Raw genomic sequence first — 72,089 nt, forward strand, 5'->3', positions numbered from 1 at the left:
TACCAATCGCTCAATCGACTGCGCTACAGCGAGAAGATGCTTGAGACGTTCAAATAGAGGTAGTCACTTGTTTTGGATGATGGAACGTTATACGTAATACACATTGTGAACGTGCACAACGTGCAATGCAACCTAGGAACACAATAAAATATAGATTTTTAATAAACCACGTGGTACTGATAGCAAATTACACAATAAAATAGTTATAAAACCAAATAATTGTGTCTCCCCAGACTTTGTTTCCATTGAAACGGCGGGACATAACAAATGACACAATAAAGCAGTCACTATACGGTCTTCTTTCACGTTTTTAGAGGACAGGAAGCAACAAATTGCACATTAAAACAGAAACTAAGGCAGAAACCTGTCTCTCCCAAGCCTTGTTATGTTTTCACGGTTTAGAAGCATTGAATTGTACCAAAAAAACCCGTAACTAACCTACCTCCTTGTCTTTTCTCAGCTTTGTTACGTTTAAAAGGGCAGAGCATAGCAAATTACACAATAAAACAGTCATAAGACCAGATAATTCTCTCTCTCCAGCCTTTTTTTCACTTGACATGGCGTGACATAACAAATGACACAATAAAACAGTCGCTAGTCTCGATACATTTGTCTCCCCAGCCTTCCTACGTTTTAAGGGTTAGTATCAACCTCTCTTTAACCCGGTTCCCTGTTTCTACCCAGCCTCACTTTTAAAGGGTCGAGAATTGTAACAAGTTCCAAAATAAAACAGTGATTAACCCTACTCCATGTCTCTCCTTAGCCTTAGTTCGTTTTAAGTGTACAAATTATGCACAAAAAGTATGATTTTTGGTGAGGTTTATATAGAAAAGAGGGACTTTAGGCTTTTGTGGGGGGAAAACATAAAGAGAAAAAGTTGCAGTTTTTCTTTTGTCTTTTTTTAAAACTTTTTTTTTCTTTTTGTTTCGGGCGGGGGTCGGAGGGGGGTACTCTATCCACTACTCCTACCTTCATTCTGAGCTTCCTATTCACATTACATATGGGACATCCACATTACAAACAATTATTTAAATATAACTTACCTTTCACTGGATTCGAACCACCAGCCTCCAGCTCGATCTTTGCATCGTTTGTACCAATCGCTCAACCGACTGCGCTACAGCGAGAAGATGCTTGAGACGTTCAAATAGAGGTAGTCACTTGTTTTGGATGATGGAACGTTATACGTAATACACATTGTGAACGTGCACAACGTGCAATGCAACCTAGGAACACAATAAAATATAGATTTTTAATAAACCACGTGGTACTGATAGCAAATTACACAATAAAATAGTTATAAAACCAAATAATTGTCTCTCCCCAGACTTTGTTTCCCTTGAAACGGCGGGACATAACAAATGACACAATAAAACAGTCGCTAGTCTCGATACATTTGTCTCCCCAGCCTTCCTACGTTTTAAGGGTTAGTATCAACCTCTCTTTAACCCGGTTCCCTGTTTCTACCCAGCCTCACTTTTAAAGGGTCGAGAATTGTAACAAGTTCCAAAATAAAACAGTGATTAACCCTACTCCATGTCTCTCCTTAGCCTTAGTTCGTTTTAAGTGTACAAATTATGCACAAAAAGTATGATTTTTGGTGAGGTTTATATAGAAAAGAGGGACTTTAGGCTTTTGTGGGGGGAAAACATAAAGAAAAAAAGTTGCAGTTTTTCTTTTGTCTTTTTTTAAAACTTTTTTTTTCTTTTTGTTTGGGGCGGGGATCGGAGGGGGGTATTCCATCCACTACTCCTACCTTCATTCTGAGCTTCCTATTCACATTACATATGGGACATCCACATTACAAACAATTATTTAAATATAACTTACCTTTCACTGGATTCGAACCAACAGCCTCCAGCTCGATCTTTGCATCGTTTGTGCCAATCGCTCAATCGACTGCGCTACAGCGAGAAGATGCTTGAGACGTTCAAATAGAGGTAGTCACTTGTTTTGGATGATGGAACGTTATACGTAATACACATTGTGAACGTGCACAACGTGCAATGCAACCTAGGAACACAATAAAATATAGATTTTTAATAAACCACGTGGTACTGATAGCAAATTACACAATAAAATAGTTATAAAACCAAATAATTGTGTCTCCCCAGACTTTGTTTCCATTGAAACGGCGGGACATAACAAATGACACAATAAAACAGTCACTATACGGTCTTCTTTCACGTTTTTAGAGGACAGGAAGCAACAAATTGCACATTAAAACAGAAACTAAGGCAGAAACCTGTCTCTCCCAAGCCTTGTTATGTTTTCACGGTTTAGAAGCATTGAATTGTACCAAAAAAAAACCGTAACTAACCTACCTCCTTGTCTTTTCTCAGCTTTGTTACGTTTAAAAGGGCAGAGCATAGCAAATTACACAATAAAACAGTCATAAGACCAGATAATTCTCTCTCTCCAGCCTTTTTTTCACTTGACATGGCGTGACATAACAAATGACACAATAAAACAGTCGCTAGTCTCGATACATTTGTCTCCCCAGCCTTCCTACGTTTTAAGGGTTAGTATCAACCTCTCTTTAACCCGGTTCCCTGTTTCTACCCAGCCTCACTTTTAAAGGGTCGAGAATTGTAACAAGTTCCAAAATAAAACAGTGATTAACCCTACTCCATGTCTCTCCTTAGCCTTAGTTCGTTTTAAGTGTACAAATTATGCACAAAAAGTATGATTTTTGGTGAGGTTTATATAGAAAAGAGGGACTTTAGGCTTTTGTGGGGGGAAAACATAAAGAAAAAAAGTTGCAGTTTTTCTTTTGTCTTTTTTTAAAACTTTTTTTTTCTTTTTGTTTGGGGCGGGGATCGGAGGGGGGTATTCCATCCACTACTCCTACCTTCATTCTGAGCTTCCTATTCACATTACATATGGGACATCCACATTACAAACAATTATTTAAATATAACTTACCTTTCACTGGATTCGAACCAACAGCCTCCAGCTCGATCTTTGCATCGTTTGTGCCAATCGCTCAATCGACTGCGCTACAGCGAGAAGATGCTTGAGACGTTCAAATAGAGGTAGTCACTTGTTTTGGATGATGGAACGTTATACGTAATACACATTGTGAACGTGCACAACGTGCAATGCAACCTAGGAACACAATAAAATATAGATTTTTAATAAACCACGTGGTACTGATAGCAAATTACACAATAAAATAGTTATAAAACCAAATAATTGTGTCTCCCCAGACTTTGTTTCCATTGAAACGGCGGGACATAACAAATGACACAATAAATCAGTCACTATACGGTCTTCTTTCACGTTTTTAGAGGACAGGAAGCAACAAATTGCACATTAAAACAGAAACTAAGGCAGAAACCTGTCTCTCCCAAGCCTTGTTATGTTTTCACGGTTTAGAAGCATTGAATTGTACCAAAAAAAACCTTAACTAACCTACCTCCTTGTCTTTTCTCAGCTTTGTTACGTTTAAAAGGGCAGAGCATAGCAAATTACGCAATAAAATAGTTATAAAACCAAATAATTGTGTCTCCCCAGACTTTGTTTCGCTTCAAACGGCGGGACATAACAACTGACACAATAAAACAGTCGCTAGTCTCGATACATTTCTCTCCCCAGCCTTCCTACGTTTTAAGGGTTAGTATCAACCTCTCTTTAACCCGGTTCCCTGTTTCTACCCAGCCTCACTTTTAAAGGGTCGAGAATTGTAACAAGTTCCAAAATAAAACAGTGATTAACCCTACTCCATGTCTCTCCTTAGCCTTAGTTCGTTTTAAGTGTACAAATTATGCACAAAAAGTATGATTTTTGGTGAGGTTTATATAGAAAAGAGGGACTTTAGGCTTTTGTGGGGGGAAAACATAAAGAAAAAAAGTTGCAGTTTTTCTTTTGTCTTTTTTTTTAACTTTTTTTTTCTTTTTGTTTGGGGCGGGGGTCTGAGGGGAGTATTCTATCCACTACTCCTACCTTCATTCTGAGCTTCCTATTCACATTACATATGGGACATCCACATTACAAATAATTATTTAAATATAACTTACCTTTCACTGGATTCGAACCAACAGCCTCCAGCTCGATCTTTGCATCGTTTGTACCAATCGCTCAATCGACTGCGCTACAGCGAGAAGATGCTTGAGACGTTCTAATAGAGGTAGTCACTTGTTTTGGATGATGGAACGTTATACGTAATACACATTGTGAACATGCACAACGTGCAATGCAACATAGGAACACAATAAAATATAGATTTTTAATAAACCACGTGGTACTGATAGCAAATTACACAATAAAATAGTTATAAAACCAAATAATTGTATCTCCCCAGACTTTGTTTCCCTTGAAACGGCGGGACGTAACAAATGACACAATAAAACAGTCACTTTTCGGTCTTCTTTCACGTTTTTGGAGGACAGGAAGCAACAAATTGCACATTAAAACAGAAACTAAGGCAGAAACCTGTCTCTCCGAAGCCTTGTTATGTTTTCACGGTTTAGAAGCATTGAATTGTACCAAAAAAAACCGTAACTAACCTACCTCCTTGTCTTTTCTCAGCTTTGTTACGTTTAAAAGGGCAGAGCATAGCAAATTACACAATAAAATAGTTATAAAACCAAATAATTGTGTCTCCCCAGACTTTGTTTCGCTTGAAACGGCGGGACATAACAAATGACACAATAAAACAGTCACTATACGGTCTTCTTTCACGTTTTTAGAGGACAGGAAGCAACAAATTGCACATTAAAACAGAAACTAAGGCAGAAACCTGTTTCTCCCAAGCCTGGTTATGTTTTCACTGTTTAGAAGCATTGAATTGTACCAAAAAAACCGTAGCTAACCCACCTCCTTGTCTTTTCTCAGGTTTGTTAGGTTTAAAAGGGCAGAGCATAGTAAATTACACAATAAAATAGTTATATAACCAGATAATTGTCTCTCCCCAGCCTTTGTTTCACTTGAAATGGCGGAATAAAACACTCTCTAATCCAGTTCCCTGAATCTCCACAGTCTTCCTTCACGTTTTTATAGAACACCACGCAACAAATTGCACATTAAAACAGTAACTAACGCAGAAACCTGTTTCTCCTAAGCCTTCATACGTTTATAAGGGCAGAGCATAGTAAATTACACAATAAAATAGTTATATAACCAGATAATTGTCTCTCCTCAGCCTTTGTTTCGCTTGAAATGTCGGAACATAATAAATTACACAATAAAATAGTTATAAAACCAGATAATTGTTTCTCCCCGGCCTTTGTTTCACTTGAAATGGCGGAACATAACACATTACACAATAAAACAGTCATTATACATGGTACATGGCTCTACCCAGGCTTCCTGTGTTAGTATAACACAATAAACCTCTCTTTAACCCAGTTCCCTGTTTCTACCCAGCCTTTCTTTTTAAGTGTCGAGAATTGTAACAAGTTCGAAAATAAAACAGTGATTAACCCTACTCCATGTTTCTCCCTAGTGTACAAATTATACACAAAAGTGTGATTTTTGGTGGGGTTTATAGAGAAAAGGGGGGGGGGGGGGGGGAATACAAAGAAACAAAGAATTTTTTCTTTCTTTCTTTTTTTTTTTTTTTTTTTTTTTTTTTTTTTTTTTTTTTTTGGGGGGGGTGGGGGAAGGGGGGTTCTATCCAGTACTCCTACCTTCATTCTGAGCTTCCTACTGACATTACATATGGACATCCACATTACAAACAATCATTTAAATATAACTTACCTTTCACTGGATTCGAACCACCAGTCTCCAGCTCGATCTTTGCATCGTTTGTACCAACCGCTTAACCAATTGCGCTACAGCGAGAAGATGCTTGACACGGTCAAATAGAGGTAGTCACTGGTTTCGAATGATGGTAGGTTATACGTAATGCACATTTTGAACGTGGACAACCTGTAATGCAACCTAGGAACACAATAAAATATTGATGTGCAATTTGTTGCGTCCTGTCCTTCAAAAACGTGAAAGAAGACTGGGGAGATTCAGGGAACTGGGTTAAAGAGAGGTTTATTCTTTCATATGAACACTTGAAACGTAAGAAGGCTGAGGAGAGGCATATATCGTGTATAATGACTGTTTTATTGTGTAACGTCTATGTGTGTAATTAGCGGGCTGCCACAAATAACGAATGAGGTTCTCACCAACGGGCGTGTAAGAAAGTATGACTGTAAGAGAGCTAGACGGACATTTGGACATAAATACGCTCTCATTACAGTCAGAAAGAAATGTTTTATTTAACGACGCACTCAACACATTTTATTTACGGTTATATGGCGTCAGACATATGGTTAAGGACCACACAGATTTTGAGAGGAAACCTGCTGTCGCCACATAGGCTACTATTTTATGACAGGCAGCAAGGGATCTTTTATTTGCGCTTCCCACAGGCAGGATAGCAAACCATGGCCTTTGTTGAACCAGTTATGGATCACTGGTCGGTACAAGTGGTTTACACCTACCTATTGAGCCTTGCGGAGCACTCACTCAGAGTTTGGAGTCGGTATCTGGATTAAAAAAAACCATGCCTCGACTGGGATCCGAACCCAGTACCTACCTGCCTGTAGACCGATGGCCTGCTACGACGCCACCGAGGCCGGTCATTACAGTCAGAGACCAACCTATGTATATTTTTGGCCATTCCTGACTACCAAAAGGTAGGCAAAGATTCCCGCTCTAATACCACAACAATCCTATGTTTGACGTCAAATACCTTTACATCGATCATTTTCGAGTTAACTAATACAAAAAAATCCACATATTAATCACTAATACACATGCTACAGAAAGAAACCCGACAGCACCCACATTCAGCTACGTTTCGTGACACTCCGTCGCAACAATTACAAAGCTCGGCGATCTATTTCGAGACGTAGATCACGTGATCGCACACTGGGCGATTCTGCCTTGTGCAGCAGTTACAGGGGCCGTCTCATACCAAGCGACGTTACAACATGGAAGATTTGGCTAATGCCGTGTACAAATTTCTGTTCTACGCAGCTGTCCACTTTTATCCTCGAAACGTTCTTTACAGCATGCACATTCCATCGCAGAAACACAAAAAGAAACTAATCCAACACTATATTGTATTGGCTATAGGAAGGGAGTGGCAGTGAAGAAAGTGAAATGTTTTAATAAAACTAAAAGAAAATAACTTTTCAAATACAAACTACTGTACACATTTACAGGTATTTAGTATCACTGGTGATGGATTTATGAACATTGAATTTAATTATAAAACTATGTGAACTATACATATACTTATTATAAATTATGACAAACTCACCAAAAAACACGTCTGCAGTTTTCTTATCAATACTAATTGATATGAAACCCAAGCTGCACTGATGAGCCCTAGGTGTCATTACTTTGTTACATAGGGTCTGGGACGTAGTCCAGTGGTAAACTGCTTGTCTGGTGTGGGATCAATCCCTGTCTGTGGGCACATCGGGCTATTCCGTGTTCCAGCCAGTGCACCACGGCTGGTATATCAAAGGATGTGGTATGTGCTACCCTGACTCTGGGATGGTGCATATAAAATATTCCTTGTCCACCAATATTGTCACCTGTCCAAATAACTGGTTTGTTTTATTCAAGTACATTGACATTGGTTTTGATTGTTCGAAATGAAGATGCATTGAACAATACACAGAGGTACATTTTATCCCCCCCCCCCCCCACCCCCTCCCCGAGTAGATTTACACTTGTCAGGATAAACGGATAAGTGTTGATTTTGTACGTTTCTTGCTACTTGAAAACAAGTAGTGGGTTTTCTTTCTAAGACTATTTGTAAAAATTAACACGTTTGACACCCAATAGCTGGTGATTAATAAACAATATGCTCTAGTGGTGTATATTGAATGGTGTTTATTAAATGACTAATGAAATTTTTACTTTTTGGTGGAGGACATAGTCAGGTGTTTTTTTGTTTTTAAACTGTTCCAAAATTGGGCAGCACATACCACTCATATGTTAATCAATTTTTTTTATTTTTTTTTGGCGCACAAGTACTAGGTAGAACACAGGCGACCAATATTGCTTACACCATTACCTAGTTCATTAACATGTTTCGCCCCTCCCAGGGCTCGCCAGTACAGCTAGGGTTATTCACTAATCAATGCCTGAAAATTACCAATATTCTCAACAGTGACTAGTAATAAACTGCAAACATGTTTGGAGGATTATTTTTGTTAATATATAGAGTTCTTTTTGGAGATATTCTTCAGTCAAATGGAACAACTGATGGGTACATATTTGTAACGGCACAACACACACAATTTTATCAAAAACTGGGTTTGAACTGTCAGTTTTTGTTATAAGATAATCAATAGGACATGTCCTAGGTCCGATCGGTTTATAGCTGAAACTTAAGCCAAAATTAAAAGTATGGGCCAAAGCCTCCTTCGTCTTTCACTTTTTTCTTTAGTTTCTTCACCCTGGTGCGTGGTAATGCTAGGAAGCCCATGGGCCCAAATTCGGGCAGATTTTATCTGGGTAAAATTTCGGGCAAATCAACCCCTCCGGCCCCCCTAAATCAAAAGAGTCCCCATACGCCCATGAGGAAGACCCCACTCCCGTAGCGGGCATTACAACTGACAATGCCGCAAGTAGTCGGCATTATGTTGGTTCAGGACGAATGAAATCTAACAAAAAGATTCGACAAGTAGGCATAGCTATTATTGGATGTTGATGCCTTCCAACATGGCCGACCGCTATGGATCGTGGGTAATCTAGAATGACGCGTAACCCTCTATAACCCGTCTGTAATTTTCAACAGTTTCCAGCCACCCCAATTAATACTAAAGCAATAATTAGATTATAAATAACATTGATAATCAATCAAAAATTATTTAAAAAAAATTAATATCTGTTTCAGACAATTTCGTATTACAAACAACTCGTTTTTCGATGGAACTATTTTTCGTCAATGGCAAGTGGTTTCGTTCGCGTCCGCGTGGTACGGCTCCGTTAATAAATTGTTAACAATTATTGCCTGGCCATATTTTGATTATTTGGCTATATGGTTTAACATGTCAGCAAGATAAATTCGTTGTAGAAGCATCTTTCGGAGTATATGGCTTTTTATGTACCCTCTGTGTGTTCTTTTACCCCCTCGCCTTCGGCTCGGGGTAAAAGAACGCACAGAGGGTATATAAAAACCCATATAGGGGAGATTTGCCGGGATTGGACCCCTTAAGAAAGAATGGTTGTGCAAGTTAGACAAATAGAGCAATCAGCAGGAAAGTAGTTCCTTCATTATTGTTGGGGCATACAATACGCATTGATGCAAAATATTTTGTAGAAAGTTTAATTATTCCAGGTAAATTTTAAAAACAAATTTAAACCCAAAGTGGTCCAATCGTGGATTCTACTACCACGATTGGACCACTTTGGAGTTTAAAAAAAAATCAAATGCCTTCAATTAAACCTGAATCCAGCACATACATTGTCAAAGAACATTGCTAGAAAATCAAACTGGACAGTATGACGAGTTCAAATAAAAAATTTAATGCTAAAACGAAAGTGGTCCGATCGTGGAATCTGCTGCAGTAGCTAAAATTGGGCATGAACCTCTCTTGGGTTTGCAAAATATCAGTTCCTTCTTTTGGATAATTAGAAGTATTTCTTTGCCATCACTACTTGCAAAAAAGAAAGAAATAGCTTTATTAAAATATAATTCGCTCATGAATCAAAATAGAATCCTCGATTGGACCACCAATTCCTCGATTGGATGACGCAGAAAGGTCCTATTTGACGTTTGTTTTACTCATAAACGTGCTTAAAATTTCTTTTTTGATGCATAAATTAACTGGTATCATATTTGGCGGTTGGCACGATCACCAAAATACCAGGTCAAAACATTATGGTCCAATTGAGGAACTGGTCCAATCCCAGCAATTCAGTTGGTCCAATCGTGGTTTTATCATAGTTATAAATAGATGCTGATTTACATGTACACATGCGTAACATCTTGGCACTTGTTTTATCACTCACAATAACAAACCTTTATGTATCGTTATGACCTAATTTAACACTTCTAACTATGTTCATATTGCTCCATAAATGTTTTTTCCAAGAATAGTATTAGATGATACATGCATAAATGTTACTTTTATTGATAAATCCAAAAATATTACCTTTTTCGACTCGACTGGTTCAAGGTCAATAGCGGCGTGTGTACAGATTAATATATTGACTAGATGGCGCTACTGTCACAATTTGAATGAAAATACAGTTCTGGTCCAATTGAGGCACTGGTCCAATCCTGGCAACTCTCCCCTACCCCTCGTGATGCTTCTACAACTTATATTAACTATTGTCTCAGCAGTGCACATATGCCCATTGAAAACACATTTGGCCGCTTCAAAGGAAGGTGGAGATGTTTTCTCAAGAGGAATTCATGATGGGTTTTTTTTGTGTTTTTATAAAGTTTATTATTCCCAAAAAAGAAATACGGTATGCCCTGGTATTACTACCTTACATTAATGCTATAGGATACACACTATACAAGAATACAAATAATATGTTATGACAGTACAGACCCGTACGCGGGGGGGGGGGGGGGGGGGGGGGGGGGTGCGACGGGTGTGTACGCACACACACACCCCCCCCCAAATTACTAAAGGTCCACTTTTCTCTATTAAATTTAAATAATGTTACGTAATCGTTGTTTTGTGGGGTTATTTTTATGTTGATTGGTCCCATCATGAGCAATGCGCACCCACCCATTAAAAATCCTGCGTACGGGCCTGCAGTAATAAACTTGTTACCGCAAAGATGAAAGAAAAAATGATAGAAGGAAGTAAAAGAAACATTTTGGAGTTTATTCCACCACAGGACATCTGTTTATAGACAGTGCTGACCGTGTCGGAGTGTACTCCACCACAGGATATCTGTTTATAGACAGTGCTGACCGTGTCGGAGTGTACTCCACCACAGGATATCTGTTTATTGACAGTGCTGACCATGTCGGAGTTGACTCCACCACAGGATATCTGTTTATTGACAGTGCTGACTATGTCCGAGTTGACTCCACGACAGGATATCTGTTTATTGACAGTGCTGACCGTGTTGGAGTATACTCCACCATAGGATATCTGTTTATAGACAGTACTGGCCGTGTTGGAGTTGACTCCACCATAGGATATCTGTTTATAGACAGTGCTGACCATGTCAGAGTGTACTCCACCACAGAATATCTGTTTATAGACAGTGTTGACCGTGTCGGAGTGTACTCCACCACAGGATATCTGTTTATAAACAGTGCTGTGTCGGAGTGTACTCCACCATAGGATATATGTTTATAGACAGTGCTGACTGTGTCGGAGTGTACTCCACCACAGGATATCTGTTTATAGACAGTGCTGACTGTATCGGAGTGTACTCCACCACAGGATATCTGTTTATAGACAGTGCTGACTGTGTCGGAGTATACTCCACCACAGGATATCTGTTTATAGACAGTGCTGACTGTGTCGGAGTATACTCCACCACAGGATATCTGTTTATAGACAGTGCTGACTGTGTAGGAGTTAGCTATCTGTTATCTCTAAAATAAGCAGTTTTACCCCCATGTGATGGAGGATTGATGTTGACATCCACTTCGTATCCACCATTACTGCTGCAGCAGTTACACTGCATAACTTGTGTGAAGATATGGATCAGCCATACCCATCAGACTAGCTACCAGGAGTCCAAGCAGCAGATGGTGGCCAACCAGGAACCACAGACAATCCTGGTTAGCTCTTTGGTATAATCCAAATATTAAGATAAGTAATAGATTTGTGTTTTATAAAACGTGGTGTGAGCATGTCATATTTTTTATTAATGATTTGATCATGATGAGGGAACATTAATTTCACATGACATGTTTTGAGATGGGCTGTTGAATTCAATACCAAACAGTTGGAAGACCTTACTCGCAAGTGGCAATGTTAACAAACTTGGGCAAGTACCAAATTTAAATATAAATTTATTAAAAACCATGACAAAGTAACAAAGATATTTTATAAATTAGCTCTTGACATAATTCATATGGATGTAAAACCTATCATCAACAAAAATGGAAACAAAAATTACAAATAGAAATTACTGATCAAGATTGGGAAAACGTATACAATATTCCTTTCAAAATAATAGATGACTCAAAACTACAATCTCTCCAGTTTAAAATAAATCACAGAATATATTATACAAATAGTAAATTGATGCAATGTAATGTATACGAAACAGAACAATGTACTGTTAGTGGAAACACAAAAAGAGACATTAATTCATCAATTTGCCAAATGTCAGTGTGTCCGAACTGTTTGGTATGGGTTCTTTGTGGTACTGAAAACAACACAATTATACCTTTCAAGATTGATACCTTATTGTTAGGACTTTTTATTAATTTTCCAAAATCTGATGTCATAAATTTGTGTTTAATACTAATAAAACAATATATCTGTATATGTAGAACTAAACAGGTATTACCAATTCTAAACACAGCTTTACAACAGAGGGCGGGACATAGCCCAGTGGGAAAATACTTGCTTGATGCACAGTCGGTCTAGGATTGATCCCCGTCAGTGGGACTATTGGGCTGTTTTTTGCTCTACGTGCACCACGACTGATATATCAAAGGCCATGGTATGTGCTATTCTCTATGGGATGATGCATATAAAAGATCCCTTGCTACTAATGGAAAAATGTAGTGGGTTTCATCTCTATGACTGTGTTAAAAATGACCATATGTTTGACATCCAATAGCTGATGATTTATAAATCAATGTGCTCTAGTGGTGTCATTAAACAAAACACACTTTATTTCTTTTCTTGTTTAGAACATATTAAGTCGTATATACACATAGAACTGTATTCATTATATTTGTACTCTCCAGCAAAAGCTTCCAGAATAAGAAAAAGATGGGAAAGTATTGGTCAGGCTTTAGTCATAAGTGTATCTTATAATATTTGTGTATGTAAACATTTTTTCTCTCACATATATATTGTAATTATAACCACATTTTATGTGTGTACTATGTGAATGCAATATCAAATAAAAATGAAAACCCCCCCACAGAAAACCCAAAATGTAATTCTCCCATAAATATAGTGTGGGGATAGTTGCTAGGGTGTATATTTCCTAGGATATTGGCTCCTGGGGGGAATATTCCCTGGGAAATATACCCCCCATATTGTAAAGCAAATGTGAAAAATATTTTAAATGGGCAATTGTCTCATTATTGTAGGGCGATAATATCTCCTATGGGTGTGTGTGTATATTTTCTAGGATATTGGCTCCATGGTGGGTGGGGGGGGTGGGGGGTGGAAGGGATATATCTCTTGGGAAATATATTCCCTATAATGTAATGCAAATGTGAAATATGAAGGAAGGAAATGTTTTATTTAACAACACACTCAACACATTTATGGTTATATGGTGTCGGACATACATGTGTATGGACCACACAGATATTGAGAGAGGTAACCTGCTGTCGCCACTTCATATGCTACTCTTTTCAATTAGCAGCAAGGGAACTTTTATATGCACCATCCCACTGACAAGATAGTACATACCACGACCTTTGTTACACCAGTTGTGGAGCACTGGCTTGAACGAGAAATAGCCCAATGGGTCCACTGATGGGGATTGATCCTGGACCGACCACGCACCAAGCAAACGCTTTACCACTGTACTACGTTCCGCCCCTATGTGAAATATATTTCAAATACATAATTGGCTCATGATTGTAGGGTGGTGATATATCCTGCATGAGGGTGGGGGGTATATTTCCTAGGACACTGGCACCTGTGGAGATGTAAAATAGATCATTCTCTCCTAGATATAGTACCAGGATATTTCCTAGGGGCTATAATTCCAAACATGTTATTGAGAATTGAAAACACTTCATCTGAGTTTATATTACCTAATGATTTCACCCATTTGCATACATGTATATTTTAACATTTTCTGGTGGAGCATGTCCCTAGCCCCCTACAAATTTGCACCTTATGCAAACACAAAGTTGCCCCTTTTGTAATTTTGTATTACCCTCCCCTAACAAAATCCTAGATCCACCTCTGTTATGTGTTCACACAGAAATTAAAACGAGAAGGAAATGAATGAATGTTAGCGCAGAGTCCATCCCTGTTTAAAGATATTCTGATTCCCTAGATAAGGGGTGTGAAAACATAAATGTAACATTTTATATTTCTTTTTGAATTAGCAACCTATTGTATAATTTATATCATGTACATTGTATTTCAATGTCTAATGTGGGGGGTAAATTTTCAGGGTGGGGGTATTGACATATTTTCGGAATTGTAAAGTCGGTATTTGTAGCCTAAGTTAGAGAAATATATTACACAAATTAGGAATGTTAACAGGTATTTTTTTACCAGTACATATAGTCCTGTGCGAGAAAATCCCTACCTCCTTTCATTTTAGTTGACGAGATTAAGCCCCTTGCCTAGACTTCCAGAGTAAATCTATTCAATGGCTAAACTGTGACTGCTGAGAACAGTAGCTGGTCCGGTTATTCATGGCTAGATACTACAGGGGACTATGTTTTAATGGATTAAAGACTGATATATGACAACTTATACAATAAATATATATAAAAATAAAATAACTTATTGTGATATTCCGGTTTCCTGTAGGTAAAGATACATCGCTACCAACATTCACAGGACTCAACACTAGTTCCCTACAGTGGTTTAACACACAACATGAATTTTTTTTAGTTTTTTAAAGTTTTAATTTAAGGAAAATAATAAAAACAACGCTACGAGACATGTACAACCATGTTTCACTGTGTTTGTTTATATATGTCTGTGCGAGTTATGGGTGCAGATATGTGAATTTATTTATTGTTGTTCTAACTAGCAGTGGTGTAGGAAGGTGCCAAAAAGTGATGGGGGGGGGGGGAGACTTACATATATATATATATATATATATATATAAATATATATAAACCATGCCCCCCTTCCTATGCCAGTGACAAGTTAAAATATTTGCTTTCTTATGGGAAAATTTCCCCTTAACCAATGTACACATACAAAGGTTGCAATGTAGATTGTGTTGTGTTGTGTTGTGTTGTGATATACTGTATTGTCTGAATACAGGATAGTCAGTTGAGCTACATGTATCTGCAGAGATGAAAACTGTTTAGTTGTTCCACGATTTGCGGCCTGCACACAGAAGAGTTGCTGTTATGATTCTCTGACTTCCTCTCCGTATCTGACACACACTCAAGTTTCTGGTCAAGTCACCGACAGCTTTATCGCATGGCTGGTTGAGGCTGGTCCACCCGTTCAAGCTTCTCAAAGTGTTTCCGAGCATTTTTAATGTTAACCAGTGTGGCTGCTGATGCTGGAATGAAAACAACATACCAGGTAATGGTAGTCTAAAATTATTATTTTGGCATTTTGTGATAGCCTGTGGTCAAAAGAGTGTGATGACAACATATTTCTGCTCAAAGATATTTAAGGGTTGTCCGTTATTTCTTTTATGTTCATCAGGGTATGAGCAAAAAAAATCATCCATAAACTGTGTATATCGGTGAAGACGTTCTCACATAAGTTTGCAGATTATTTTTTGGGTTCATACCCAGATGAACATAAAAGAAATAACAGACAATCCTTATCATTAAATTAAAAACATACTTACTAATAATAATGTTAAAGTTCAAATTGTATTTTGAATTATTTTTGGTCCATAAACAATAACGCTCAATAAGACAAAGTCCCAATATCAGATTGCGTGATGACGTAATGTTTAGGTTCATCTAGAAACTCACGTTGCTATGACTGGACCAATGAGATGTCATTATGTTGCAATGAATGTAATGAAAATTTAATTATATATGTGACGACTGATCCACTGATCATGCAATTATGATAAGAGTTGTTTCTATTTTTAAAAGAGTCAAGAATGTACAGGTTTTTTTACAGTATTTCAGGCAATTAATATATCTAGGCAAACTATTAACACAAGTGCTCGGCAAGAAAAGTGCTATCGTGCCCTACTTGGTTTGTCACCGTGCCCTACACATACATCCCATGTTGTAAAATTAATGTATCTTTAATTGCAGAAATAATACAAATTTGCTAAAGAGCTGACAGTTTGTTAAAACAATTTGCAAATATTTTTTATGTCAATATTTCATAACTAACCACACTTACAGCCAATTTTGCCTTGGTATCCTAATTTTTTTTTTTAAACCGAAGGGGCAGGACGAAGCCCAGTGGTAAAGCACTCACCTGGTGTGCGGTCGTTCTAGGATTGATTCCCGTCAGTGGTGCCCATTGGTCTATTTCTTGTTCCAGCCAGTGCACCATGACTGGTATACCAAAGGCTGTGGTATGTGCTATCCTGTATGTGGGATGTGTATATAAAAGATGCCTTGCTACTAATGAAAAAATGTAGTGGGTCTCCTCTATGAGACTATACACATGTATATCAGAATTAACAAATGTTTGACGTGTTCTAGTGGTGTCGTTAAACAAAACATATTATTTCATGTGATGTCATTTTAAATGACCGTTACTATGAATGATGACATACCTCATCTGTACTCCTTTCTGCAGATGCAGTCACAAATAATCGAGAAGAAAAACATTTGTTTTGTTTAACGACACTACTATTGAATGTCAAACATTTAGTAATTCTGACTCATAGTCATCAGAGGAAACCCACTACATTTTTTCATTAGCAGCAAAGGATCTTTTATGTGCACTTTCTCACAATAAAGCACATATCACAGCCTTTCACCAGTTGTGGTGCACTGGATGGAATGAGAAAAAAAACAATCAGTCGAATGGATACACCGATGTGGTTTGATCCTACGACACAAGCACCTCAGGCGAGCACTCAACCACCTGAACAAAATCCTGTACCTAATGGAGAAGAAATCAAACCCCTGAACATGACTATGTTTCTCAAGTAATACCCATAAAACCAATCACATGATCCTGCACTCGAGCCACTGGTTAACAGAATAATGACATCTAACCTAGAACTTGACCACAACACTTATGAATGGATGTTTAACGACACCCCAGCATGACAATAAAAAAAAAAAAACGCTCTGACTACTGGGTGTTAAACAAGGTTATTATCCTCCCTACAAACAATTAAACAACTTAAATTGTGGTTTTTCAGTAGTCATCTTTCCAACTTCTAAGTTCATAGGCCATATTTCTGCCAAAAATGGGCAAATTGACATCGGTCAAACTTGATATGTAACGTTGGCCTCGGTGGTGTCATGGTTAAGGTTGGTAGGTACAGGGTTCACAGCCAGGTACTAGCTCCCATCGAGAGCGGGTTTTAACGGCTCAATGGGTAGATGTAAGGTCACTACTCCCTCTTCTCTCTCACTAACCACTAACCACTAACAATTAACAGCTAACCAACTGTCCTGGATAACTGAGGTGTGTCCAGGACATCATGCTTGAACCATAATTGGATCATAGCATGAAAAATAAGTTGAAAAAAAAAATCTGTAACCCAAGGGACAATATTTCGAAATCTGAGGTAACCGGAAGTCGGTGCATGTGTTTTTTACCTAGGTGACCAATTGTTCGGTTAGTGAATTATATTTGCGTAACCTGTGGATCAGTTACCTCAAAATTACGTTGAAATTATATTTTAAATACATAATTTTTAGCTCGAACAAAGTTAAAACAAAATACAAAAGAAAATGTTTTATAAAACAGTTTCTGTAATGCTTGTAAATCGAAAGAAGTGACTTGTAGATGTTTCTTTTGTTTTCGTACGATCGTAGCATTGTAGATTTATTATTATTATTATTATTATTCACCACTTCCCACTGGGATCGCAAAAAGTAATTTTTAGTTGCCCGAATCTAAAATCCACTGTCCTCGGGCATCGGGCCACCGCATTCTAGAACCTAGCAGCTTGCAGAAGTTAACACTATTGTAAAAGGACCAAATATCAGCTCAGTACTGAAACAAAATAGATACATTTGGAGGAAAAATGCCCATTCCCCGATGCATGATTAGACTAATACTTTTCTTTTATAAATAACAAATAAAGGCTACCATTTGTCACTGATATGTAAAATTTTGTATACAGCAGATTAAAAAAAATCCACCAAAACCCAAACAACAAATGTCCAGTTCCTCTGAATTATAAAACAGGCTATTCATTGGTGCATGATTAGATTAATAAAAATAAATCTTATAATAACATAAAAAGAAAGACCACAATTTGACACTGATATTTTGCAGTGGCGATGCAACTTTCACTTTATCGATGGTACTTCTATACTACAGTGATGTTCTAAATGTTTGTTATTTAAAGCTCATTATGCGATGTTAGTATTTTTCAGCTTTTGTGACATTTTTGCATTTTTGTTTACGTTAAAACCATTTTCAACTTTTGTAAAATTATAGGCAATCCAATAGGATGTCTACATATATTCCTTTAGTACAGAAGCGTATTAGTGCCACCAAAAGCAATAAAATAGCAGCAGATAATTTAGGCCCCTTAGCGGTCCGTGCACATTTCTTTAAACCGTTTGGCTCGTCTCTATTCTGAGCCTTAAATTCGGTCGCAAGTTATAGCCGTTGCAATATACCGTTGTCTATTGGTTTGCGCATCAAGTATCTAAAAATCAGTCTAAAACATTTGTCAGAATACTAGTAGTATGTCTGCATGAATAAATTTCCTGTAATTGTGAAGTCTGCATGTTTTAATTTCTGAACATCTACAGATCACGGTTACGTTAAAACCGTATTCAACCTTTGTAAAATTATAGGCAATCCAATATTATCTCTATATATATTCCTTTAGAGATAGAATAGCAGCAGATAATTTAGGCGCCGTAGCGGTCCGTGCACATTTCTTTAAAACTTTTGGCTCGACTCTATACTGAGCCTTTGGTCGCAAATCACAACCGTTGCAATATACCGTTGTCTACTGGTTTGCCGCGCGTCAAGTATCTAAAAATCAGTCTAAAACATTTGTCAGAATACTAGTAGTATGTCTGCATGAATAAACTTCCTGTAATCGTGAAGGCTGCAAGTTTTAATTTCTGAACGTCTAAAGGTCACGACGTAACCAATTCGCGTAAATTTAATTTTGTGTAACCGACACGCTAACAGAACGGCGGTTAAAGTGAAATATTGTGTCCTGTAACAGTACGTGTATAATAAAGATATACAGAAACTTTCAGATCAGTATCTTGAGGCATTGCATTAAAAAAGTCAGGAAAACTAAAGTTTGTTTCTCCTAAGTTCAAGGGCCATAACTCTGTCAAACAATGCATAAATCACAATGAGAGTCAAACTTGATCTGTAACAGTACATGATAAAGCTAAACACAAAATTTGAGATCGATATATGTAGGCATTACAAAAAAAAACAAGGCTGAAAACATTTATGTGTACATGGGCAAACAGACAGCTAGACAGATGGATGGTGTCAAAACCTATACTCCTCTTCAGTTTGTCTGGTAGGAGATAAATAATATATTATACACTCACGCCCATGCCAAAACACCCCAAAATGCCTGTATCTTACTTTGAACAGGAATGCAATAATTTTGCAATAAATATATCTTGTTAATGAATAGTTTACGGCCCACTTTCCATGAAAAAAAGCATTTGGGGGTGGGTGGCAGTGATTGGATTGGTAGGTACATATGAAAGGATAGACAGGTCTTGTGAGGGATACTTACAACCATGACGTAGGTGTTGGTGGTGAACATGTTGACAGGACTTGTGAGGGATACTTACGGATGGAAGGGTCTGACATGAAGACCATCACGTACACATGTAGGTGTTGGAGGTGAACATGTTGACAGGACTTGTGTGGGATACTTACGGATGTAAGGGTCAGACATGACGACCATCACATAGGTGTTGGAGGTGAACATGTTGACAGGACTTGTGAGGGATACTTATGGATGGAAGGGTCTGACATGACGACCATCACGTAGGTGTTGGTGGTGAACATGTTGACAGGACTTGTGAGGGATACTTATGGATGGAAGGGTCTGACATGAAGACCATCACGTACACATGTAGGTGTTGGAGGTGAACATGTTGACAGGACTTGTGTGGGATACTTACGGATGTAAGGGTCAGACATGACGACCATCACATAGGTGTTGGAGGTGAACATGTTGACAGGACTTGTGAGGGATACTTACGGATGGAAGGGTCAGACATGACGACCATCACGTAGGTGTTGGTGGTGAACATGTTGACAGGACTTGTGAGGGATACTTATGGATGGAAGGGTCTGACATGAAGACCATCACATAGGTGTTGGAGGTGAACACTAGACAGGACTTGTGAGGGATATTTACGACCATGACGTAGGAGTTGGTGGTGAACATGTTGACAGGACTTGTGAGGGATACTTACGGATGGAAGGGTCTGACATGAAGACCATCACGTAGGTGTTGGAGGTGAACATGTTGACAGGACTCGTGTGGGATACTTACAGATGGAAGGGTCTGACATGATGACCATCACGTAGGTGTTGGAGGTGAACATGTTGACAGGACTTGTGAGGGATATACTTACGGATGGAAGGGTCAGACATGACGACCGTGACGTACATGTAGGTGTTGGAGGTGAACATGTTGACAGGACTTGTGAGGGATACTTACGGATGGAAGGGTCAGACATGACGACCATGACGTAGGTGTTGGTGGTGAACATGTTGACAGGACTTGTGAGGGATACTTATGGATGGAAGGGTCTGACATGAAGACCATCACGTAGGTGTTGGAGGTGAACACTAGACAGGACGTGTGAGGGATATTTACGGATGGAAGGGTCAGACATGACGACCATGACGTAGGTGTTGGTGGTGAATATGTTGACAGGACTTGTGAGGGATACTTACGGATGGAAGGGTCTGACATGAAGACCATCACATAGGTGTTGGAGGTGAACACTAGACAGAACCTGTGAGAGATACTTACGGATGGAAGGGTCTGACATGACGACCATCACGTAGGTGTTGGAGGTGAACACGTCGATGAACGCGGCGAACGTGGAGTTGCGCACCTCCATTGACTGAAAGGACGCGGCGATCTTACTGCAGCTCAGCTTGAACTGTTTGATGATGTTACTGATCTTCTCAAACCGGTGCACGTCACGGTGCTGCTTCCGCTCACAATGAGATATCACCTGCAACACAGTGACAGTTTGGTGTGTTTAACAACACCACTAGAGCACAGTGATTTACTAATCATCGGCTATTATATGTCAAAAATTTGGTAATTAAAACTTTTTTTTACCTATAGCCTTAGAGGAAACCCACTACATTTTTCCATTAGGTCATGTCATGTCATAGGGTTTAACATACACATTCAGAACAAACTGTTATACAAATGTAGTAGACGACTGTTATGGGTGCAGGTCACTTTCACCGGCTCCTCTGTCCATGACAGGAAAAAGTTTGGGGGGGGGGGGGTGGGGGAGGGCCGCCCGCACTGGAATGTGCAAGGGAGCACAAGTAGCCCGACCAGGCTATTGAATGTCCCATAGGATTAAAGCCAAATAGAAAATGTTGCATAATTTCTTCAAGGTAATTTTGACGCTTAATTTAGAATGGTTCATCAAAATTGGAAATTTTCCCATTAATTGCAAGGGATCTTTTATATGTCCCATCCCACAGACAGGACAGCACATACCAGTTGTGGTGTACTGGCTGGAACGAGAAATAGCCCAATAGCCTCATTGACTGGGATCAATCCTAGACTGACCGTGCATCAAGCGGGTGCTTTACCACTAGGCTACATCCCGGCCCTATCTGCAACAAATATACACCTTAATTAAGCACCACCTAGTTTTGATCAATTGATTTACATTTCACGTGACCATTTGTTTGGTTTGTTTAATGACGTCATTCAGAACAAACTGTTATATCCTGTTGTCTGCTTGGTTCACATGGGAGATCACTTACTAAGAATCTAAAGCCCACTGACTCAAAGACACCACTGCATGAGTGTACTTGGTTCACACCGGAGATCACTTACTAAGAATCTAAAGCCCACGGACTCAAAGACACCACTGCACGAGTCTGCTTGATTCACACAGGAGATCACTTACTAAGAATCTAAAGCCCACGGACTCGAAGACACCGCTGCACGAGTCTGCTTGATTCACACAGGAGATCACTTACTAAGAATCTAAAGCCCACTCACTCAAAGACACCGCTGCACAAGTCTGCTTGGTTCACATCGGAGATCATTTACTAAGAATCTAAAGCCCACTGACTCAAAGACACCACTGCACGAGTCTGCTTGGTTCACATCGGAGATCATTTACTAAGAATCTAAAGCCCACTGACTCAAAGACACCACTGCACGAGTCTGCTTGGTTCACATCGGAGATCATTTACTAAGAATCTAAAGCCGACTGACTCTAAGACACCACTGTACGAGTCTGCTTGGTTCACACCGGAGATCACTTACTAAGAACGTGGCACGCTCGAACAGGAGAACCTCGTCAGCCTCGATTATCTCGGCAAAGTTACGCAGGTTCGTCTCCAGCTGCTGCACGTTCGGAATGAGCTGGTAAACGATGGACGACCAGGCCTAGAAGAAAGGAACATTTGAATGACACCTTGCCATTTATTATCGATTTCATGTTTATTGAGAGGACATGTTATCAGTTTCCTTTCTCCAATATGTTAGAAAAACAACAAAAGCCACACACCAAAAAAAAAACACCTAACAAGAAACAAGAGTTACTCAAAGTTATACTTTTGAAGATAAATGCAAAACTGACACTTTTATGTGAAATGATGATCAGTTTCTATGGAAACCAAGTCAAGTTGGTTATTTGGAACACTGCTCTTATTAATGGCAGTATGTGGCCTTTTGCGAAAGGTAAAGTTTGTTTTGTTTAAAGACACCACTTAAGCACACAGATTGGCTAGTGGATGTTGAACATTTGATAATTTTTGACATATAGTCTTAGAGAGGAAACCCACTAAATATTTCCATTAGTAGCAAGGGATCTTTTATATGCACCATCCCACAGACAGGATAGCACATACCATGGCCTTTGATATACCAGTCGTGGTGCATAGGCTGGAACGAGAGATAGCCGAATGTCCACTGAGAGGAATCAATCCTGGACCGGCTGTGCTTTACATCCCGCCATATAGGACAGAAAGAAATGAATGAATGAATGAATGAATGTTTAACAACACCCCAGCACAAAAATGCACATCGGCCATTGGGTGTCACAAAAGGTAAGTACATGTATGTGAAAATATTATTTATATAATTATGTAAACCCACAGTGCAAGGAATGCTGCCACAACATATCAGCACATGTTAAACACTGGTTCTCCCCAACCAAAAGACATTCATGTGTAACACAAAACAACCAGTTTACAATGTGCTGGGGTGTTGTTAACATTCCTTTCCTTTTAACTTTTACTTCACCTTGTACAGTGTCTCGTCCCAGATGGATGTTGCAAAACACGTACATTCGAGTGGTTTTGATAGTCGCTTCAAGTCTTCTTCCCTTTCTTTGAAAATCTAGTGAAAAACAAACAAAACCCAACACAATTGGAGAAATATTCATGTAACCAAAAATAAGTAAATATTTCCTTGCTCACTGCCAGAATTTGTATTCAACAAATCCAGTATTTGTGGCCTATTATTGTGTACGTTTCTTGATTTCTAACCTTTTGAGGCTATGCCACTATGTCCTGGTAAATCTGTGTGTTCATTGACATTTATTTATTCTCACATTTGCCATAAAGAATTAAACAAATACTGAGATATTAAAAAAATTATAAAAAAATACTAAAGATACATGTATATACTTTATTTTATTTTTTTATTAAAAAAAAAATCAAAATATCTGTTACATTAAAAAATTCTTATCATTCATTCCCAATTGGGACTAAGAAACTACAAATTATTAGGCCTATTTAAGTACGAAACAAAACCTGGCTTGATTAAAGAGCGGTGCATGTGCAACTACATACAGAGGCAATTTTGCAAGGATGGAATAAAGCACAAAGCTTTATCCATGTCTAAGTGTCCTGGCTAAGAAGTACTTAGCTATTCCTGCCTCATCAGTGACTTCAGAATGAGGTTTTAATTTGGCTGGGCATTTAGTTAACAAAAAGAGACCATGTACAAACCCCCAAAATGTGAGGTTTTAATTTGGCTGGGCATTTAGTTAACAAAAAGAGACCATGTACAAACCCCCAAAATGTGAACATGTCCATATACTTGAACAAGAACATGAAGCATTATCGATAGGAAAGCCAAGTCATGTCTGCAGTACACTGTTAACACATACAATGCTTCCTTTTTTTCTGATAGGTACATGTATTTTGCTGTTTCCATGCATGTCCGAGTTGTGGGGGCCTACTGCATTCAGTACAACCTTGTTTATTTCATGTTATAAATGGTAAAAACAGTTTGATGGACACCACAACTTCTTTTGTTTTATTCAGTTAGAAACTGACAATTGGGTTAAGGAACTCTTATCAAGACAATAAACATAGTAAACTTTATTAACTGTCGTAGATTTGAAATTATATACAGCCAAAACTAGCCTTTTGTGCTACATTTTTAAAGGTTCAAGCAGTCAAGTACACAAAGTAAAATAAAAGTGTAATATGATATGATTAATGTCATTTTTTATTTTACCTACCGGGAACATGTGAAAACAAACCCAAATCCCAGCATATTTTATGTCTGAAGTATAGTTGTTTTATTTTAAGCAATTTCCTATGTTTTCCCTTGCATTTTGTTTCAGTACATGGTATAACAAACTACTTAAACAAAGTATCACTATAGAATGCTTTATAGCTTTCCGGTTGCTTATGGATATAGACCATTATTGAAGAAATGAATCCATTATGCTATTTGAACTCTACATTTATGTTTTTGCTATATTGTTCCCCAAAATTTCTACAAACCTGCAACAAAATTCACGTCTCATGTAAAAGATATCTGTTGGTGAAATGTGAGAACATTTAAAAATAAAAATTACTACTTCAGACATTTTAGATGATGATGATATATATACATGTACATGTATATATTTTAAAAATAGGTGCATACATGTAGTTCTGAATTTGTCCGATCCACTCCAAGTCCCTATACATTCTAACCGATTGTATAATCGAAAGCTGATCGATTAGTGCTAACCGATTACAACCGATGATCGATGATGAAATTTCAACCGATTAATTCCCAATACTGGTAACCATGCAGGGCTCACATTGGAACACATTTTGGTTTAGCCAATTTTTAAAAATGTAGAGTACTTATATACTCGAAAATCATTAAAATATGGCTAATTTGAGATATTTTATTAGCCAGTCTAAATTATGTAGCCATTTTATATAAAAACAAACATTTTGAGAGTACTGCTAAAGCAATATATATCCCCTACCGGGCCAAACAATTTCCGTATCTCCTAAATTCAAGGGCCATAACTCTAAAAAGTGGGTAAATCACCACAAAACTTCAACTTGATCTGTAAAGCTACATACAAATGATAAAGCTACAGGTATATAAAAAAATTCATCTTTGTATCGCCAGGCGTTGCAAAAATCCAGAAAACTAATTTTCACATCTTCTAAGTTCAAGGGCCATAAGTCTGTAAATCGCCATGAAAGTTAATCTTGATCTGTAACAGTACATGATAAACCTATGAAAAAAATTTCAGCTCAATATCTCAAAGCCTTTTGCAAAAATCATCCGGCAAACATACATGTATGTGGGACAGACAGACGGACGGACATATGGACAGAGATGAAAGCTATAGTCCCCTCAGGTTGGATCGGTAGGGGACTATAATTAGCAATTGGCTAATTTGGCAATGTACAGAGTGAGCTCTATTAACCTATTCTAGTATGGATAGATTAAGAAGACTTTATTGTTATTTTGTAAACAGAGCACTAATATATGCTTTCTGTCGGGTTCAACCCAGATTGCAGACATACCATAAATCTTTGAGTAGAAGCCTGCCTCTATTAGAGGCCGGGTCTCAGAACATCACAAAATAAATAGAGGCCTGCCTTGAATATTAACCTGCCTTGAATAGAGGCCGGTTCTCAGTGCATCACAAAATAAATAGAGACCTGCCTTGAATAGAGGCTGGTTCTCAGTGCATCACGAAATAAATAGAGGCCTTCCTTGAATAGAGGCCGGATCTGAGAGCATCACAAAATAAACAGAGGCCTGCCTTGAATATTAACCTGCCTTGAATAGAGGCCGGATCTGAGAGCATCACAAAATAAATAGAGGCCTGCCTTGAATAGAGGCTGGATCTGAGAGCATCACAAAATAAACAGAGGCCTGCCTTGAATAGAGGCTGGATCTGAGACCATCACAAAATAAATAGAGGTCTGCCTTGAATAGAGGCTGGATCTAAGAGCATCAGAAAATAAATAGAGGCCTGCCTTGAATAGAGGCCAGGTCTTAGAACATTACAAAATAAATAGAGGCCTTCCTTGAATAGAGGCCAGATCTCAGAGCATGACAAAATAAATAGAGGCCTTCCTTGAATAGAGGCCAGATCTCAGAGCATGACAAAATAAATAGAGACCTGCCTTGAATAGAGGCTGGATCTGAGAGCATCACAAAATAAATAGAGGCCTTCCTTGAATAGAGGCTGGATCTGAGAACATTACAAAATAAATAGAGGCCTGCCTTGAATAGAGCCAGGTCTCAGAACATTACAAAATAAATAGAGGCCTGCCTTGAATATTCACCTGCCTTGAATAGGGGACGGAGCATCGCAAAACAAAACAAAAAGAAGCCTAGGCTTCTATTAAAAGATTTACAGTACTACATTATTCTAAAATGTTCACCGACTATAGAGAACCTTTGATCCCTGATCACTAGGCTGGTGACAATTGATCATCTGTCTAGCCCATTTATAGGTTGTGCAAATATAAATTGAGGTAACTCATTTCCTTTTGGTTTAAGCAAAAAAAAATAAAAAATTCTCCCTTGCTACCCCCACCTTACCCTTCACTACATGTACATGTACCTAAATAGACACCCGTTCTCAGTATTTTTGATCACTGTAACCAACATTTAACCTGAATAAGTTTGTTTCTTTTGTTTAATAACACAACTAGAGCACACTGATTTATTAATCATCAGCTATTGGATGTCAAACATTTGATAATTTTGACATATAATCTTAGAGAGGAAACCCGCTACATTTTGTCATTAGTAGCAAGTAGAGCTGCAACGATTCACTCACGTATTCGGTGCACCGAAATACAGGTTATATGCTATACATATTTGTTATTCGGTACCCAAAGAACCGAATATATTCGTGTTTTGTTTTGTGGGGTTTTTTTTTTTTATCTTTATCTTAATAATTATCTTTATCATTATGATTATTATGATTATTATACAAATTTAGAAAGACCACAGTTTGCAAGCTGAATATATACACAGAAGTATTTTAAGCAGTTACCTATCCACTACCCAATGTACTCAAATTATGTCAGTCACGCGAAAACAAACCGGTACATCCTCTGTGTAATGCAGTTAATTATTATTAACAATGTAAGTTTGCAATGATCACGAGATAAAATATTATATTTATAAGACTGACATCACAATAGAGTAAAAAGTTTGATGGATTTTAAATACACTATGAGTTTCAATTTCATTATCCATAATGTATGCAAACAATTGTTACCAATGTAAATGGAATGGTTCTAATGCAATGTGTAGCCAGCATCAAGAAGCTGAAATCAACAACAAACATTTCACAAGAAGTTGAAATTAACAACAGCGATCACATGGTTGATTAAAATAAATGAAAAAACAAATTGGTGGGTGTGTGGAATTGAGGGGTTAGTTTCGAAAAACAAAAACCAGACACAAGGAATGCTATGTTTAAAGAGATAATGAGTGCAATTTGGAAAAAGTACCAGCAGTCAAATTGTTATTTTGAAAAAACAAGAAATGAAAGAAAATCAAACACCCTCCAAAAACCTCTATATTTCAAAATGTTTCTAAGATTTTAGTGATAGTGAAATGTACAAAAAATCATTTTATTTCTGTTTTGGAAAGGGTTAGGGTTAGAAGGAGATGTGATCACTTCGTAAAGATGATCTTTTTCCACTAGACGATGTTTACATGCTTGTTTTGTTTTTGCGTCTTGTTAATTTTGTTTTTATTATAATTTTGTTTCTATAACTGACATTTAACTATTTAATTTCCTATGTCTCACATTTCATAGTTTAATGTTAAATACATCCTACTATTTAAATGCTATTTTTTCATTTTTGTTCACTGGTGGGTTGCTTTATTCAGCAAGTCAGCAGTACAGTGTTGGTAGATTCACTGTAATTATTGGTATTCGTGAATATTTATTCGTATTCAAGACCTTATATTCGTGATACGTATCGCATTCGGCACTTGGTGTATTTGTTGCAGCTCTAGTGGCAAGGGATCTTTTATATGCACCATCCCACAGAGAGGATAGCACATACCACAGCCTTTGATATACCAGTCATGGTGCACTGGCTGGAATGAGAAATATAGCCCAATGGGCCCACCAATGGGGATCGATCCCAAACCGACCGCGCATCAAGCGAGCACTTTACCACTGGGCTACGTCCCGCCCCTCTTAACCTGAACAAATGCCATGCATTTTGGTATTTCTACATGCAGTTTTTGAACACTGCCTGACCGTGAGAAATGTAGCATCATCTTACCCTCTGTCTCTGGTTGGTCTGGATGAGGTTAACAACATCTTACCCTCTATCTCTGGTCGTCCTGGACGAGGTTAACATCATCTTACCCTCTGTCTCTGGTCGTCCTGGATGAGGTTAACATCATCTAACCCTCTTGTCTCTGGTTGAGGTTAACATCATCTTACCCTCTGTCTGGTCGTCCTGGATGAGGTTAACAACATCTTACTCTATCTCTGGTCATCCTGGACGAGGTTAACATCATCTTCCCCTCTGTCTCTGGTCGTCCTGGATGAGGTTAACATCATCTTACCCTCTGTCTCTGGTCGTGCTGGATGAGGTTAACAACATCTTAGCCTCTCTCTGGTCGTCCTGTATGCGATTAACATCATCTTACCCTCTCTCTCTGGTCGTCCTGGATGAGGTTAACTTCATCTTACCCTCTGTCTCTGGTAGTCCTAAATGAGGGTAATATCATATTACCGTCTCTGGTCACCCTGGATAAGGTTAACTTCATCTTACCCTTTCTCTCTGTTCGTCCTGGATGAAGTCCATCTTGTGTATGAGGTTAACAACTTCTTACCCTCTCCCACTGGTCATCCTGGACAAAGTCCATCTTGTGTATGAGGTTAACAACATCTTACCCTCTCCCACTGGTCATCCTAGACAGGGTCCATCTTGTGTATGAGGTTAACAACATCTTACCCTCCCCCTCTGGTTGTCCTGGACGAGGTCCATCTTGTGTATGAGGTTAACAACATCTTACCCTCTCCCTCTGGTCATCCTGGAAGAGGTCCATCTTGTGTATGAGGTTAACAACATCTTACCCTCTCCCTCTGGTCGTCCTGGATGAGGTCCATCTTGTGTATGAGGTTAAAAACATCTTACCCTCTCCCTCTGGTCGCCTAGACAAGGTCCATCTTGTGTATGATGTTAACAACAACTTACCCTCTCCCTCTGGTCGTCCTGGACGAGGTCCATCTTGTGGACGAGACAGAAGACCTTGGCATCTGGCGAGTTCTGTAGAATGGCCTCCAGACAGGACTGGTAGTAGTGCATGTCCTTCTCCAGCTCCGTGCTCTCCACGTCAAACACATAGATGAGAACCTCCACGTTGCGGAAGATGTTGTCCCGCTGACTCGCAAAGTAGTTCTCCATGAATGCTTCCTGGCTACAACACACAGAAACAAAAAATTTAAAACACATCTTTCATTTCTATTTTATCTTGGTCATGTGAATGCGTGCTATATAATATTAAAATAAATATTAGAAAGTTTGTTTTGTTGAGAGCACATTGAATTATTAACCACAGGCTATTGGATGTAAAATGTTTGGTAATTTTGACATATAGCTTTAAAAGAGAAAACCAAATAAAATGTTCCATTACTAGCAAGGGATCTTTTACATACTATACACCATCCCATAGACAGGATAGCACATACCACAGCCTTTGATGTACCAGTTGTGGTGCACTGGCAGGAGTGAGAAATAGCCCAATGGACCCACTGACGTGGATCGGTTCCAATTAAACCAACTGCGCATCAAGTGAGTGCTTTATCACTGGGCTATCTCTCGCATTCCCACTACAAGACAGACAGGAAAAAACACATCTTTCATTTCAATTTTGAATGCGTGCATGCCATGTGAATGCGTGCATGCCATGTGAATGCGTGCATGCCATGTGAATGCGTGCATGCCATGTGAATGCGTGCATGCCATGTGAATGCGTGCATGCCATGTGAATGCGTGCATGCCATGTGAATGCGTGCATGCCATGTGAATGCGTGCTTGCCATGTGAATGCGTGCTTGCCATGTGAATGCGTGCTTGCCATGTGAATGCGTGCATGCCATGTGAATGCGTGCATGCCATGTGAATGCGTGTTTGCCATGTGAATGCGTGCCATTATGCTTTATAATATTAAAATAAATATAATGCAGAGCTAGCTGTGGATGAGCAGAAAATTGCTCCCAGTTATCTATTAAACTTCTAAAATAGCAGAAACCTAACTATTTTGTAACAAAATGACAATTATTACATGGAATTATTTCAAAAAATTAAAATAAAATTTACCAAGTGCTTTTTAAATTCACAACTGTCAAATTTTGCGACTGCTAGAGCTAATTCTGTAAATACTACTAAGAATGCGTGTTTTGTAAAACACGGTATCTCATTTTTATGTGAATCTTTTGTCTTGGAAAATTAATGCTTTCCTTTTAAATAAAGTGTTTTATAAGGTACATAATGGAAAACATGTAGCAATGTAGATAATATTCACTTGCTAAATTTTCAATTAGATTTGATTTCCTGAGGAACACAGATCTGTTTTAGATAATTACCGATAATGTAAATTTATTAATTCTGCAAAATCAAGGCTGGTGTTTAAAATCCTTTCAGTGATGTATATCCAGATTAATATTTGATATGTTGCCTGCATGCAGATGACAATAATCATGAGTTAATGTAGCTAGATATTGTTTTCATTTACTAGCCAACTGGTGTCTAAATAAATAAAATTGCTATATGCACCCTGGAATATGTGTTTTATTATACTCCAACACATCTTAAACTAGTTGGCACCAGTTGTGTGGTCTAGTTAGTGAGAGAGGAAAGCCACTGATAAAGTGATATCGAGACACTATATTAGTGGCAGAAAACAAGCCTTTAAGATAGAACTTTGAAAGTTAAAGTTTGTTAATTTGACATTTAGTCTTAGTCTTAGAGAGGAAGCCTGCTAATTTTTTTCCATTAGTAACAAGGGATCTTTTATATGCACCATCCCACAAACAGGATAGCACATACCACAGCCTTTGATATACCAGTCTTGGTGCACTGGCTGGAATGAGAAACAGCTGAATGAGCCCACCAATGGGGATCGATTCTAGATAACTACACATATCAAGCTAGTGCTTTACCACTGGGCTACGTCCCGCCACAACTACGTATTATAATGACAAAGCATAACATTTTACGAGACATTCCTATTTGTTGAACTTGAAAAAGCCGAGACTGTAAAACTACGGTAAGATATGTTATATTTATTGTGTATGAAGCGAAAATAAGGGAGCGAAGAGTGACTGTCGACGACCTTAGAAATAATTCCTATATGCATGTAGATACTGACACACGTACCCGCCACAGTCCCAAAGATTGAGGACCAAATTGCCTAGAAATCTGACATGTGAGTGTTCAACATCAACTGGAAAGGAAACAAGGACTGTAAACTTTACAATTCTACATGTAAGATGTAAAATAACATAGATCAGTGAGGGAGCTCACTAAAGGAAAGAAACGTTTTAAACTGGAGCTACATGTAACTACTAAACTAGTGCATGCATACATGTACAATGATACATGGTCTAGAGAATAATGTTCACTGCCACATACACGCGAGGCAGCGACATGTTTTATAAGCATTTTCACATATCTACAGGTACATGTACCTGTATACAGTGGAACCCTGTTAATCTGGACTCTATAGTACTGAATCATAACTGTGGACTTATTTCCAAATCAATAAAAACATTTAGGCAACAAATACAGATTTATATAAAACAATAATTTATTTATATTCCCAAAATCTTGATCATCTCTGTTGATGAAAATTATTGTATCCATGTATATTTTAAGAAAACAATTAAATTTTCTAAGTCATTTTTTAACTGGGTTTTGACAAAATTAATTCAATTAACTCCATTCTTGTGAATGGTGTCAGAATAATAATATACTTAACTCCAAAAGAAACGCGAATACGTAGATTGGAGGTTTTGAGTGCACTCATTGAAATACATCCCAAAGTTCTTAAAATAATCGTTTCTATGAAAAACTTAAACAATTCGTAAAGATGAGATTTCATGTTATTGACATGTTAAAAATCGAGGTCGCATTGTCATTTGAAATGTCAAGGCCATGGCGCTTCTTCAATGGCGTCACATGCCACTCAAACATGTCCACTAATAGCGGGTGTGTCCGCCATTGCTGGCCATGACCGCCGCACACCTCCTACCCATGGAGAGGAAGAGGTTCCTGATGAAGGCCCTGGGCACGTTGTTGTAGGTGTCCACGACGGCCTGGCGGAGCTGCTGCTGTGTCACCACGGGAGCAGGGCGTTCGTTCATCATGCGCTGAACCTCGTCCCACAAGTGCTCGATGGGGTTCAGATCCGGGCTTAAAGCTGGCCAGTCCATTGTGATGATGTTGTGCTGTGCCAGGAATGCCTGGGTGGCCCGTGCCGTGTGTGGCCTGGCGTTGTCGTGCTGGTAAACCAGCGAAAAAAGGCACCACCACAGGCGTGAGCACTTCATCGATGTAGCGCTGTGCTGTGACGCCCCTGCCGCGTCCTCGGCCGTTGTTGTCGAAGATGACAGGTTGTACACGACGTCCCCAGGATATGGCACCCCACAGCATGACGGAAGGCCCTCCCCAACGGTCCCTCTCTATAACACACGCATCTGTGAAGCGCTCACCTCGACGCCTCCACACCCTCATACGACCGTCGGCCCTATCTAAGCAGTAGCGGCTTTCGTCGGAGAAGACGATGTTCTGCCACTGTCGGTTCCGCCACTGTCGATGCAGAACAGCCCAGTTGTGTCATGCAAGGCGGTGTCGCTGTGTGAGACGTTGTCCAATGTACGGTCGACGACAGTTCAGATGGATGGCGATCAGACGACGTCGTACCGTGGTGTAGGAAACGGGGCGGTTGTGGGTTCCCACTGTCTGCCGGGCTGTTGTGGTGGCTGGTACGAACCGATCACGCATGTGAGTTCAGACGATGTAACGGTCCTGGCGCTGTGACGTCACTCTGGGACGGCCGCTACGTGGACGGTCGACGACGTTGTTGTTCTGTAGAAATCGGTCTATGAGACGGTAGATTGTCGAGACATGGACACCGAAAGCACGTGCAACCTGCCTGGCATCCATTCCGGCCTCCAAATTCCCCAAAGCTCTATGTCTGGAATCAGCGTTAAGTCGTGGCATCGTTGTATCGCTACTCGTAAAATGAGTTGAACATTGCTGTCTGGCGTTTCTTTTATACCCAGGCCTGGTAGTGTTTCACGTGCAATTCGCATCTTTCATGATCCACCCGTTTTGCATTCCAGATCGATTTTGGTCATCAATTTCAGCACGTGCGTGACGTCACACTGTACTCGTTTTTTTCATGCGTTATGTGGAATTGGATACGCTGACAAGATGGCTATTGGTCAACTTAATCGATTTGTACATAGTTTATTCAAATGTGGGTTTTTTAATATTTTAAAATTTTCGCGTTTCTTTTGGAGTTAAGTATATATACTTACATGTACATATTACCACTGACATTTGATCATAATTGTATTAATTATTAACAAAACTGACATGATGAAGGAAAACTATCAAACAGGACCTACAATTAAACATGCTCAGATGTGTGAGATCTTGTACCGCCATTTTGGCACATGCTGGTTGTCAACTGGTGTGTTTTGGCCATGGTTGAATGGACACCGAGCAAGTTATACTTTTGTTTCTAATTAAATGACTTGTTGTAAGAAACAAAGAAGCAAATTATTTATCTTTATTTTTTACACTTTGTTTTGGATAATGGCCATCCAGTTCCGGAAGCTGAACAAAACAATATATATTTCTGCATTTATTCATTGTTCCTTTCTTCCTTATTTTTATCATTCATTATTTGTCTATCCATTGGAAAACATGTATTACTAGGCTTTATTGCTACATGTATGACTAACTTGTTGCCCCAAGTCTGCGAGTATCCCTGGCGATGTAGTTGGCAAAGATGATGGACCTCATGCTAGTTTTCCCCGATCCACTCTTCCCCATCAATAACACCTGTAATAACAAAATAACAACACCTGTTGGAGAGGGGGTTAATTTGTCAGCACCCCCCCCCCCCCCCCCACACACACACACACAACCACATCTGTACAACACTGGGGCAGCCCTGATTTTGTATTGGTGGTGGAGAGGGGGTTAATTCATCAGACCCCCCCACACACACACACACAAACACATGTATGTACCACATGCTCCCCCTGCCACCCCCCCCCCCCCCCCAAAAAAAAAAAACCAAACAAAACAAATATATATATATATATATTTTAAAGGGGAAGTAAACTCAAACACGAGCCTTAATATTATATGTTGTAAAGATGCATACCCGGAACACCAACAGGCAACACATACTGACACTTTAAGAAATGAAAAACACTTAATTTTAGAGTTAATGAAAAAACATGATTATTCCTGCTAACTGGGGGTGGGGACTGCTCTATAGTCCGAAAGTTCAATGGTCCGAAGGTTCAGTAGTCCAAAGGATCATTGATACGAAACACTATACTCTGTTAGTTAACGTAGTCTAATGTTTTACTACGTCAGGGTTTCTGCCAGAGGGTAAAATGAGTATGGCGCCATGCATACCCAGATTTTTTGGCAGCTTTTATTTTTTTTAAGTTAACTATTTGACAAAATTAATTACTCTTATCATTACTGTATGATTTTCTGAACCCTAATCCTAAACGTTTTTCTGGGGGAGGCCCCCATACCCCCTGTTGACTGTGGTTGCATTCAATTTCACAGCACCATGCATGCCCATACCCAAAAATGTCTTTCTGGCAGAAACACTGTACGTCTACTATGTGTATGGTATAAATAGGACGTTGTATGTTAACATAATTATGCATTTTATCCTCAAAGTTTTGCAACAGCATTGCTTCAGTTGAATTCGTAGCCTTGCATAATTTAAGATGACGGTACATTTAACTATTAGAATAATCCATCGTCAAGCCTTTAATTTAATTGTCAGTCGGCATCGTAATTTCCCTAACTAGTACACGTTGAAAATTAACAAGTTATGGTCCATTTTGTCGCCATCAAACCATTTTGTCATCGGCGACAAAATCGTTCAATACGACACATATTTTAGGATACAAAAATTATGAGGTATATAATCATAATTTTTGTATATTTATTAACTAGACACACAGGATGAAATATTGCTTCCAAATGTTTTTGTGCATGTGTTGGTTTCATTTTTGTGTTGTTTAGGTATTATTTTATTGCAAATGACATGCAGAATGTAAGGGAATCTGTTTATAAAACGTGTCATTATACTAATGATGCTTGATATATCATCATCTATGATTGGTTTATTTAAAATTAGCCACACTAGTTTGGGTTGCATTAATATCATACATCAGTCCTTGGCTTTTGAAAAACAAAGGCGAGTAAAAAATTGCACTCATCAAAATGCTAAGTCGAGTGAAAACCAAGCATTATTAATTTATGAAGTAATTGGTACATGTAAATGCAGAGACAATAAACCAATAATGTTTTCTTCTAATTTTATGTTGTTTGGTTTATTAGTGTAGTCTGACTTCTTTTCCCTTTCAGGAATGTAGTTATAATTTAATAAAACGTTTCAGGAGCTGTACCAGGGGTGGATTATGCTTTAGGTTTCTGAAACAATGTGTACATGTTTATAATTAGAAATTATAAATTTTACATGGACATTCAAGTTAGATCTACGTGGTGGGTTTGGGGTTTTTTTAGCGGGGGAGGGGAAGGGGGAGCGGGAGGGGGAGCAGGAGGGGGAAGCGGGAGGGGGGAGCAGGAGGGGGGAGCGGGAGGGTGTTCCGTGCAACTGGGAAACCCCCAATAATCTACCCCTGAATACCATAGAAATATAATTATGACATGTATACACTGATCAGGGCTTCTAGAATGTTTATAAAAACCACTAGCCATGGGATCAGTGATTTATAAAATCCACTAGCCATGGGATCAGTGATTTATAAAATCCACTAGCCATGGGATCAGTGATTTATAAAATCCACTAGCCATGGGATCAGTGATTTATAAAATCCACTAGCCATGGGATCAGTGATTTATAAAAACCACTAGCCATGGGATCAGTGATTTATAAAATCCACTAGCCATGGGATCAGTGATTTATAAAAACCACTAGCCATGGGATCAGTGATTTATAAAATCCACTAGCCATGGGATCAGTGATTTATAAAAACCACTAGCCATGGGATCAGTGATTTATAAAATCCACTAGCCATGGGATCAGTGATTTATAAAATCCACTAGCCATGGGATCAGTGATTTATAAAATCCACTAGCCATGGGATCAGTGATTTATAAAATCCACTAGCCATGGGATCAGTGATTTATAAAATCCACTAGCCATGGGATCAGTGATTTTAAACATTTACTAGCCACCATTAAAAATTCAATAGCCCTACTTTACTTAAAGTTAATAAAATTTTACTAAATACTAGTAATAATCAAATATGTTATCTAAAGAGGGAGATATAGAGCTTAAAACACTAACATTGAGGGGTTGGGTGTGGGCAGGATACTTATATTTACAAAATAGACTTAACTGCATTATATATATATCTTTTCAGTGTTAGATGGTTTGATGAATGTGCAGCTAAATGCATATATGGGAATCAACTTGTCTTGAATTTCATTGTTATGTACAACAAACATGAGGGCCATTCCATGGTAATTATTTAAGCCAGGACGTGACATTCTGACTCTTATGATCTCCTTTACTAAAAATCCTTTTTAAATGGAAATGCAGTTTTATCATTTATAGACTCATTACATATAGTAGTATTTATAAGCATGTCAGGCCGCTGCCTAATTTTGTTTTGGTAAAAAAAAAAAGACTTATAAAGTGAAAAGTACACTGTTTAACACAATATCCAGTCTATTTCTAAATGCCATATAGCAATTTACTAAAAAAAATATTCTTTATAATGTACCGTACATGTAACATTTACTTTTTAAAATTTCAGTACGAGCCAGGACGTGACTTTTTGTCCAGTTCACTTAAATACAAGTAATAAATGATATGTATATCAAATACTTCTAATGAAACACTGTTAGTTTATGAAATCAATGATATTTACTTGTTTTAAGTGTTTTTATCATCAAAATAAGTGCATAAAATCCTAATTAATTGAACTGTCGTCGTGCAAAAAAAGAGGTTCTCATACAATATTCATATAATATATTTTTATAACCAGTTACCATACTGTCAACAACATTGTTTATCCTCATGTTGCTAAGTCTGGTGATTTTTGTCTAATCTTTACAATACATATATACAAACTAAAAAGATGAAGTATATAGGTATAACTTTTTCATTGGCTGCAGCATCAATTTTTGCATTTAGCTGATCAACATTGATCAATGTACAAATGTAGCTACATTTCTCATAAATTACATGTCCTGCATCAGTAAAGCTTCATTTATAGTTCTATCTATGAATGTTCACCTCAGTGTACGTCAAAATTTGTTTTTCAACTTTATTATTTAAAAATTTTAATTTAATTTTTTGAAGTTTAATTTTTTGTTTAATGTTTTAAAAACATATTTAACATGCATTGAGATAGATATCTACAGATGCACTATCAATGACACTAAATAAGCTTATGGTAGGCCAGACATTTAATTCTGTAGAATTCTTGTTTGCAATTTACCATATATATATATACAGGTATTTTAGAATTAAAGCCGCACACCCTAGTTCCATCCAGCGAAAATAAATTATAATTTGGTTAATCTACAAACCTGTAACACACTTAGATCGGGTTTTTATCAAATGGAGTGAAAAAGCAGGTTTTATATCGATAAATACCATGGGAATCCCCATGTCCCAATTGCTTGAAATAATTTTGAAAGTTAGTATTCTGATGTCACCGGTAGATGTCGCTCGAAGCACAACAATGCCTACGTCACGACAAATTTCACAGACTTGGGGTGCGTTCCTTTCACCTCTCCTGGACATGTTCCAACTGTTCTGTCCTGGTTGTATCCCCTCTCCAGATATCGTAAGACTTAGCAAAATTATTGGTTTTAAGGGTCTGTAACATTTTGTATTGAGACACTTACTTGTCTGAACTTTATTGTTACTGAAAATGTTCACGAACTGTGAAGAAAAATCTCACAAATGAACAACAACAAATCGGATGTTGAGTGCGCGAACCGTGCACGAGAAAACAAACCGAACCAAAATGATAACGGTCATGTGGTATACCAACGTCTGTGACATTGAAATGGAAATATATCCCCTCTAAAAATAGATTAGACCTTGTCTGCTCAACGTTTTTTTCTGAGAGGCCCGTGCCATTTTATGAAATACGAAAAATGCATTTTGTGGTATTACAAAAACCAGGATTACCAGGATTACCAAAAAACACTTCAGGTGAATGGAAATGTATATTCTAAATAATAAACGTTAAGTAAAGTGCAATTTTATTTGTGAAAAAAATGGGTTTAATAGCGAAAAACAATGCTGTAATGGTTAACAACTGGCCGTAACTAGGGTGTGTCCCTTTAATATATTATTATATTTGGCCTTTTGTTGGTATTTTTATGATCATCTGATTTAATTGAACCCCAGTCAGTACAGTTTCTTCTTTCTGTTCATCATTATCTGAGGCCAAACTATCAACAATGTATATTAAAGGTTCGGTTTGTTTTCTTGTGCACGGTTCACGCAATCAACATCCGATTTGTTGTTTTTCATTTGTGAGATTTTTCTTCACAGTTCGTGAAAATTTTCAGTAACAATAAAGTTCAGACAAGTACAAAATGTAAGTGTCTCAATACAAAACGACCAGCCTCGGTGGAGTCGTGGCAGGCCATCGGTCTACAGGCTGGTAGGTACTGGGTTCGGATCCCAGTTGAGGCATGGAATTTTTAATCCAGATACCGACTCCAAACCCTGAGTGAGTGCTCCGCAAGGCTCAATGGGTAGGTGTAAACCACTTGCACCGACCAGTGATCCATAACTGGTTCAACAAAGGCCATGGTTTGTGTTATCCTGCCTGTGGGAAGCGCAAATAAAAGATCCCTTGCTGCCTGTCGTAAAAAGAGTAGCCTATGTGGCGACAGCGGGTTTCCTCTAAAAAAATCTGTGTGGTCCTTAACCATATGTCTGACGCCATATAACCGTAAATAAAATGTGTTGAATGCGTTGTTAAATAAAACACTTCTTTCTTTCAATACAAAATGTTACAAACCCTTAAATCCAATAATTTTGCTAAGTCTTACGATATCTGGAGAGGGGATACAACCAGGACAGAACAGTTGGAACATGTCCAGGAGAGGTGAAAGGAACGCACCCCAAGTCTGTGAAATTTGTCGTAACGTAGGCATTGTTGTGCTTCGAGCGACATCTACTGGTGACATCAGAATACTAACTTTCAAAATTATTTCAAGCAATTGGGACATGGGGATTCCCATGGTATTTATCGATATAAAACCTGCTTTTTCACTCCATTTGATAAAAACCTGATCTAAGTGTGTTACAGGTTTGTAGATTAACCAAATTATAATTTATTTTCGCTGGATGGAACTAGGGTGTGCGGCTTTAATATAAACTGTTGATGGATGATAATAGCAAGGATTTCAACGACACAACTGATTTGAATTCCCCCAACCCAAGTTTTATCTTCCATATGTATCTTTATCAATTACATCCTTCACTGGAGAAATGTTGGTTTATATATTCCAATTCATGTTTGGATAGCTGTATCTGCCAAGGAATAAACGTAAATAAATGTGTACACCAGTTTGGATTCACAAAATGGAACATTTGATAGGCCTATAAATACAATATTCTTTAAATTGGTGGATGATCAATAATTCATTGTTTGGTCAAAACATACCTGTAGAAGCATAGAATTAATTGATAATAGTATTTTTGTATTTACATAAATCCATGTTAAATATTCGAACATGCTCCCTCGAACATCCAGTTTCTTTGTTTCTGATTCTTGATGGTGAGAGCAAAAATATTGATAATAAAAGTAATTTCTTTTAGGTACATGTGCATTATCTAGTCAGTTTTGCCAATTTCTCTATATAGAGAGATTTAATACATTTTTAATCTTTACTCAATTTAACATGACATCTTGAATGTCACGTCCTGGCTCAAAGTTTGAGGTGGTTATTTTAATCATTTAATACAACCAGTCATCATTGTACCTTTTATTTATACTTGGAACACTGAGAAGAAGGAGAATTAAAAAGGATTTTTATTTCAGAAAAATAGTTTTTAAATAAAACTAACTTTTATATGTCAAATCAGCCAGGACGTGACATTATATATTTTGAAAAATAATTTAATATATACTATAATTATGATATGAAAGAAGGGAAAGTAGTATTTTCATATGCAGTATATTTTAGATATGATGTCCTGATACCTAATTTTTAAATTTGACATAACAGTAATGAAATATTACCAAAAAACAAATGTCACATCCTGGCTTACAAAAATTATTTTTTCAAATAACTGTCATTAAAATCCATAAAATATAAGTAAATTGGCAATAAAAGTATATTTGTATGTGCTTAAGGGTGTTAACGTTAAGCTATAATAAAAACTTAGTTTAACAGATCATTTTGAAATTTCCTTACCCATGGACCAAATACCATGGAATTGCCCATGATTAGAATAGTTGGGATGGGAAAAACCCACTGGTTCCAAGGAGGTGGTTCATGAATGACCGAGGCATCTTGTGTGCACTACCGACTCATATTATTAATACTTTTTTTTAAATAACTCGTGAATGTAGGCCTCCAATTACTTCAATTGATGGTGTTGGTTGGGACATTGACATTCACGTGGCATTTTTTTTTTAAAGTATAAAATTACACGATTGCCATTTTGGGGGTCTTGCGTAAGCTTTGCAGGCTAACAGTTATACAGTTATGAACTAATCGAGACAATTTTACCAACTTCGCTGATTTCCTTGACGAGTTCATTTGTGTAGGCTACAGAAGCCACTATTTTTAATTCAATCCCATTTCTCTTTTTGTCATACATGTAACTATATGAACAGTATAAATGAGTTATCCTTATCAGACGTTGTGATCTACATGTATTACCTTACAACAGTGGATTGTTTCTAATTACTAATAAATTAAATAGGCAAACAAGTTTTGATCGGATTGGTACGTCTTCAAAGATGTCTATTATCCGATTTGTATAGCAAAGATAAGTACCAGTAAGATAGTAAAATCTTACTCTTTTTTTCTGGTATTATTAAACGGATCTTTCTATCAGTTACATGATACGGTAAATTGGTAATCAATATACAAAATTATTTTACGTGCGCTGTTTGTTAAGTGTAACGTGCGTTATTTTTCCACACTAGCCAGGTTGAAATTACGTGCGCTGTACGAGCACGATCGCACCCGCGAACCTTAAAAGGTCATATCTTTGGGACTGTGTAATTGGTCAGTTCTGTGATTTTAGATGGGAAAGTCTACTTATAATCAAGCGTTTTACAGAATTATTTACAGGGCCATTCCATGGTAATGATTTAAGCCAGGATGTGACTCTTATCATCTCCTTCACTAAAAATCCTTCTTAATTGGAAATTTATCATTTATATACTCAATACATATAGTAGTATAAGCATGTCAGCCTAATTTAGTTTAAAAAAAAAAAAAGATTTAGAAAGTAAAAAGTAAAATATGCCAAGACATGACGAAAACAAACATCACTTTTTTAACACTGCATACAGTCACTTCTGAGGAAATCCTTTACAGTCGATTTCATCCCTTTGCATCGCCACTAAGAGGACTGCCACTCTCAGACTAGTTTACTAAAGTAATGTATGTGCAGTTCTACATTTAGTCTCTTGCTCTTGGTACTGCATTAATTATCTTTTACTTCAGAGACCATGCATGTCAAGCTGCACACCTTGACTGTTCTAGCATTTTGTCCTCACCCCTGTATTAAAAATTAAATTAATCTCTATAATTTAATGGTAATTTGTAAAGAAACTTTTTTATTTATTCTGGATTTCTTTTTCAAAAATGTTATTTAAGTTGGTATGTTTTTACCATGTTTTTAAATGCATGTTTGCTTTATTCATTATGAAGTTACATGCCAATTAATTGGTTTCCTTTTGACGCAAACGGACTATATACGGTGACCACAAAGTACATATTCAACAAAGAACATTATAGTTTTAATTTTGATTGTGCAGTTAAATTACAATGTAATCATTGGAGCAGGGTTGAAAATTAGCAGTCGCCCGGTCGCGACCTTTATTGGCTATATGGGCGACTAAGAATTTTACAAAGGTAGTCCATTGAGTGACCATCGATTTTAGGGTCTGGCGAATATGGTACCAGTTAAAATAGAAAGACACTGAAACTGAATCGAATGTCACAAAACACTGATCTGTGTTGGCGCGAACTAAAGATCTGGCAGCAGAAGACATAACTAAGTACATAGTATATTTTGGTAAAATGTTGGGGCTTTTTGTACAGATAGATTTTGGCTGTGCGGTTAAATTTCAATGTGTTAATTGGAGGGATAGTTGAATTTGAGAAGGGCCAGTAAGATTTTTCTTTAACTGGCCCTGCTGGCGACCATGGTTTTCATGTTAATTTTCAACCCTGATAAAAGTATTTTACATGCGCCAAAAGCATTGTGTGTGCATCCCTTTAAAGATAAACAAACGAATCTCATCAAATTATGGAATGCCAGACAACTCGGCCCCGAGGACAACTTGGCCCACGTCGAGACAACTCGGCCCAGAGTTCTGAGACAACCCGGCCCACGTCGAGACAACTCGGCCCGGAGTCCAGAGACAACTCGGCACAGGGACAATCTTGTCTATTGTTGGACAAGTGTTGTTTTTTAAATTAAAGTATTCTCACTGAAATAAAAGAATGTGTTTTTGTAATAATGTGTGTTTAATGTAATAAATGTGAGAATTTGGCAAATGATGTCTTTAGCATTATTTCTATAGTACAATACTTCTAGAAACTACGATATGCGCGTATGACATGCACAATTGTCATTCTTAATGGTGACCATATAGTTAGCGGTATCTATCAGTATAATGCATTATTATTACTATAGTACAATACTACGACATGGCCAACTATCATACTTAACACGCATATAATGTGTCACAGCATGCCCCGTCTATCAGTCTAATAACTCGGCCCGAGGCCGAGTTGTCCCTCGGGCCGAGTTGTCTGGTCCCCAAATTATGTTTTAGTACCACAAATAATATTGGGGAAGGGGCAAACTGACAAATAGTCTATCTGGTGGCGAATTGACTTGTGGGTGGGGATGGGAGCGAAATGTATTTCCTATGTTCAGGGACAGCACGCTCTCGCTAACGTTCGCATACTAATTGACTGATCTCCAATGTGGTCTAGCGTAGCGAACGTCTTATCTACTCTGTCTGGCTGAACTCGGACCCAATAAATTGAATAATGGCTCACGGAAACAGATCTCCCAACGCTATAGGTTGACAGTTCTGAACTTCTATATTCTCTAAATTAATGCCGTATGTGAACTAGGACAGACAACTTGTAACTAATTTCGACTAACCTTTTTCTTCATTTTCATCACCTGTTGTCTTCAAAACAGTAAACTATTTGGACAACTACTCGTGACATCAACATCCGGCGATGGAGAATCCCGTAATCGGCCGAGGTATTCCGAATGAGATTTGTGGGTGCTCCGTACAGATGGAGAAGGAACTAAACAAAAACGACAGCTATCCGGAAGTTGTTCAAGAAACTATGGCCGTCAACGTGTACGCTGGAGTGTAAACATGAAAGAGAAGTGTAAACATGGCTTGAAATTGTTAACATCAGGGTAAATAGTGACATGAATAATGACCTGAGCTATTTTTATAGACTATGCCTCATCCGATGTCCAGTTTTATTACAATTTAGACAAATGTGGCTACGAAGTAAAGTGCAAAATGCATTCCTTGCATTGAATTCCTTGAGTAAGCCAAGGAAATTCATTCTTGCCGCCATCGTTGTCTTAGCTCTGCTCTACTACTTGCTCCCATTGCTGTTTGGCTTGTCAAAGAACAAAATTAGCACACAGCCAGCAGGAAGTTGCTTAGAAGAAAAAATCCAAAAGGAATTTTACAAGTCTCTTGGTTCTTTGGACACGGTTGTTCGACACAAACCACTACATGAAAGTGAGGGAGAACATGCATACCCGATGTATGTTGGTAATGGCAAAATAGCAGCTGCATTTGATTCCCAAAATGGCGCTTTTATTAGATTAAATCGTGCACTATCCATACCTGTTAAATTCTACCCAGTCATACAGACACACATTGATGATAAAGTTGTTGATGAAGCTTTTGTACTTAACATGAAATCGGGTATCGCTTATCGACTGCAGTCTTTAGTGACACCCTCAGGATGTGTTTCTATTGGCTCACAGATATACGCTCACAGATCCCGACCAACATTATTTATACAAGATATTCGTATTCAGAATCCTACCAGATTTCCTATAGTTGTAGAACTAGATCAGACAGGTGCCTCAGGATGGAAGGGGTCAAAAACAGAACAGTACAGTGCAGGAAGTCGCACCGGCGATAACATTAAGTACAAAGTGACATCTGGACTTGTCAAGGTACCAGGATCCAATTCGGTTGTTGCAGCAGCATTTGGAATGATGTTTATAGACCAGAACACACTATCAGTTAAATCGCACTCAACAGTAAATTATCATATCATCACCGTTGTGCAATACACAAAACCATTGCGGAGCCAGGAAGCTAACAAACACTTACCTGACCTGTCCAAGCAGGTGCAGCTGGACATGGCAAGTGCCTTAGAAATTGATCAGAAGCGTCTGCGCCAGGAGCATGTTAGTGTGTGGGCCCGACTGTGGGAGAGTGGTTTCAGCATCAGTCACTCACGGGCAGCGGGAGTCCTCAACGGGGAGAAGATTAACATGACCATGTATTATGTGCTGAGTAATGTTCTTGCCCCACTCCATGACATTACGACGACAAAAGACCAGAAGACAAATATCCTAAAGGTCCTTTACTACCCTGATCACTGTTACAGTGAACACTCCACACTGCAGGCGCAGACACTGTGGAGTGACGTAACGGCCGAGGATCAGATCGCTCAAGTTGTAACGACGTGGATGATCACTCTTGAGAACCACGGCTGTCGGGTCATGGTGCAGTCGGGGGCCGAGGGGGTGCTTCAGGCCATGCTGCTGAGCTTAGGGGCGCTTCGTTTCCGTGATGACCACCTTGAGTATGCAGTCCATCCGAAGGAGCTGCACCGAGATCTGACATTCCGCCGCATCAACTACGGCAACAACACGCACGTCAACATATCCGTGATCGTCGGTGACGATAACAAAGCCAGCCTGTTTGTGGCACTGGATCGCAACGACAAGCCGTACTATGCCTGTGACGCGGGCTGCCTTGACCCGCCCATGCTGCTGAGTAGAGACTGGAAACGTTTCCCGGTCAAACTGACGGAGCCGCTGACGTCAATTCTGTACATCACCGCCGACAAGACTCACGTGGAGGAGCTGAAACACGTGATCCACGTGAAGGCCGTGGAGGAGGCGCCGCCACATGAACATCACGTGATGGCCCTACACAAACATGGACACCACTTCGGGGGCCTGCCCACGCTCTTCTGGGTGGCCATTGTGTTCCTTATTCTCATATTTCATCTCTTCCTCTTCAAGCTCATTTATAATGAATACTGTGTGGGACAAGAACGCTATGCAAGGACTAAATACAATATGTAAATTTATGTTCATTAATGTTTCTTTGTCTCTGGTGTTCAGGGTTCGAACGTAATAATTTGTTACCCAGGTAAGTTTTAAAAAGAATGCAGTGGCAGTGTTTTATAAAGTGATTTTTGCAGCAAATAAACATAACTGAAATGTTATTTTAATGTACCATATATCAGGGATCTCACTGACCCTCGAAAAGTGTCTTTTGAAGCATGGAATTTGGACAGGACTCTTATTTTTTTAATTTTAACTTAAAATCCTATTATGGGACTCCCCAAATTTCACAAGAAAGCTCAAATGACCCCCAGTGGAGAAAGTCCAGTGAGAACCCTGATATATGTAGATGTATTTCAAATGAATAAATGTTAAATAATGGCAGATAACGAACACTACATGTATACATTATGCTGTCAATAATCAGGAGCTATATACAAATGGCAGTAATTTTTATCCTGTGGCACAAAAGTGGCGTTAGTGATGCTCCTCACCTATGACAAGTTATGTCTCAAAATTGGCAATTTCTGACAGTGCTGCTGTTATGTTCGATCCCAGGGTGTACATGTATCGGACGCTTAAATACAGGGAATTTTGCAGGGTGAGGGTTAAACACAGGCAAGTTGCAGGGTTTCTGCCAGACGGTAAAACGGGTATGGCACCATACCCAAATTGTTTTGCAGATTTCTGTTTTTTTAAGTTACCTTTTGACAAAATTAATTACTCTTTATGATTACTGTATGATTTTCTTAGCCCTAAACTTAACCCATTTGTTGACTGGTTGCATTCAATTCCATAGTCCCGTACCCAAAACTTTCTTTCTGGCAGAAACACTGAGTTAAGATTTAAAAGTTTCCAGGTGGGTCTGGAGGCATGTTCCCCCCCATAAAATTGTTAAAACTAGATGTCCTAAAATGCAATTGTATGCGTTATATACATGTATATATATATGTAAAGTTCTTCATGACAAATGCTAGTAAATACATCACTTTTTAAAATGTATGCACTTTTCATTACATACATGTATAATTTGTGCTATAAATGCCTGACATCATTTCCTTGATGTGCTCATGGCAAAGACTGTTCTTCATGTCTGTGTGTGTAAAACCTCTCAAAACTGAACCCTCTGTAAACTGGAATTCCCTCAAAACAAGACTTTTTCATGATCCATTTTTAGATACATGTATCTGTGCAGAAGAGAACCTCTGTAAACCAGATACCTCTTAAAACTGGATTTTTTTTACTTGCTCCTGGGTGTGTCCGTTTAAGAGGAGTTTCACTGTGTGTGTGTATATTTAGAGAATAACTAACAAGCTACGAGGAATTATTAATTATCTGTCCCGAGTGAATGAATGTTGTAAACCCGAGCCTTTGATAATTTGTAACTCCTTGTAGCGAGTTGGTTATTCTCTTTATTACCCATTGTCAATTTTAACTGATTTTTAATGTAAAAATTCCTCTGCAGTGTACAACAAAGTCATCAGCCATTACGTCATATAATCTTAGGTGCATTACATGACGTAATGTAAGTGATGTCATAGCATACCGGCATTCTTTATACAGCCAAATAATTATTTTTTATATATTACTAAAGCTGCTGCTTATAAAAATATACCATTTCATGTTTACGAAACAAATGAGTCCATTTGTTTTTGTAAATCTTTGTAGATCATATAACGTATGTGTATTCTGACTCATGAATGGAAACATTATATGAATGTCGTGATTTTTAAGCCAGCCAATCAGTGGCTGTAGAAGCAATCTGCACACTGTGCAGAGATCGAAAAAATATTACCCTGTATATTTGAGTCCATATGGGTAATAAATATATATATATATATATATTATAAAGTCCTCTAAAACAAAACAGATACCACTTAAAAGTGGACATTTTACTTGGTCCAGAGGGTGTCCAGTTTTATAAACACCATATAGTCATGTACCAAATTGTTTGAACAAATGAAATAATTACTTACTTTACAAATGAACAACTGTACCATCCAATTCAATAATTTGTTATAACAACAATCATATTATTTATATTAATAAGAGAAAAAAAATCAATTGTTTTGTAATACATAAATTAATTTCTTTTTAGTGCATCTGGTTAAAAAATGACGCCCTTGTTATTGCATTTTTGTATATTCGAGGGAATGCTTTGGGAGCTACTATTCGACAAACTAAATCAAAATTACTCAATAGCTCCATTTCTCTTTCGATTAACCATTCCAAATTATGCGCCAAAATTACCTCATGAAAACTGCGCAATCTTTATATATTTTTTTACTTAATTCTAATGGGACATTCAAAATTCAATAGCACCACAAATGCCCTTGCCTGCTACTGACTGTGGTCGGGCTGCTGCATGGTACTCTCTTGCACCTGCCAGCGTGGACAGGCCCTCCTCCAACCCACCCTGACCCTTTCCTACCTTGGATAGGAGCCGGCATGACCTGACACCTATGTCCATAACAGGCGTGCACTACAGCAGCTTGCTCTGAATGTGCAAGTTATGCCCTATAACCAAACCTGATGCTGGGGCTTGCTTCCAGAGAAAAGTTCCCAATTTTCTGCAGCTATACATATATGCATATTTTATTTATTATTATTATTATTATTATTATCATTTTAATGCTTTGAGCAGTTGGGAGTATTGACACCCAATCCTCCCCCATACATGCTTTGTGTACATGGAAAAAAATGTATGTATGTACAATTCCATTTGTGTGTAGTATGTATGCAGCTGATTTACAAATGTGAGGATAAATGTTAATTAATGGTTGTTTAATCTGAATTAGGTTTGTTTTAGTTTTTTGTGGTTTTTTGATGATCAGTGATTGTTAATCAGACAAATTGTATATATATATATTGTGGATTTAAATTATTTTGTGGTAGCTACAAATGTATATGATTACAAATATTATATACCTTTTAAATTAACTTTTGTATGTTGTTTTTTATATTATGTACATAGATCTGTATACTTTACCAGCGGTGTAGCGAAGGAGTTGTGGGGCACGAGGTCATGCCCCCCCCCCCCCCCCAATTTAACTCCTTTTTTTTTTATTGTATTAAATTTTATAAAATCATACATACATAGTGTGGGTTGCCCCCCCCCCCCCCGCCCCAATAGTGCCCCCCCCCCCCCATCCCAGTCTAAACTCGTGGCCATGCCAGTGTACTTTACCACTACAATATGTGCATGTGTGAGTCTTCGCCAGGACAGGTGAGTGATCACTCCCACTCCCCACCACACTTGCCTGGAAAGTTTTGGGCGAGTGACAAATTGATCGCCTTAATGCATTTTAGGGGGTGGGATTTACCTTAGTCGGTTGAGTGCTCACTTGAGGTGCTTGTATCGCAGGATTGAACCACATCTGTGGATACATTCAACTGATTTGGGAGTTTTCTTGTTCCAACTGGTGCACAACAATTGGACAAGCCATGGTATATGCTTTCCTGTCTGGGAAAGTATATAAAAAATCCCTTACTGCATTGGGAAAAATGTAGCAGGTTTCTTCTGGTGACTACGTGTTAGAATTACCAAATATTTAACATCCAAGAGCCAATGATTAATTAATCAATGTTCTCTAGTGGTGTCATTAAACAAAACAAACTTTAATGCATTTTATTATAAACTTCATGAGACTGTTCACCTAGGACCACTTCAGGAGACTGTTCACCTAGGACAACTTCAGGAAAGTGATGTCTAGCTCACCTTCATTTCACTCATAGCGAAGACCGTGGCATGCTACAAATGTACATATATGTACACTCGCACATACACACACATACATACACTCGCACATACACACTCATACATATAGACACTCGCACATACACACTCATACATACACTCGCACATACACACTCATACATATAGACACTCGCACATACACACTCATACATAGACACTCAGACATACATACTCGCACATACACACTCATACATATAGACACTCGCACATACACACTCATACATACACTCGCACATACACACTCATACATAGACACTCACACTCAGACATACATACTCGCACATACACACTCATACATATAGACACTGGCACATACACACTCCTACATATAGACACTCGCACATGCACACTCATACATAGACACTCGCACATACACTCAGACATACATTTACATACTCTCACATACACACTCATACATACACACTCTCACATACACTCAGACATAAACACTCACATACACACTTTGACATACACACTCACACATAGACACTCTGACATAGACACTCGTACATACACACTCGTACATGCACACTCACACATAGACACTTGCACATAGACACTCGTACATACACACTCGTACATGCACACTCACACATAGACACTTGCACATAGACACTCGTACATACACACTCACACATAGACACTTGTACATACACACTCGTACATGCACACTCACACATAGACACTTGCACATAGACACTCGCACATACACACTCGTACATACACACTCGTACATACACATTTGCACATACATACTCGCACATAGACACTGAAATGTACACTCGCTAATGCACACTTGCACATACACTCATGCATAAACACTCGCACATAGACAATCACCCATAGGCACTCGGACATAGACACTTGTACCTATACACTCGCACATACACACTCGGACATACACACTCGTACATATACACTTTGACATACATACACTCTGATATACACACTCGGACATACACACTTGGATGTACACACTCGGACATTCACACTTGGACATACACACTCGTACATAGACACTGGCACATACACACTCGGACATATATACTTGGACATACACACTCGGACATACACACTCAGACATACACACTTGGACATACATACTCGGACATACACTGACATACACACTCGGACAGACACACTCGGACATACACACTCATACATACACACTCGGACATATACACTTGGACATACACACTCGGACATATACACTCGGACATGTACACTCTGATATACACACTCGGACGTACACACTCAGACATACACACTCAGACATACACACTCGGACACACACACGCACGTACACACTCGCACGTACACACTCGGATATACACACTCGCACATATACACTCGCACATACACACTCGTACATATATACTTGGACATACACACTCGCACATACACACTCAGACATACACACTCGTACATATACACTCGGACATAGACACTCACCCATAGACACTGGCACATACACACTCGGACATATATACTTGGACATGCACACTCGTACATAGACACTCGCCCATAGACACTGGCACATACTCACTCGCACATGTACACTCACACATATACACTCGTACATATACACTTGGACATATACACTCGGACATACACACTTGGACATATACACTTGGACATTCATACTCGTGCATCGTTTTCTGAATGCTAAAGTGACCAAACCAAATGTACATGTATAACGTAAGATATTGGTGGCTCAAGATAACTATTATATTCAAGCCTCCGCAAATTTTGAGCACAGTATGTCTGTCAAGCAGATCTAATTTTGCTTAACCTGTTTTTCATTGACACATACATAAAACTAAGGACATAATTGCCTGAGACATAACATGTTATGCAATAAAGGAAACTGGTTACCTGAATATGCGTTTGCATAAGTGATAAATTAGTATATGCATATTTTCAATTCTCAGAGGCCTCATATAGGTTAGTAAAATTACATGTACAGGTAGCCTATGTCATTGGCCCATTCCTTCACCTGGGCAGAGGAGAGGAAAGAGGGGGTGAAATAACTAGGTTTAATATGTAATATAATATGTTCAAGGCCTGATATAGGTTAGTAAAATTACATGTACAGGTAGCCTATGGCATTGGCCCATTCCTTCACCTGGGCAGAGGAGAGGAAAGAGGGGGTGAAATAACTAGGTTTAATATGTAATATAATATGTTCAAGGCCTGATATAGGTTAGTAAAATTACATGTACAGGTAGCTTAAGTCATTGGCCCATTCCTTCACCTGGGCAGAGGAGAGGAAAGAAGGGGTGAAATAACTAGGTTTAATATGTAATATATGTTCAAGGCCTGATATAGGTTAGTAAAATTACATGTACAGGTAGCCTATGTCATTGGCCCATTCCTTCACCTGGGCAGAGGAGAGGAAAGAGGGGGTGAAATAACTAGGTTTAATATGTAATATAATATGTTCAAGGCCTGATATATTTCTCGGGGGGGGGGGGGGGGGGGGGTGTGATGGTGCGTAAAAAAAATTCCTTGCTGTTAATGGGGTGCGTGACTTTGCTCAGTCGACAGGTTCTTGCATCAAAGGATCGAATCGCCTGAGTGGATCCATTCAACTGATTGGTTTATTTTTCATTCCAACCTGCATGCACCACAAATTGTCAACTATCGGCATTGTACCCATTAGGTCAGGTCAAATTATAGGGCTTAACGTGCACAGCCAGAGCAAGCTGTTGTAGCGCACGCCTGTCATGTGTGCAAGTGTCGACTCCTTCGCCCTGGACAGGAAAGTGGTTGGGGGTGATGGGGTGGACACCGTGGTAGAGGGGACTGTCCGGGCTTAGCAAGTGTAAGAGAGCACAAACAGCCCGACCAGGGTCGGTATCAGGTGGGGGAATGTACCAGTTGCAATAAGATACCTCTTTATATGGATAGGGCTGGACGTAGCCTAGTGATAAAGCATTCGCCTGTTGATGCATGGACAGTTTGGGATTGATCCCCATCAGTGGGCTATTTGTCATTCCAGCCAGTAATCCACGACTGGTATATCAAAGGCTGTGGTATCTGCTAATGAAAAAATGTAGCGGGTTTCCTCTCTACGATTATATGTCAGAATTGCCAAATGTTTGACATCCAATTAACCAATGCACTCTAGTGGTGTCGTTAAACAAAACTAACTTTAACTTACTGCTATTGAGAAAATGTTCCTCTAAGACTACCGGTATATATCAAAAATACGAAATAGTTGACATGTAATAGTCGATGATTAATAAATCATTGTACTCTAGTGGTGTCGTTTGCATGTTATATGGTGAACTTGGTAGAATGCCAGTTGAGTTGACTATCCACAAAAGATTAAGTTGTTATTGGGCACGAGTTATCTCGGGGAAACAATTTAAACTATCTCCATTATTATACAAATCAATGATGAGAGACCATATTAGCAATGGAACTAACTATAACTGGATTGCAGATGTTAAAAATATTTTAGATCATCTAGGAATGAGTAATATATGGCTATCACAAACCTTTCTATCGGTAAAATGGCTATCACAACAAATTAGCATACGACAAAACGACCAGTATTTACAAACATGGAAAAATAATATCTCAGAATCATCGAGAGGTAAAACCTACGAATATTTCAAAGACCAATTAAATTTTGAAAATTATCTTAATATTATTCCTGAAAAATTATGGACTGTTATGATAAAATATAGGACTTCTAACCATTATTTACCTGTTGAGACTGGACGTTGGAATACAGTTTTATTAGAAGATAGACTTTGTACTATTTGTGATGAAAACGACATAGGAGACTAATTTCATTATTTATTTGTATGTAGTTTTTTCAGTAATACCCGGAATGAATGTTTATGCCCATATTATTATATACGACCAAATATATATAAATTTAGAGAACTTATGAGCAGTAAAAGAATAAGCACACTAAAAAAAATTAGCTAAATTCATGAATATAATTTTTCAAGTATTTAAACGCCTATAACAACAACAATACCCAACAACAACCAAAATTACCATACATTAACCAGTTAATGAAACTAAAGGTCAACATACAACTATACTTGATATATTTTAAATCGTATTACATTATTTTATGTCTTATTGTTATTTTATGAAAATTTAATTTTTACTATTATTATTTATTTATTTTATTTATATCTATATATTGTAGTACCAATAATTATAAAGTACACAGTTGTAACTGAAATTATCTGAATAATTATATTTTACAATATACCTCTACTCTGTTACATCGCAGAATGCATCTATATTGTTAATACACATATCTCTATAATGTAATATCATGTATTTATATTATTAATACACATATTTTTATAATGTAATGTAATGTATTGTATTTGTATTTGTATTCATATATGTACCAAGCAATGTATTCCTATTATTTGTATCCTCCTGTTAACCATCTTGTCAAAATCAGAATATGTATGTTCCTCTTACACCGTTGCATAACGGCCTGAGTGTAATAAAGTTCTGTTCTGTTCTGTTAAACAAAACAAACTGATATTTGTTGGTGTGTCTTTTGACCATTCCTCCAACTTCACTTAATCTGGACATAGGAGATTAGCAGGGCTTGGGATAACCACGTTAATGTCTGTTTTGTTTAACGACATCGGCTATTGGATGTCAAACATTTGGTAATTTTGACTCGCAGTTATCAGAGGAAACTCGCTACATTTTTCCATTTGCACAGGGTTTGTATGCATCCCGGAAAATCCTGGAACGTGCTTAAAAAGAGATGTTTTATATGCATTTTCCCCATTAGACCCCAATACTAGTAATAATGCTGTATTATTCAGTTGTGTGTGCAGGAATTATTTTAAAAAAAAATTGGGGGTGGGGGTTGAGGGTCTAAACTGGCGAACAAAGTTTTTAGGAGCCTCGAATCATGAAGATATATTGGAGAAAAAAAGTGAAGCAAATTAGCTGGGGGGAGGGGGGTCCTAACCCTGAAACCCTCCGCACACGCTCATGGCATTATTGTTTGATATCTAAAAGACTTCTAGTACAATAGACCACTGACCAGTAATAATTAATATAATAATAATAAGTAATAATTATTATTTGCGTTTGAGCAAATATACTAACATTACTGAGGCAGCTTGCACCGATACACTAGCCTATTTTTTTTTCTCTTTCTTTTCTTTCTTTTCATGATATCAGACAAGTCATTTTAGCTCCGCTATGATGTCAGGTCACATCAGGTCATAGTGCTTTATGTGCACATTCAGAGCAACCTGTTGTAGCGCACGCCTGTCCTGGACCGCCTGCACTGGCAGGTGCAAGGGAGCACCAGCAGCCCGACCGTGGTCGGTAACAGGCGGGGGGGGGGGGGGGGGGATAGTAGTGATGCTATGGAATTTTGAAAGAGCAAAAAAATGCCAAACAGAAAAGGTGCGCAATTTTGATTAAGGAAATTTGGCGCAATTTTGAGCGATCGGTCAAAAAAGAAAGATCAGGAGCTAACATAGGTTTTGATTTTAGCGAGTCGAGAGTTGCTCGTTAATTAGACCTATTTGATGCTGAGGTGTTTCCCTAGGTTGCCCGTAGGGCCTGACCGCTTCTGGTCGTGGCATGACAACCCAGGGGAGACTAGTGCAGTTTCTGTATATACACCGGTAGGTAAGGCGCCGTGATGTTGTCCCGGGTGTTTTTGTTGGTTTTGTCGTCTTGAAGGCGTCCTCCTCTTCAGTGTCACCAAGTGCCCAAGTAGTCCGCCAGCAGCAAGCCTCTCCTAACCCAATCCGGGTTAGGAGAGGCCGATATTCTTTTGTCCAGCTTCCTCTAGGTGCATTGCAATTGTGTAGTCAGAGCCAGTTTTCTTTTGCCCAGCTCCTTGTTAGAGTACGTGCTGGGCCATTAATTGTGGGCGGGTGCATTGTTATCATTAGTCAATGCACCCTATGTACTATTGTGGTTGTGCGTGCAGTGTGTTTGTAAAACCCTAGTTTGGTGTTAAGGTTGTTCCTAATGTCCTACGTCCCTACTCTAGTGTAAACCAACGGCTAAACACACCCCTGTCCTTGGATTATAATGAAATACAAGGAGAGGGGGGAATTATACTAGCCTAGCTATCTAATTTGAAGGGTGTTCCCTTATAGTGCAGGTATTGGTTAAAAAGCCTAGTGCTTAACACATCTTATAGGTAGCAAAAACAATTACCTATTAGGCAATAAGGCAGATAACAGACGTTAAGAAAAAGTTTATGTAAGCACCTGTATACATGTCGTGACTAATAGGAAGTTTCTCCGCTCCCACCCTGTCTAAGGTTTTAACACTCGTCTGAGATAACGATTACATGGCTGATAATATCTAATAAATTAAACTTACTTAATTTCTATCTGGTTTTCAATTTTCTTATCTGTACCTTCGTCTGGAATCCTAAATAACTCACCTTATTTTGCTGTAATAGAGCTTGAATTTACTAGTACATAGTGCAGGTGCAGAAGGCAATGTCGTGAAGATTATTTACAGTAACTATGATGTTCGTCAGCTGAGCTTTTCTAGTACCGATTCCGGCGTTTGTCCGTCCGTCTGTCCACTTCTATTTAGTCTATCTTCTCCTCCAGTTCTGATTGAATTGTTCTGTAATTTATATATACATTTATATATACATCTACGTGTATGTACATGTATGCATGTATTGATGTATGAATATCTATATATATTGTATGTATGTCGAGGTTGACTGTTACATACATAGATATTAACGCACTGGCGCAGGGGATAATTAAATCCTTTCTGGCCTCACAAATTGTCCCATGCCGTTGCTGGGACTCGAACCTGTGGCACCGAATCGCCCGCAAATTGCAAGACTAACCACGATGCGCTCTGAGCTATGTATGTGTGTGTGTGTGTGTGTATATATATATATATATATATATATATATATATATATATATATATATATATATATATCATATACTATCTTACATTTTTAGTGCAATCAAAGTATGTGATATTTTTTCAGATCACATACTTTGCAAATTAGATGTAAATTAAACGAGGTCACGGCAATAGGTTTATTGACATTTAAGCAAACGTACTAGGGTGACAGTCCATAACTGACATATGCATTCATAGTCATCAACCTGTCCTGGACGGAGGAACCGGCCAAGGCCGGTACTTGTGCTCAGGACAGGCGTGCGCTACAACAGCTTGCTCTGAATGTGCACGTTAAACAATTTTCCAATTCCAATAGTCATCAAATAAAAACATTTCAATAGAAATTTTACACTAAAAGCTGTCCACCGTTCAAAAAACAAAACACGTTATGCACTAGTTTATTTTGATTTAAGGACATCCAAAATGGTGTCATTCGAGTTTGACGTCATTTCCATTCAAAAAGACACCGCGCCACATATTCTTACGTCATATGCATATCTAGTAATAGCGGACTGGATTAAAGTTGCGTGTACAGTTTAAAAAAAAAATTGAAAAAAATATTACTCGAGTTGGTATGGGTTTAAAACTTAATAATATGTTTCTATATGAAATTTAACTCTATTCAGTATAGAGTTATATGCCAAATCATCGGTTCCCTTTTCATGCAAACGGACTAGGCCTATAAGAGGCGGAATTTTAGGTAAGGAAGGTTTGACAAGCCTACCTGTACTTTATGTAAAACGTGGTGCTAAATAAAAATATATTGCAGTTTTATTGACCCCAATTACGAGAAAAGTTTCTTTTGGCCATTTGTTTTTGGTCAGATATTTGCAAAATGATAGATTTGTTAACATATTGTATCAAATAAGCTGAATAATTTACACCACTATTTTGTGCTCTCGGTCTGACTAAAATCCCAAAAAGTTTGAACGAATTACTCTCTACAATGTGACGAACCTGGCCTATGTTTGGTTATTTTCCATAACAATACTAATTATATAGTACTCGGTATAAATAGTAACTTAACGTTCATGAACAATCACATTTATAAATCAAAATACAAATAAAAGTTACAATTTTAACCAACCAATTTTAACCAACCTACTGTGCATTATACAAAATAATTTACATGAACAGTAACCAAGTTATATATTTTAATATAAAACTTGTTAACCCAACTGGTTCTAGTCACTCGTGATTCTGCTACACCGGAATCTTCTATGATTCGATAAGTCGCTCACAAACGTCTCAAAAAGATGACGCTACTCCATTGAATGCAACTCACATTGTGGACACTGAGTGTAAACAAATCAACCAGCATGTGTTGCACGAACATACAGTGAGTAACAGTGGTGGTAATATATTACCTAATGGCAATATGCACGCACAACACATGTCACAGCCAGTGAGTCACAGTACACCGTTGCATGTTACAGGTGAATGTAAACAAAACGTAACGCCTGGCACTACACATGTCACTATGCCGCCGCCGCCGCCATGTTTGAACCGCAGTGACTTACCAATGCAATATCCACCTCCGCCGTACCCCCCTCCAGTTAATATGCATGCACTGGTGACAGATATGCATGTAATGTGTGAGAAAATGAACAACATGGAGAGATTCATAGGAGTGAGACTATCGAAACTAGACTGACTAGAAACGATATGTAGCAAATTTGAAAACTTGGAAAAAATAACTTGCGAAATGAAAGGTGAAATTCAAGAAATAAAAAATATACAAAAACAACATGAACACACAATGAAAGAAGCTGAACAGCAGCGTCACGACATTAATCATCGTGTTGAAAATTTGGAACACAAAAACAGTTACCTTGAAAATGAAAACTATGAACTGAAAGAAAATTTTCTACGATTCCAAACACATTCTATGAAATATAACATTATATTTGGTGGCATTCCCAGTAATGATGAGCAAGAGGATACGGAGGCAGTTCTAAAAACATATTTGAAGGACGAATTGGATATCCAGGAAGCGAACAGCATTATGTTCCAAAACGTACATCGTTTACGACCTCGTACTGATGGCAAACCACGCAACAGCATCGCCCGATTTAATCGCTTCAGCGATCATGATCGAGTATTTAAGGCAGTACCAGTGAAGCTCCGAAACAAACCCCAGTTCTCTGTACACCAGCAATATCCCTATGAAATAAACCAGAGGCGGTCCAGGTTAATCCCCAAGTTAAAAGAACTGAAACGAAGGGGCATCAGGGCAAAGCTGGTCTATGACCAGATTATGGTGAATGGTCGTACATATGAACCATCGCAACCTGCACAACAGCAAACGAATGACGCGACTCGTTCACCCCTCAAACCACAAAACACCATCCGTAAATAGGACAACACATCAGTCACACCTGAGGGTGGAGCGTGCACCACCAGTAAAACTTTAAATATCACTTTTCTCAACGTTTGTGATATAAAATCTAAATGATTAAATCCTGATTTTCATGTTTTAATACAAAAGTATGATATTTTAGTTTTTGCGGAGACAAAGTTGGACAAATATGATTAATTGCAATTACCTAACGGTTATGAATATCATGTGAAGAACAGAAAAGTTTGTGACAAGAAATCTGGTGGAATCATTGTTATTTATAAAATGGTTTTAGCAAAAAGTATTACTTTTTTGAATTCTGAATCAGAATATGTTCTGTGGTTTGAGATTGTAAATATTTTGCCAGTTATGAATGATAAAATATTATTTGAATGTGTTTATATTCCACCAGAAAATACAAGGTATTCTTCTGATAATGTTTTTTATGAATTAGAAGACGAAATGATTAGGTTTTCTAGTGATACTAACAATATTTTTCTCCTTGGTGATTTTAATTCCAGAACGTCTACAATGCTTGACTTTGTTATGCCTGATGAACACTTAATAGAAATGTTAGAAATAGTTAGTGATGAGTTACTTTTGGAAAATATGTTTTCATTTAAAAAACTTGTTGATTTAAATATTCCTTTAGAAAGAACCAGTGAGGATAGTACAAGACACAATAACTAGGGTATAAAATTGATAGAAATGTGTAAACGTTGTGCCTTGTCAACAGCAATGGTCGGTTATTTAAAGATAAATTTTTTGGACGTATGACGTGTAAAGAGTCTAGTCTAGTTGATTATTTAATACTTGCACCAGATGCCTTTAAATTACTAACTGAATTTGAAATCCTTGATTTTAACCCGATGTTCTCCGATATACACAGGCAGTTACACTTTGTAATAAGTTCCAATGACACTGCCCAGCTTCATGCAGATAACCCTGCCATACACCTTATTTGGTATATGGTATACGATGGGATGAAAATAAAGCAGACGAATTTAAACGGGCACTTAATGACGATGATTTGTTAGCAAAAATTAATGGAGCTTTGGATAGCCTTAAAGGGACATACCCTAGTTTCAACCCGTGAAAATGAACACTAAGTTTATTTAATCTACAAACCTGAAACACATTTGGATAAAGTTACAATTGAGTAAAACATGATTCTGTGACTTTGAAATGGTGAAATATCTTCTGAAAACGGACTAAAACTCGACTTCATAACTGTTACTTCTCAGACGCACGTTCGTTTTTAACAATATGTGAAATGCATTTTGTGATATTAAAAACACCAGGATGACCAAAGACACTTCGAATGTACGGAAATTGATCATCTAAACCATAAAATGTAAGTAAAGTATGATTTTAGTTATCAAAAACGGCTCTAATAGTCAAACATATATCTTAGTGTTTAAAAACTAGGGTATGTCCCTTTAATGATAGTGATAGTGTTACAACTGAACAGGTAAATCATATTGTAACCGATCTAGGTAGTTTATTTATCAATTCAGCAACCAGTGTATTTGGTTTATCAAAACATAGATATACTTCTGGTAATTCGAAGCCATGGTTTAACAAGGAGTGTAAAATAAAGAGAGATGCATTTCATGAAGTAAAAAACAGGTAATCAGCAAATAAGTCTAATGATGTCAAAATGTTATTGAAAAAAAGATCCAAAGAATACAAGAAAGAGTTTAATTTAAATTATAAAAAACATCAAGAAAAATGTGCCAAAGAACTTGATTCATTATCAAATTCTAACCCAAAAGCCTTTTGGAACACTTTGAATAAATTTTCAAATAATAAGCGTAAAAAACATGATATTCCAATAAATACATTATATGAATATTTTAAAACGTTAAATGCAGATACGCATGTTGATATAGATGATATAACGGACGATATAAACATTAACGAATTGTGTGAAAATCCCTTGTTTGACAACATTCTTAATGGTGTTATAACTGAAAATGAAATATCTGAAACAATCTTAAAGTTAAAAAATAACAAAGCTCCAGGTGCTGATGAAATACTTAACGAATATCTAAACAAATCTTCTCCTCTGTTAATCCCAGTCTATTTTAAGTTGTTTAATATTATATTAGACACGGGTATCATACCAAACAGCTGGACAGTGGGGATAATTAAACCAATATATAAAAATAAAGGTAACCCACAGGATCCCGACAACTATAGAGCTATAACTCTAATCAGTTGTGTTGGTAAACTGTTTACTGCCATTATCAATAACAGACTGAACCTTTTTGCTACTGAAGTAAACTTAATAAACAGGAATCAGGCTGGATTTCGCAAAGGTCATTCAACGAGCGATAACATATATTGTATGTATGTTTTACTGTCGATATATCTGTCGTTTGGTAAAAATGTATACTGTACTTTTGTTGATTTTCGAAAGGCTTTTGACTCTGTCTGGCGTACGGGGCTATGGAGAAAATTACAAAAATGTCAGATTAAAGGTAAATGTTTCAAAATAATTTTTAATTTGTATAGAAATATTAAATCATGCGTTGAAATTAATAATAAGAAATCTGATTTTTGTCCTTGTCTGACAGGCGTGAGGCAGGGGGGAAATGTATCACCATTTTTATTTTCAATATTTCTAAATTATCTTGAAGATTTTTTTAAAATGCTTCAAGGATCTCCTCTGGAAATAATTAAAGAAAATTGCCAAAACAAATTACATATATTTATTGAAATTTTCGTACTATTATATGCAGATGATATTGTAATTTTCTCCGAAACTCCTGAAGATATGCAACATGCTTTAAATATATTTGATGACTATTGTAACTCTTGGAATCTTAGCATTAATGTGAGTAAAACAAAAGTTGTTATTTTTAGTAAGAGAAAGTCGAGGTCTAATGTTGAATTTATGCTGCAAGATGAACGATTGGAAACTGTTGATTATTACTGTTATTTAGGAATTTGTTTTAAATGTAATGGGAATTTTTCTAATGCAAAGCAACATCTTGTAGACCAAGCTCAAAAAGCACTTTTTGCCATATACAAAAAAATACGGAACAATAGCACACCAGTTCATATACAATTAAAACTTTTTGATTCAATGGTTGAACCGACTTTATTATATGGATCAGAAATTTGGGGTTATGAAAATTTACAAATAATAGAAAAAATTCATCTCTAGTTTTGCAAACGGATTTTGAAGGTAAAAAAAAGTACCCCAAATTTTATGGTATATGGAGAATTAGGAAGGTTCCCTTTAGAAATACAAGTAAAGTTACGAATGGTGTCATTTTGGAGTAAACTGGTTAAAGACGAAAATAAACTTAGTAGTATTTTATATAAATTAATGTTCTCTTTAAACAGTGGTGAAAGAAATCAATTTAAATGGTTGAAATTTATAAAAAGTATTTTCGATAACTCGGGAATAGGGTACATCTATACCAATCAAAATAATGATTTCAAATCGTATAAACAAGAATTAAACCAAAACCTCTGTGATCAATTTATTCAACAGTGGTTCTCGGAAATTACAAACTCTTCTAGGGGTCAGTTTTATACATTATTTAAAACAGAATTTTATTTCGAAACCTATTTGTCGAGATTATCATACCAAAATAGATGTTGGATAACTAAATTGCGTACGTCAAATTTAAGATTACCAATCGAAACAGGCAGCTGGTTTAACGTTCCTAGAGAAAATAGAATATGCAAACTTTGTAATACCGATATTGGAGATGAATACCATTATTTATTTAATTGTAAAAATGATAATATTGAAAATATTAGAAGAAAATATATAAAACAATATTATAGAATTAATCCTAGCGTTTTTAAAATGAAAGGTATGCTGTCATTATGTAATGCATCACTATTAAAAAACCTAGCTATATTTATTAAAAGATTATCTTGTCTTGTGAACTGACGTTTCTCCGTATATTTTAGCTATTTTGTTTGCATATCTTGTGTTCTGTTAATTATAGATACTTCTATGTTGACGCCTGTTCTTGCCATGTATGTTAATTATGTATTTGAAAATGTCCTCTTGTTACACATTGTAATGTGTCTGAGTGTTGTTTAATAAATCTTGAGAACACTCGAACTACATCAAAAAAATAAAAAAATAAAAATAAATAAATATCAGAACTGTCACCATTAGTATCATCTACAGTGTTTGAATCAACACAAGCACTGCCATCATCATCGCCACATTAATTGCACGTGTTAAGGTTACGCACCGCCATTAATTACAGCATGCAGTTCAATACAAATTCTGTCAGAATATATTCTATGAAAAATACAATACTATCGACACGGCCTACCCTTATAAACAAAATCTACATACGTCGACCACGAACGTTTTCAATTAGCAGCTCTCATGCCTGAGCATCCCGCCGTGTTGCTGTTATACAAGTGGCACTATACCACTTGCAGTTGTTATTAGTTAGTACTACACATAACAAGGGACTTCAAACCAATTAGTTAATTAAATACTACAGAGATCAACCTTTTACACCAAACATGTCTGCATGTTGGATATGTATAGAATATAAAACGAGCTTGCCTGTCATACCACTTTTATGAAATGAGTGAACAGTTTTGGTAACTGACGAGCGAAAGCGAGCCAGATACCAACACTGTTCACGAGTTTCGTGAACATAGTGACAGACAAGCTAGTTTAGTATTTTATTTATTACAAACCAACTGCAAACAAGCCGCAACGCAGCAGTAAGCAAATGTCAAGACCTATTACACGTTATTTTACTACAAATTGGGTGAGCAAGTAATCTACGTCACGCCAATATTACACTAGTTAGATATAGAGTGATTGTTATGGCATGAGCAATATCTTACACTGGTGTGTAATAAATGCTTGCATCAAGTGCTTTTAGGCCTACATGTAATAAATAGTGAGAACTGTCTTCGTTCGCCATGTCCACATTCGCAGTTACAAAGATCTGCTATAAAGCGCTGACATTTGTGTAGCCTACTGCATTTTAATCTCTGTTTGCTATTTAAAAGTTAAAGTTTGTTTTGTTTAACGACACCACTACAGGACACTGATTAATTGATCACCGGCTATTGGACATCAAACGTTTGGTAATTCTGACTCGTAGTCATCAGAGGAAACCCGCTACATTTTTCTGTTAGCAGCAACATAGGCGTATGGGCTCTCATTTTTGTAAGAGGGCAGGCTGGTTTGTGCCCGAATTAAATGAAAATGCCCCAATCTGAATAACAACATTTATTCATATTAGCATTATTGCTAAACAGCTATACAGGGTTAAAAACTAATTACTGCGTGTTTTTACATGGATTACAACTAATGTTGCGGATAGGTGATAGAAATAAATGGTTAACAAGGTCTCAGATTAGCACATTTGGCCCCAATGTTTCTGTCCTTTTTGCCTGAATTTGTGGATTTGCGCCATAACTAGGGGGCAGTTGCAGTCTCGTACGCTTATGAACATCAAGGGATCTTTTATATGTACTTTCCCACAGACAGGAAAGCACATACCACGGCTTTTGACCAGTTGTGGTGTACTGATTGGAACGAGAATGGATCCGCCGAGGTTATTCCCTCCTGCGACGCAAACACCTCAGGCGAGCGCTCAACCGATAGAGCTAAGTCCCGCGGATTGCTATGTATTATCTGAGAGAAGCGATTATGAAAATAATAATAATAATAATAATAATAATAATATAGTTGCAGCTAACATTCAATCTCTTCATATACATGTAGCATTTTGTGGAGCCGGAATCTTCCTCGTAGATGGGTCGCTGCTTGGTTCATAAGGTTTAACCAGGTGGAACATGTGTTTTCCCTATTCCACATCTCATAGGTCTTGGTATGTGCTATCTTGTCTGTACTAAAGTACATTCAAATGTTATTGGTATGAGGTTTTTTTTTTTATGACGTCATCCGATTTACCATCTCACTTTCCAGACCATGACTGTGTATTTGTGCATTTTTCACATCTCCCCCACCCCACCTTTATATTTACCTGTCGCACCGTAACGTCTGTGTTCCCCAATAGGCCTGTACGCCAATGTTTTCATGTGACACTAAATAGCCGTAATTTAAAATGTTATGTTGAGATTTTGATAAACAAACTTTACTTTTATATTCTATTCTGGATTACAACAATCATTTAATATACAGTCAAGTAAAACGTTGTTTAGGGCGAGACGTAGCCCAGTGGTAGAGCGCTTGCTTGATGCGCGGTCGATTTAGGATCGATCCCCGTCGGTGGGCCCATTAGGCTATTTCTCGTTCCAGCCAGTGCACCATGGCTGGTATATCAAAGGCCGTGGTATGTGCTATCCTGTCTGTGGGATGGTGAATATAAAAGATGCCTAGCTACTAATGGAAAAATGTAGCGGGTTTCCTCTCTAAGACTATATGTCAAAATTACCAAATGTTTTACATCCAAAAGTCGATGATTAACCAAATCAATGTTCTCTAGTGGTGTTGTTAAACAAAACAAACTTTTTAACTTTTTAAACTTTTAAACTTGATCATGTTTAAGATTTTGTAGAGCTCTGTGGCAGAATCTCCATCTTTAGCGTCCAAAAGTTTCAAAAGTTAAACATAACCCTTAAGATTTTTTTCGGTAAAAAAATATGAATGTACTAACGCGTCCAACGGATCTACTTCACACCTGCGCGTATTTCGTCTTTCTCACTTGAAAGTGCATACAAGCTAAACGAGGAACTCTTATCGTGGTAAAAATCGTAGCTCGGCACAAGGCAGAATCGGCAAGGCAATGCTGAGCTTGTTTCCATGAATCTCTGTCAGATGCTTGTCTCCAGGAGGACTGCCACTCCCCAGGAGGTAGATACAGAGAGAGAGAGACACACACACACAGAGAGAGAGAGAGAGAGAGAGAGAGAGAGAGAGAGAGAGAGAGAGAGAGAGAGAGAGAGAGATTGACATCAACATTTTTTTTTTTAAAGTACAAGTTAAAAATATGGAATAGCATCAGTAATTATTTTGGTCAGTGATGCGTCGTATTTCAAAACAGTCTCTGAATGTCTGTCTTAAAACTTGTTGAAAGCCCCCAGGTGTCCTAAAGCTCCATTGCTACTAATGGGAAGATGTAGCGGCCTTAATTTCCCATGACGACTATGTTTCAGAGTTACAAAATATTTGATAACGATTAGCCAATGTTTAACTATTCAATATGCTCTAGGAGTGTCGTTAAACTGTTAATTTATGTCTGTGCAGAAATTGTCTGTGAATACAACATTTATGTCATATCCCTTGTGTGTGGACATGCATACGAAGGTGTCCACATTTGACATAATTTCCGATTATCTGTTGTAACCCATATTTATATTATGTGCATTCTACTGCGAACTACTCCAGGGATATACAAATCATGTTTAAAACGCATTTAATAGGGAACACCATGCTAGTTATGTATATATCGATGGCGTTACGCTAAAATAGGTCATTCGGACGAATTGTGAACATGTAATAGTTATGGGTGTATACCAAATCAAATCCCATAGACGACAATAGTAACGTATGTATGTGGCTAAAACTCCTACCTGCTACCTGGCTATACGATTTTGCGATGTTTTCACATTGATATATCCTGCATTTCCCGTCTTTTTTATTATATACCCATATAATCTTACTCTAGGCCTAGTAATAAAAAACCCTACTCCGATCGTGCAATATGTTGGGTTTTTTTTAAATATTGAACATATTATGCGTAATACAACATTTTGCATGCGTAGTTTACGTACTAAATAGAAAAAGAAAGAAAGAAATGTTTTATTTAACGACGCACTCAACACATTTTATTTTACGGTTATATGGCGTCAGACATATGGTTAAGGACCACACAGATTTTGAGAGGAAACCCGCTGTCGCCACTTCATGGGCTACTCTTTCCGATTAGCAGCAAGGGATCTTTTATTTGCGCTTCCCACATGCAGGATAGCACAAACCATGGCCTTTGTTGAACCAGTTATGGATCACTGGTCGGTGCAAGTGGTTTACACCTACCCATTGAGCCTTGCGGAGCACTCACTCAGGGTTTGGAGTCGGTAAAAAATCCCATGCCTCGACTGGGATCCGAACGCAGTACCTACCAGCCTCTAGACCGATGGCCTGCCATGACGCCACCGAGGCTAGTCTGAAAGTTTGGAATGACATCAGCTGTGATTTCTTGCTGGACTTAGTGTGCGAGAGCTATGCTGCTGTAAACTTTTATTGAAATTCAGATCACAGATAATCTCTGTTTACCCAACTATAGGTCTACAGAAGTAGCAAAACGGTGGCTGGAAAAAAGTCACAGAAAAAAAATCATAGGAAAAAAGTCACAACTTTTAATTAAAAATATATTAGGCAATGAAAGAGTTTTTGTCAAAGTTCTTTGTTTTCAATGTTTGTGGTTCCAGCAGATGTTCCACCCAATGCCACAGAGAAATTCTGCCAGTTTTGCGGTCCTTGAAGCCACAATAGGAAGCCATTGTTTTTAATCTACCCTAATCAGTAAGCTGGACCCAGGCATAATTAACTCTAATCAAGAGGTGTCTCTAATCACCGCCCTGCAGGATACGAAGCCTCTTTCTTTAACTTAACCTAATTGACCCAGCCACTCTACAAACCCACCCTATCAATAAGTTTAACATGTCACCCCCCCCCCCCCCCCCCCCCTCCGCATACTTTGATGCCACTTTCTTTTAATTTAGCCACATTCAATACTCTGCAAACTCGCATTTTTTATATAAAAATTGTGACTTTTTTTCCTATGATTTTTTTTCTGTGACTTTTTTCCAGCCACCGTTTTGCTACTTCTGTAGACCTATAGTTGGGTAAACAGAGATTATCTGTGATCTGAATTTCAGTAAAAGTTTACAGCAGCATAGCTCTCGCACACTAAGTCCAGCAAGAAATCACAGCTGATGTCATTCCAAACTTTCAGACTAGCCTCGGTGGCGTCATGGCAGGCCATCGGTCTAGAGGCTGGTAGGTACTGGGTTCGGATCCCAGTCAAGGTATGGGATTTTTAATCCAGATACAGACTCCAAACCCTGAGTGAGTGCTCCGCAAGGCTCAATGGGTAGGTGTAAACCACTTGCACCGACCAGTGATCCATAACTGGTTCAACAAAGGCCATGGTTTGTGCTATCCTGCCTGTGGGAAGCGCAAATAAAAGATCCCTTGCTGCTAATCGGAAGAGTAGCCCATGTAGTGGCGACAGCGGGTTTCCTCTCACAATATGTGTGGTCCTTAACCATGTCTGACACAATATAACCGTAAATAAAATGTGTTGAGTGCGTCGTTAAATAAAACATTTCTTTCTTTCTTTCTTTCCAAACTTTCAAGCCAAAACAAGAACTCTTGTTGAACATTATAATAATAGTTTATTGCATTCATTTATGTCATGTCTAGTTCAAATTACATTATACATGTTTCTTCTTGTTATTATAAGTATGTTATAAACTTATTACATGGATATATAGTATTATAAAGCAGAGGGCCATATGTCATGGTCCCGCACAGCACCATGACAAATGGCCTGCATGGATGAAATATAGATCTGCATATACGTACAAGTAATTTAAGTTATTTTATTACTATAATAAGAAGCCATGTCATGTCATGTCTAGTTCAAATTACATTATACATGTTTCTTCTTGTTATTATAAGTATGTTATAAACTTATTACATGGATATATAGTATTATAAAGCAGAGGGCCATATGTCATGGTCCTGCACAGCACCATGACAAATGGCCTGCATGGATGAAATATAGATCTGCATATACGTACAAGTAATTTAAGTTATTTTATTATCATCAGGCTTTTAAAATATTATAACAGGATACTGATATCCTACAAGCAGATCTAACAAATTATATTTAGGAATTGTAGGTGATAGATAAATATGATTTGAGGAATAATCAAAAACATACCTTTAATGGAATATTTTTTAACGGCCTTTCTGATTCCACTTTGGTTAACAATATTTTGTTGTTTAACGAACAAAAAACAACAACAACAATCAGTTGAATGGATCCACCTCACTGAAGCGCGCAACCTACTGTGCTAATTCCCGCCTCTGCTCCATGACCGCTGAACTAAGTGTGTTAATGTAGGAGAGGACTATGTTGAAAAATGACTGTATTTGATTTTCTAAAACTGACTCCTTCTACCTTAGGCCACGAACTTACCAATCACCCCTCGTATGTATTGGGTACTTGTACAAAAAAAAAAAAAAAAAAAATATTGTTACTAGTATATAAATTAGTAATGGCATTGTCACTCGTTAAATATTGTTACTAGTATATAAATTAGTAATGGCATTGTCACTCGTTAAATATTGTTACTAGTATATAAATTATAATTGTGCTAGAATATTGTAACCAATCTTTCTTTTCTTAATGTTGATATTATTATTCATGTCTGTATAATTCATATACAGAAATAAATGATTGAATTAAATTGGTACCATTTTCTTCAGTTAACACTTTGATGTAGGGGTTGGTGTATTGCATGTGGTGTTTTAAAACTGTTTAACACAAACGTCAACATGGTTGCCTATGAGATTTTATTTTGGTGTAGTACAACCATAACAGTAACGGTATGCTTGTGACACCTCACTTGGCACACAGCCGAGGTTATCGAATCATAAGTGTACGGGCTTAGTTAAAAGGCCCGTGGTTTAGACCGGAGGGGGTCGAATCATAGGCGTACGGACTCAGTTACAAGGCCCAGTGGTAGAGCGTGGTTTAGACGTGGGGGGGGGGGGGGGTCGAATCATAGGCGTACGGACTCAGTTACACGGCCCAGTGGTAGAGCTTGGTTTAGACCGGGGGGGGGGGGGTCGAATCATAGGCGTACGGACTCAGTTACAAGGCCCAGTGGTAGAGCGTGGTTTAGACCGGGGGGGGGGGGGGGGGAGGTCGAATCATAGGCGTACGGACTCAGTTACAAGGCCCAGTGGTAGAGCGTGGTTTAGACCGGAGGGGGTCGAATCATAGGCGTACGGACTCAGTTACAAGGCCCAGTGGTAGAGCGTGGTTTAGACCGGAGGGGGTCGAATCATAGGCGTACGGACTCTGTTACAAGGCCCAGTGGTAGAGCGTGGTTTAGACCGGAGGGGGTCGAATCATAGGCGTACGGGCTCAGTTACAAGGCCCAGTGGTAGAGCGTGGTTTAGACCGGAGGGGGTCGAATCATAGGCGTACGGACTCTGTTACAAGGCCCAGTGGTAGAGCGTGGTTTAGACCGGAGGGGGTCGAATCATAGGCGTACGGGCTCAGTTACAAGGCCCAGTGGTAGAGCGTGGTTTAGGTCGGAGGGGTCGAATCATAGGCGTTCGGGCTTAGTAGTAGAGCGTGGTTTAGACCGGGGCGGGGTCGAATCATAGGCGTACGGGCTCAGTTACAAGGCCCAGTGGTAGAGCGTGGTTTAGACTGGGGGGGGGGGGGGGGTCGAATCATAGGCGTACGGGCTCAGTTACAGCTGATTTTTGCCCGAATTAAACTAAAATGCCGGAATCTGGATAACAACATTTGGTCATATTGGCATCATTGTCAAACAGCTACATAGGGTTCCAAACTAATCACTGCCCATTTTTACTTGGATATCAACTGATAGTGTGGTTAGAATTACGAAAATACCTGGTGGAAAGGTTTCAGGCCAGCTCATTTTGCCCGAATACCTCTATCGTTTTATCACGAATTTGAGGATTTGCTCCAGCACAAGGGTGGACAGTTACCCATGCCTTTGTCGATTTGCGGTGCATTGGTTGGAACGAAAAAACCCCCACCAAAAACAAAAACAACAATCAGTTGAATGGATCCACCGACGCAAGCACCTCAGGCGAGCAAAATCCCGTCCCCAAAGAAAGTTCAGTGTCAAGTTCAGTTTTACGGTGTAAAAGCAGCTGTGGCTGTGATTGGTATATGTTACATTGATTATTTGTGCAAATGCTATTGTCCATTGCCAATAAATAAATATGCGGTTGCTAATAAAAACATTAATTAAATATTTCAAATGGGTATGTGATCCCCAATTTTCTTGCAGGTAGTTTAAATTTGAGGTGTCACACTTTTTATTGGTGTACTGCCTGGGTGTGTTGGTGCACTGCTTATATCAGTTTTGTTGGTAAACTTTAACATCAGGGCTCGAACTTAAGGGGACTCGGTGGACCCATTGAGCTATTTCTCGTTCCAGCCAGTGTTCCACAACTGGTGTAACAAAGGCCGTGGTATGTACTATCCTGTGGGATGGTGCATATAAAAGATCCCTTGCTGCTGATTAAAAAGAGTAGCCCATGAAGTGGCGACAGCGGGTTTTCTCTCTCAATATGTGTGGTCCTTAACCATATGTCTGACGCCATATAACCGTAAATAAAATGTGTTGAGTGCATCGTTAAATAAAACATTTCCTTCCTTTTTTCCCCTCGGCATTTCTTGTTTAAATGCCATTGGGTGAAATGACTCACCGACTGCATTTTTTAATTTTAATTTTTATTTCAAATATAGAAATGTATTACACGGGCAGATAATGTACATTAGGTGTATCCATTTTGCCATCGTTTACCGACGGCACTTTTGGGATTCTCCCAACCTACGGCAATTTATATCTCAACGACGGCAATTGCCATCCATGCCACCGTAGATCCCTTGCTGCATTAGGAAAAATGTAGCGGGTTTCCTCTGATAATGAATGATCAAATGTTTCACATCGAATAATAGCCGATGATTTAGGAGGTAACCATATGGACTTTTTAGATTGGCGTGTGTTATTGTCTGTTTGATCCCGCAAATGGCATTTTTGACCGAAGGCTTAAGCTTGACAATAACACCTGCAAATCTAAAAACTCCATATGGTTATGTCACTTGAAAACTGAATCGTTTTTCTACAGAACTAA

General features: G+C 38.1%; 2 protein-coding genes across 2 annotated transcripts; one reads left to right on the forward strand and one right to left on the reverse strand.

The window, feature by feature from the left end:
* Positions 1-14,695: 14,695 nt before the first annotated feature.
* LOC121374329 (ras-related GTP-binding protein A) lies at positions 14,696-44,153 on the reverse strand. The gene is made up of 8 exons (XM_041501398.1): positions 44,025-44,153; positions 34,369-34,468; positions 31,775-31,841; positions 29,592-29,814; positions 23,398-23,493; positions 22,417-22,539; positions 20,920-21,127; positions 14,696-15,333 (listed from the first exon to the last, which is right to left on the reverse strand). The coding sequence occupies exons 1-8, from the start codon at positions 44,040-44,042 to the stop codon at positions 15,242-15,244; spliced, it is 927 nt and encodes a 308-aa protein (XP_041357332.1). The 5' UTR covers positions 44,043-44,153; the 3' UTR covers positions 14,696-15,241.
* Positions 44,154-44,175: 22 nt separating this feature from the next.
* On the forward strand, positions 44,176-47,598 carry LOC121374321 (uncharacterized protein KIAA2013 homolog). The gene has a single exon (XM_041501385.1). The coding sequence runs from the start codon at positions 44,307-44,309 to the stop codon at positions 46,221-46,223; it is 1,917 nt and encodes a 638-aa protein (XP_041357319.1). The 5' UTR covers positions 44,176-44,306; the 3' UTR covers positions 46,224-47,598.
* The last annotated feature ends 24,491 nt before the right edge of the window (positions 47,599-72,089 follow it).

Source organism: Gigantopelta aegis, chromosome 1 (genome assembly GCF_016097555.1).
Source record: "Gigantopelta aegis isolate Gae_Host chromosome 1, Gae_host_genome, whole genome shotgun sequence".
Classification (NCBI taxonomy): domain Eukaryota; kingdom Metazoa; phylum Mollusca; class Gastropoda; order Neomphalida; family Peltospiridae; genus Gigantopelta; species Gigantopelta aegis.

What these genes read in the sequence shown, in the direction of transcription:
- LOC121374321 (XM_041501385.1), top strand. Translation starts at nt 44,307, where the DNA reads ATGAATAATGACCTGAGCTATTTTTATAGACTATGCCTCATCCGATGT.
- LOC121374329 (XM_041501398.1), bottom strand. An exon ending in AATCTTTGGGACTGTGGCGG is followed by an intron (nt 29,815 to 31,774) that starts GTACGTGTGTCA and finishes TGTGTGTTGTAG; the next exon opens with CCAGGAAGCATTCATGGAGA. An exon ending in AGGACGACCAGAGGGAGAGG is followed by an intron (nt 23,494 to 29,591) that starts GTAAGTTGTTGT and finishes GTTTTTCACTAG; the next exon opens with ATTTTCAAAGAAAGGGAAGA.